The sequence below is a fragment of the Pistacia vera genome, unplaced genomic scaffold (genome assembly GCF_008641045.1).
Source record: "Pistacia vera cultivar Batoury unplaced genomic scaffold, PisVer_v2 Contig338, whole genome shotgun sequence".
In the NCBI taxonomy this organism is placed as follows: domain Eukaryota; kingdom Viridiplantae; phylum Streptophyta; class Magnoliopsida; order Sapindales; family Anacardiaceae; genus Pistacia; species Pistacia vera.
Genome location: NW_022196155.1, coordinates 2,191,919 through 2,252,866, shown reverse-complemented (window position 1 = coordinate 2,252,866; position 60,948 = coordinate 2,191,919). Strand labels below are relative to the sequence as shown.

Sequence of the window (60,948 nt, the reverse complement as noted above, 5' to 3'; positions counted from 1 at the left end):
CGCGTTTTTAAGGCAAAGTCAACAACATGGTGTTTGAAAATCTACCCAAAATAAAGCCCAGTCACGAATAGGAACACTATTTCTAAATATGAGTCAGCAACTGGTAGCTTGTGCTAAGTGCCAGCTGCACTGTTTCAACAACCAATTGAGAAGTTTTGTAACCGATCACTCTCAAGTCTCAATGTAGCTGAATTCCGGAAATATGATAACTTTTATTAAATATGTAATTCAGTAAAATACAGAAAAAAATATTTGCCCGGTTCTAGCTAGGCTAGTACAAACAGGACAAAGCTTACAAATAATAGATTCAGAAACTTAAGAAAGGGTGTACTAGAATGACAAGATTTAATTGCACAAAAGATGAGACACAATTTGCATGGTCGGTCTAGACTGTGGATTTGCATCTAAGCATAAAAAGGCCACATTTATGATGGAAATCAATTTGTTCTGAACTTCCAGGGAGGGAAATGGAAGCCTTGGATCCAACATATTATCAAGCTCTATGTTCATGTTTGCAAATGAACCTGAAAATGGGGCGAGAACATCGCTGGGATGCTTCCCTAGGATGACTTCCAGTGCCAACACCCCAAAGCTATACACATCACATTTCTCGGTCACCTTCATTGTGTAAGCAAGCTCTGTAAAGTGAAAGAAATATGCAACTTTTATCATTGATTATCCAATAAGGGTAGTGTAAAATGATAGTGAAGGAATTATATACCTGGTGCAATGTATCCATATGTGCCTGCAAGTTGAGTCCAATTAGATGAGTCTGGCTTGAGAAGCTTAGCAGTTCCAAAATCTGAGACATGAGCTACATATTCCATATCTAGCAGCACGTTCTTGCTTGATATGTCGCGATGGACAATTGGTGGGAAGCAATCATGATGCATGTAAGACATGGCATGAGCCACACCTTTTATGACATTCACTCTCTTACTCCAATCCAGCACTACTGCTCCTGCTTCGTTGCTCAAAATTGCAGCCAAGCTGCCTCTCTCAAGATACTCGTAGACTAAGAATGAGTGTCGAGAGTGTGAACAAAAACCAAAAAATTTCACGATATTTCGATGCTTTATCTCTGTCAGTACCCTTATTTCGCTCAAGAAATCTTTTTGATTGGCTATATCACCTGTATACATAGAATGGATTTTCTTAACTGCTACAATATTCCTCGGTGATAGCTCAGCTTTGTAAACACTTCCACAACCGCCTTTCCCAATGAAGTGATTGGCATCAAAATCCTTGGTTGCTGCTATGATTTTTTCATACATCTTTCTTCCTTTAAAAGTTGATATCGAGAGAAATTCTTCATTGTTTATCCCACTTTCTTTATCTTGTGAGTCTCTCTTTGTTCTTTTGGAACTAAAGAGTATACAGATCACCACAAGAGAAAGAACAAGAGCCCCTAGAAGAGGGAAACAAATTGTAAAAAAGATTATCCAACCCTTTTTTAGGCCATGTTTTGCTACAGGTGAAGTTCTGCAAGGTCGTAGCCCTCTAACATGACCACACAAATCTTTGTTCCCTCGTAGCTCTTCGATGGTGGCATCTCGAAATGCTGTTGTGTTGGGAATTGGACCTTGCAACTCATTGTCAGATATGTCAATACTCAACAGGTGCATCTTTTTAAATTCTCTTGGAATGAACCCAGAGAGGTTATTGTGGGAGAAATTAAGATTTTGCAAGTCCTCTAAATCACAAATTTCAGAGGGTATCTTTCCACTGAGGAAGTTATGACTCAAATCTAACTCTGTCAGCAGACTTATCTTCCCCAACTGAGGAGGAATTTCTTGGGTAAAGTGGTTGTTGCTCAAATTCAAGCTGTACATTTGCAACAAGTTCCTTAGACTTCCAGGGATTGATTTGCTCAACCTATTTGCAGACAAATCAAGACTCTTGATTTTGGTGAGTAATCCAATTTCCGGAGGTATACCACCAGAAATTTGATTGCCATTCAAAATTAGATGCTCCAAAGAAGTTAAATTTCCGAATTCTTTTGGAATCTCCCCAACTAGATTATTTGAAGAAAGATCAAGAACATCGAGTCGAGTTAAATTTCCAAGTTCAACTGGTATACTGCCAGTAAGATTATTCTTTGCCATCTTTAGGGTGCCTAATTTTGGACACTGTCCCCAGCTAGACAAGATTTCACCATAAAATTTATTATGGCTGAGATCTAGTAGATCTAGCTTTGGATAGACGCCAAAATCTTCAGATATATTTCCAACAAGTTGGTTTCCTCCTATAAGGACTCTTGTCAGGCTTGTGCAATTTCTCAAGTCTTTGGGAATTGGACCAGAAAAATTGTTGTCTTTCGCACTGAACCTCTCAAGTGAACCACCATGACATATATTATGGGGTAAAGAACCAGTGAAGTTGTTTTGGTCTATTTCCAATATAGTCAAACTCATGAAATTTCCTATTTCCTGGGGAATGGTACCAGAAAGATGGTTTTCACGAAGGTGCAAAATCTCTAATTTGTTCAGATTTTTAAAAGAATCAGGAATAGAACCACTGAGTAGATTTTGGCTTAACTTTAAATCAGTCAGATTTTTCAGAGTTCCTATTTCAGGGGGAATGGAGCCAGAAAGTGTATTATTGTATAAATGAAGATAAATGAGACTTCTCAGACCACCAAAAGACGATGGAATTGAACCTGAAAGATTGTTACTATGAAGACTAATTTCAGTGAGGGACTCCAAATTTCCTAATTCCTTGGGAATGGAACCAGAAAGTTGGTTTTTGAACATGTGCAAGACTTCCAGGTTTCTAAGGTTTCCAAGACTTAAAGGGATTGGACCAGTTAAGCTATTAGTATCGATGTAAAGTTCAACCAAATTCGAGAGGTTTCCCATTTCTAGAGGAATGGAACCAGAAAGTGAATTATTAAAGAGAGACAACCAAGCCAACTTGGTTAAATTTTCCAAAGAAGTAGGAATTGAACCGTTCAAGTAGTTACTGGACAGAGCCAGTTCACTAAGAGAACTTAGTTGGCTTATTTCTTTTGGAATTGAACCATTCAATTGATTCTCAGCCAGGTGAAGGGTCTCAAGATTTGTAAGGAGACCGATTTCAGTTGGTATTTTCCCAGAAAACTGATTAGTTTGCAAGTCAAGATACTTCAGTTTGGAGAGATTACCAATTTGTGCAGGGATAACTCCAAAGAGTTAATTTATGCTAAGATCAAGATATGCAAGATGAGGAAATGATGAGAATGATAATTCATCAAGCGTACCTTTTAAACCTGCAATAGATAGGTTCAATCTACGGATGCTTCCAGCATGGTCACAAGAAACTCCAAACCAATTAGTACAATGGCTTATCTTGCTTTTGTGTTGAGTAGAATTATTGGTGGCATTAACAGGATAAAGAGTCCATGAAGAGATGAGAGAATGGCCGTGGTTTTGAAGGTTGGCCTTCCATTTGAGAAGAGCTTGTGCTTCTTGAGTGGAATCAAAAGCAACATTTAGTTGAAAATGTAGCACAACAAAGAGGCTGAAGAAAACAGGGGAGAGTTTATTGAGGGATGAGATTGCCATTGCTTAAACTAGCTAAGTTTGTGCACCGCAAAGCCTAATTGGGAACTCCATATTTATAAACAGAATTTGGAACTCTAAGGGCTTTGAAAATGTCAATGCACCATCTTTCACTCAAGATTTTTGTTGCTTTTTGTCAAGCCTACGTAGAAAATGGTTTCATGCAAGTCTTTGATGTGGATATAATTAATCTTCTTTGTTCTTTATCCAGGATAAATGACACTCTAGGATCTTATATTTTCACAACAGAAAATCCTGATTTCTTCACCAGGATGTATACTGAAGTAAAGAAAAAAAATGCAAGAATAACGTTAACTTTCTTTCACCCCTCAATTTGTATCTCAAACTTGTTTAAGACAAGGGTTTTTGTATAAAATTCATTGACAGCAGATTTTGATTCCACATTTCACCTTTATTCATCTTAATTTCACTTGTCAGGATTTCCGAGTCTTTACTCTTAGTGGGCACAATCAAGTTATAAAGACTTGACATAAATAAAAGCTACAAAATCACTATCAAGTCATCAATTTAGTTCTTTGTCTTGTACTTTATTCATTTTCAAAATGCGTGTTTGACTATTGTACTGAGATTGATATGTTCCTCCCCGTAACTGATTAGTGAAGTAATGCTGGAAAACACTAGCGTATCTGGTAATGTTAGCAGAGGAAGGTAAATAAGTTGACCCTTGGACTGTAATTTATGGATGAGTTCACTTACAATACGGGAGTAATATTACTGATATGAATCATTGGATCACCGTCTGTAGACATATTTCTTTAACAGTATCCCAGTGATCGGATGGTTTTGTGATAAGAGTTTTCCTAAACTTTTGCAGAATTTTTTTCTTCTATTTATCTTTATTACTAATCAGAATTTCATAAATCACAATCATATATTTTAAACTTGTTTCACCTTTTATTCATCTTGACTACACTTCTCAGGACTTAAGCGTACAATTTGTGTCATTGACCTAATTACCCAAACTAAAAGGATGCTTACATTATCAGCAATTAGGCAACACCACAAATGTTGCCTTCTAGACTTGACGCATCAAAATCACTACCAAGTCAATTAAGGTCTCTGTCTTTCACCGAATGCCTGCACTTTCAAAATGCATGTTTGAATCATGTTAACGTGTTTCAAAATGCATTATCAGCAATTAGGCAACACCACAAATCGTTAACGTGTTAAATACCCTCGAATCATATGGTCTAAAAGAACATAATCAACCTTTGAATCATGAGCTAATGGTAGATACACCTATAATATCAGAATAACATTACTCAATACTTTTGAGGATATTTCTTTTAGTAGTATAATTGATCCTAATAATTTCATAACGGTAAATATCATTTCCTTTCTCCTTAAGTGTATAGTCTTTGTAAGTACAATTTGTGTCATTGACCTAATTACCCAAACTAAACGGATGCTTGCAATATCAGCAATTAGGCAACACCACAAATGTTGCCTTCAAGACTGGAAGCATCAAAATCACTACCAAGTCAATTAAGGTCTCTATCTTGTACTGAATGCCTGCATTTTCAAAATGCATGTTTGAATTTTGTAAGGTGATTGTTATGTTCCTTTTCGCAAATGACTCTACCCCTAGCTAGATCTAAAATACTCTTGAATCATATAGTCTAAAAATATCCTAATCAGCCTTTGAATCATCATCCAAGGGTAGATCCATCTATAATACTAAAATAACATTACTCAATACTCTGAGAATATTTCCTTTAGTATAATTGGTCCCAATAATTTTATAACGGTAACTATCATTTCCTTTCTCCTTATGTTATATATGGCCTAAATTTTCCCGTAAATTTACTAGTCGAAAGCAAAACTTTTGCCCTTAGAAACTCAAAAATAATAAGTTATTTTACTCTAGAAACGAATTTGGTCCATTGCGAAAATTAACAATATAGTGTTTGCGATATGGTTAATTAGGGAGCCTCTTATATCCTATTTGTTTTCATTTTTATTTAATTTAATTTTTCAAAAAGCAACAAAAACCTTTTAACTGATTTGTTTTACATTAAGTTTTGAAGAAATAATAATTTAAAGAGCGATGCTATTTGACCCCACTGAATTTCTTAAGAGATCCATGTTAATAATTCTTTTAGATTATAATATTATCCTCAATCAAAATTACATTAAAAGGCAAATATAATCTTTAAAAAAAAAAAAAAAATGGCAACCACAAATTTCATTTATAAAATTTTTTTAATGGTTTTACTTAATCATCATGAAGGGTTTTGAAAGAATTTCAAATAGGTACAATTTATAATCATCGCTTTGTACACTGCTATTGAATGTATAATTTTAATCATAAATTTATTTTCAATTAAATTGGGGTAATTTTAATTTCAGGACAAAATTGGAATGAAGTGGGGTATGTTTAAAGATTATAAATAATTTAAAAGGGTTTAATTAAAAGTGGGGTATTGTTAGATAAAATATGGGGTTCAAATTGCATCACTGTGAACTTTTAATATATATTAAGACAAGTTTATATGATATTTTCAACATCTTAAAGGACTCTGTTTGACTGTTTCATGTACGCAAGAATTTTTTTTTTTTATAAATAAAAATTTTCTTTATTTCTAGTCATATACTATAAAGTGAAATATTTGTAATTATGTGAAGACTGCCGTAGATTTGGGTTTGCCTGACCTATCATTTTCAATTGACTCAGTATTAATTAATTTTCATTGGTTGAATGTATATCAACTTTTCTTTAAGGTCCCCACTGGATATGGAGGAATAATTCATTGCACTACTTCCAAATTCCAATTACCAATTTAATTTTCTTTACAAGATTTAACATCCACGCATAATCTATTCCGTTCGAAAAGTAAAAGAGTTCCCACTCACAAAGAAAGTTTATCTACCAGTCAAAAGAAGCTTATATTTTTCAGATTGTTTTATTATATTTTATAAGTGTTTATTGAATTCAAAATAAGCTATTTTCGGAAAAATAATCTTTTTTTGAGCTCATTTAGAGTCTTAAAATTTCAAAAATATCCTTATTATATTTTATAAATTTGACTTAACTTATTCTTATTTAGTAAAGCCTTTTTTAGTAAATTAATACTCAAAAACTCTTTTGCATATTTCTAAATTCTAACCAAACAACTAATGGACCTTAATTAGCATGGTCAGCTTATACTGTCAGCAAAATTGAGCCACGGGTTCATGCTGTCGACTGCCAAGTTTGGATAGAAACCAAGATATTCAGATATATTTCCAACAAGTTGGTTTCGTCCTTGGAGGAGTTTAAATAGGCTTCTGCAATTTCTCAAGCTTTCAGGGACCTGGCCTAACAAATGGTTGTCACTTGCACAGACCTGAACCATCGCTGCAAATATTACGAGGCAAATAATAAATCCAATACCTTCAATTTCATGAAATTTCCAATTTCTTGATGAATGTAACCTGAAACCTTGTTGTTGCCAACGAATAAGGACTTCAAGTTGCTTAGATTTTAAAAGAAAGAGAGAATAGGACCACTTAGTTGATTCACAGTTAACTCGAGATCAAAAAGAGATTTCAAGTTTCCTATTTCCGTTGGAATAGAGCCAGAAAGTTGGTATATTGTTACAAAAATACTACCAATTATGAGGCTAAACCATGGCAAATTTTAAAAATAAATAATCTACTTAAACCTTAACACCATTCAAAAATATGATCAAAATTAGGCCCTGGGTAAGGACACCTTCACCAGCATCACTGACTAGAACTGAATGAGGCAATTGCATCCATTTCCTGCCGTAAAAGAAGAGCATCTATGAAGATATCTATATTTTCTCCCTGCATCACATCATTTATAGCATGATGAGTGATGCTAACACAAAGATCCACGACACGCCCTTGAGGGAAGTTGTAAGTACGGATAAGCTCCGATCTATCACCACTACCAATCTCTTTACAGTGATAAGATCTCTTCATTGTTCTGGAAAATAAGAAACAAAAAGCAATAGTAAACTTGCTCATCTTCATCTCACAGTCACTTTTACCTGCTCGGATCGAATTCGATCGACTCATCTGAATTCTTAACCTTTCCATTTCATACAGTTTCGCACAGAGCAACTTAAGTGCTTTAGCTTTGTCCTGTTATAAAGATCAAAAAGGCAAAAGAACAACCATAAGGGAAGAAAAACCAAAACAGATGACGCAAAAGTACCCATCCCACTGATTACCATATGTTGCTTACTTAATACTGAGGGATGATACTGTAACGCAGCTATACTACAGATTTGATATTAATAAATTGCACACGATTAGAGTGTAATAAATTGCACACGATTCAAGATCCATTGCCTGTAAGGTTACATTGTGGATAATTTAGATAAATATTGAAATACATAGTCCTAATGATAAAAACTTGTCCAATGACCCCTTTTTTTCGTATTTTCATTAAGTTGGTACATACAATAAAACTTCAACAAGTCGTCTTTCTATATGTTCCATAGCAGGACAATGAAAATTGAAGGAAACATGACACTCGAACATAGGCCTTACTAAAACATGTTATGAAGGAATGGTGATCAATAACCTGATCTAGCTGGCATTTTTTAATTTATTATTCAGGAATGTTGGTAAAAAATCTTTACCATGTGTTGAGATCGTTCATCTTGGATGGACACAGTCATCCCAGTTGGAATATGAGTTATTCAGACAGCACTATTGGTGGTATTTGCATGCTGACCACCTGAACCACCAGATCTATAAGTATCAATCCTCAAATCTTCATTCCTCAACTGGACATCTGCCTGCAAAGCCCCAAAACAAAAAAGATCAATGAGATTGAGCATCAGAAAACATTATAATACTTCCAATACTACAATGGTGACAGTTGCAAAGAAAAATGACCATGCAATTGTGGCATCATAACAAATATTATCATTCAATCAACTGCAATTCGTTTTGCACCTCATCAGCCTGAGGAAGGATAGTAACAGAGACAGCACTGGTATGAACTCGACCAGACTTCTCCCTCACAGGAACTCGCTGCAAGATGACAACTGTTTGTAATTTCTGCTATGAATCATACATTGTAAATCAAATAGGTAGTACTGAAACCTGAACCCCATGAATTCCACTCTCAAATTTAAGTTTCCCTTAGACACCAGCTCCTGTTGGTTCAGATGGTTCAACTGGAGAGTGATAAAGGAGAGAAATTTTCAATGGAAAGGGACGGCTGCAGTTGTAAATGAGTGCTCTATTTTCATTCATTGAACATGGATAACATATATACAAAAACAGTCCACTGTTCTTACCTAAACAACCTACTGCAGTGGATGAGATTTTACATATTTGAATTTAAATATAATCTTACAACGAAACATGTCTTAATCTCAACTAAACTCAACTAAACATGTCACAAAAACATCACCATACTGTATCAAATTCAGCAGCATCAACTACTGCACCCGAACAGAAACATGAGCACTTGGTGCCAAAATGCCGTTTGAAACCTTAACTGAATAATTCTGCATTTCCAGCAAATTATCACCATCTTCAACAGCTCCTGAGATTGCTGCACTAGCCTCCTGGTTAGTAAAAGGACAAGCCGAAGATTTATAAAACAGTGACGAGGTAATTCCATATTTTGTAAAACGAAAACGGTATATTGGAAAATATTATAGATTGTAACCCATACCTAACAACTGAACAATACCCATCTAATAAAAAGGGACACATGAAAATTCACAGGATGGAAGACATGCCTTGTATACTCTCAGATCAGACACTGTTACATCTATAACATCAAACTTTTAATCCAAACTTTCTTCTGTGAGTATCTCTCATACCTGTGTAATTCAAACGAGGTTGGAATTCTTCAAAAGGTCCTTGATATGCAAGAGTTATGACTAAAGATGATAACCAGGAAAGGTTGTAGAAACTTATCTTAAATATGTCCATTGCAGACAAAGAGGCATCTTCCCCGCCTGTTCCTGATCAAAACTTTGTCAAAAACAATAAAGAAGGGGAAAAACATAAATAGAGGGAGAGAGAGAAATGCCTGAAAAACAGGGGGCACATATTGACACCAAAATGCAATTAAATTTGCAATAAAAGGAACTTCAAGGAGGACTACTTTCAAACTAGTTTTTCCTCGCCTTTATGGATTTGACTTGCCCAGCTTATTAACAGCTCACTCAAAAATGAATTTCATCCATCACTCCGCCCCCCTTTAAGACTGATTCCTTCTAGCTTCTAGACGAGAAGGTTGGAACAAAAGCAGCGCTTACTCTTATTCCGACAACAGATTCATCGGTCAGTGGATGCGTGCTAACAGGAAAGAATAAAGTCCGAATGTCATCAGGTACGGTTTCCTAAGCTACCTCACCGCACTAAGTCCAGTCTATGTTTTCAAGTATAGAGACAGGGCTAATGCTTCGGTCAGACTAGATTACGACGCTTACCGAACTTCCTTTGCCGTAACTCAGAGAGAGAAGGCCGCTCAAGTGGAATCCGAATACAACTTTCGCTAAACAAGAGCTCTTTACTGCTAAGCTGATCACAACTTCACATTCAACAACAGCAAGAAGACGACTGACGCCCGCTGAAAGCTTTGAACATTCGCTTTTCTCGATTGAGCTGCCTATCTACATGGTCTTCACTAACCAGCTCTCACATCCAAAATGCACCTCTCATCAGCATCATCCTTAGGAAGTAAAGACTTGAGCAGCAGACTCTATAATTTTTTCTCTTTTTCTACAGCTCGATTCAATTCATCTGTTGCCATATCAGGCAAGTCTTTATCCTCGGGACATTCAGCCATCAGTGACTTCAACCCATCAATCTCCTATATAATTTCAGTTGGGAAAAATAAGAAATTTATCCAAGGAAAAAAAATATCATACTTTCGTGGGCATATCACATTTCCCTAAATGGATGAATGACTTCAAGGTGTTACAGCAGTTCACCTTCTGTTTGGTCCTCAATTCATTTATAAGTTTCATTGAACCCCTGATTTTCCGAAGCTCTTTATTAGCCTTAGAATACTCTGTTGGTGAAGCTTCTGGCTGTCTCACAAATAGAAACAGAACAAAACAAACTTAAATAACCATTTAAAGCCTCCAACTAAAGGAATACAAACACTACAAAAAGCATAATAATCATTGCGTTAAAACCCAACCGAAACCTTAGAAAATTGAGGATCCATAATAAATACCCGATTTATGAGATTCTCAAGACAAGCACTCCAGCGCTCTATAGCCAATAACTTTTGTCCCATTATTTTGATAAGTTCATTCGATAGTTGAGGTTGCATTTCTACCATCATCCTCACCAAACCACTCAAACGGTATCAATTCCCAAAATTCTTAAACACAATACCCCAACATAGTCACTGCAACAACTTACTCCATAAAAATAAGAAATTACGGGATAAAAAGCGGAAAAAAGCTAGGGTTTATTTTACTTAAGAAGGTTAATAGAATAAGTAATTGAAAGTCACCGGTTGAGTAAAAACGAAGAGTGGAGAGTGAAGTGGTAGCGATTGCTGATCTTTGATTCAGATGAGTCGTATTTGAAATAGATTGTAACTCCTTTAATGCCAAAAACATATTCTTCCAAATGCAGGTTTGTTTCCTTACCCGGTATCCTATAAAATATCAATTACCCCCTATTAGTTTAAAAAATAATAATATACCTTAATAGTTTGCAAATAGTCAAATACACCCCTAAAAAATTAAGAAAACCTACATTTAATAGTTGTCAACTTTTTATTACTCATTCATTTTTGTCCAATGTGACTCATAAATCTTCTAATCTCCAGGCAACACTTAAATTCAATCAATTCATCATAATTCACACAAAATTTCTCAATTAAAACCAAAACACAAACAGGTTCAAAGCCGAGTACCTGCTTTAGGTTATTTTCTGAGGTTCCAATTCCAGTTCCGAAACCTGTAGGAACCAGAATCGGAACCGTACAGTGTCGATTCCAATAAAATGGAACTGAAGCCTACCCGCATAGTGTTAGTTCCAGGTAGGTTCCAATTCTGGTTCTGGTTCTACCCATTACTTGTACTCATCCCTAAATTATGCAACTAGACTTCAAGGGTTTTGGAACTGTTTAAGATTGAATCTTTTTGGTAGAACAAGAATGGCAGCAAGAATGTTGGCTAGAGGACTCTAAAGATGTCTAGAAGAAAGGATGCACGACAGAAGATGAATGACGCGGTATAGAGAAAGTCATGTCCCGACGCCAATTAGAAATCTACTCTAGAAAATTTCTAGAGAGCAGAATGCCACAGCATGAAAAAATTGTAGTTATTTTCAGCTATGGACTTGAATATCACTTAATTGTTGTTTGAATAGTTAAGTCAGTTATGTAATCTAATCCCTTTATTTATTTATAAATAAGGGGTTGAAGAATGTATAAATTTGAAGAGAGAAAGGAGAGATTGTTCCTTTTCCTCATTGAAGAGAATGTAATTGAGATTGATGAATGGAATTTTCTCTTCCTTTTTAGCACAAGTTCATCTTTTCAATATTAGAAGCCTGTTAGAGATTGATTTAATTGCTCCCAATTCCAACAATACGTATCAGAGTAATTTTTATTCTTTTAACACTCCTCCAGTTTCCAATAGCAACAGTAACCTGTCAGGGAAGAGCTTCTCATCAAGGACAATGGTATAATTGTGGATAACCATTGTAGTGGTTTGTTGTCTTATGCTTCTAACTGGAGCTATCATCGCGTACTTTTCAACTTTATCATTGGACTTCCTAACGATGAGAGTGGAACTCTGAATAATGACGGTGGCATCACCAAAGATGAGACCAATAGTGCCAGAAATTTTACAATTATGGTAAAACTGTCGGTAAGCATGGGCGTACAAAGAAGTTTGGTAACCATCGATCCTGCAGTCGAATATAGTTGAATAGTCAGATGCAACATGGAGAGCCATAGCCTGGTGTCCATTAGAGCCGGCTGTGTTCACGAACCCCACAACCTTGGCAATGAACCCTGTTCCTATCTCCGTTACAAGGGTCTTACAAGTTTAGAAACTTACTGAATGTGGCAGTCTTCCAGGTTCTAAAGCCTTGGTTGTTGCTTTTGCTACCCGGAACAATGGTCTTGCTATTTCCATCACCATACATGAACAAATTCTGTTGTTTTTCAGACACAGTAACGCTTTCATTGTAGATTTCATTGGCCTCGTCAGTACTTTGGGTAGGCCTCAATAGCTTCCTAAATGCTAATGTAATCTCCACTGCCATCCTTAGCCACTACAGCGTGTAGTGTATCATCGTCCTTAGCCACATATTTCAAAAGCTTACGGTCTGAAGCCGAGAACTAGGAGGGATATTTATCAATGTCAACTTCAAGAAGGAGGCGACTATATTGGTTTCATTTTATATTTCAAAAACCGACAAAAACCTTTTAACTAATCTGTTTTAAGATAAGATTTGAAGAAGTATGACCCCACTAAATTTCTTAAGAGACCCACATTAATACTAATTCTTTTAGATGTACAATATATATTATCCTCTATCAAAATTACATCAAAAGGCTAATATAATTTTAAAGTACCTATACGCCATTTTTTTTCTTTAAAAATTATTTTGCAATCACAAACTAACGGTTTTTCTTAATCATCATCACTTATGAAAGAATTTTTTTAGAGTGCCTAATTGTTAAAAATTTCCACATATGGGATCTCACCATAAAATTTGTTATAGATCAGCTCTAAATCCCTCAGGCTTGGAAGTTCGTTTCGTCCTAGGAGGAGTTTAATCAGGCTTTGGCAATTCCTCAAGCTTTTAGGGACCGGGCCTAAGAAATGATTGTCACTTGCATAGAAGTGCTGGAGTGAACCACCGCTGCAAATATTACGAGGCAAATAACAAATGATTTGGTTGAGAAAAAGGGGAGTGGCCAAAGGTGAGAAGAAGAATACTTCCACAACAATCTGAAAAAACAATACGTCTTGGAATCAAACACTCACACATCAAAATAATGGAGAAATCTCACAAAGATATACTATCCATGCACTATTTACTGTAACAAACTTGCTCCAAATTCAATCTCCGTAGTCCTAAATGAAGAGGCTTGAGTCAAGAACATACCAGTAATATTGCAGCTGAATCGGACCATAGGAGGTTGTTCATCCAAGGCTTGGTCGAATCTATTGCTAACCCCCTTTTCCGCCTTTTCTTCTTCTCACCTTCGGCCGCTCCCCTCTTCACCTCGTTCTTCTTTTATTTTGTTGATATAAAACCCAACTCTAAAACAATCTCCTACAAAAAATAGACTTTCTCAATTTTGCTTGGGCCACCTTTCAAAAACCCAAGCTCAACACCACTTTGATGGATATGCTTCAGTATGAATTTTCTCTGCCATTATTCTCTGAAGGTGATATTCTTTGAAAGTAATTATTTGTTCTTTGAAATTTAATAATAATTCAAAATCAACAATATTGTGCCTGAAATTTTCAGGACTTAATTCAAACTCTTATATAATCTATTGACAAGTCAAGTTTATGTGATTGCCGTTGGACGTAGTTGGTGAGTCAGTATTTTTATAACATTAAATTATTTAACCAGTTTAATTTTTTTTTTAAATAAATAATTAATTAGCTTTAGATTCTTTGAGAATCCACTTTTAGATTATGAAAAGTTACCCCAAATTAATATTGCCTTAGTCACTGATAAGAACACAAATTTTAAATAAGAATCAGCAACTTGTAGTCGATGTAAGTTGCACTGATTCAATAGTTGTTAGAGTCATGAAAGTGACTCTATTTTGTTGATAAAAAGATCCTATGTGTAATTAAATTGAAGTTATATTGAGGCAATTAAGAGAAATTAGGAATTTATGTATAAAAATCATATTTTGAGTTTTTCTTACTAATTTGGCATGTTTGGATTGAAATTTGAGATTTTGTAAGTTGATATTAGGATGTGATTTATTTTCTAGGGTTGATGTTGTCTCATTTATGCTATTCAAGGGTCAAAATGTCATGTTTCAAGAGGTTGATTTTGTCACTTTCCAATTGTGTAGGGACCACATGGAAATTTATCATTTTTTGTATAAATTGCAGGTGAAAGGTCGCAAAAGGGAGCCAGCCGCGAAGGGACCTTCACCCATCGCCAGAATTTGGTCGCTGCCAGTGACGTTTCATCTTCCAAGCCGATGACTCTTCACTTTCTCAGGCCGACCAGCCACCCTCCACCGTCATTCACCCACGCCAGCGACAAACCACCATTTTCACGCCGTGATGCTTCACCTTCCACCAGAGATTGCATCGTTTTCTGGTGCCGATTGAGCTCTTTTTGTGCTAACCATCACTCCATCAACTTCCCCTCAAATTTCCGCCGCTGATCTACCCTTTTTCCAGCGAGATCCATCACCTTGATCCGACGACTCTTCGACTTCCCGGCACGATTTTGCTCACTTTCTGGTGACATTTCATCTCCCCAAGACCTGATCTGAACTCCTTATCACCTGAGCTTTCCATCGGTACCTTCGGATCCCATTTTCGCCACCATTTGCCGGAAGACCCGTCGGAAAACTAACGTTTTTTTACGAGTGCGACTGTTCGTATTTCGAGCTATCTGTTGGTTGTTTTCACTCCTTCTTCGCATCATCTCGTTGTCGATTATGTCCTCTTCGCCATGAAAGCTCTGTTCCCACCATTGCAACCTTCGTCGACACCACCATGAGCGGCTGAGCTACTAGTTGCCTGTTAGGTGTAGGGAGATCAAGATCGACACTCATGGATCTTCTCGGTAGTTCTTGACCAGTTGGATGAGCCCAAAGTTGGATATTTGGTTAAGTTTCTTGTATTCAGATTATATATATATTTTTTTTTTGGTTTTAGTTTGTTTGCGATGCTTTAATATTATTCTGATGCTCGACGTGCTGAATTGATAATGTCCATTGAGAACGTTTGTTGACATATAACTTTTTGCATAATTGAATGTCGGTTTGAGATTATTGAATGTTGAGTATGACTTTAAATTGCTTCGATTCTGATTGCAATCCAGTTGTATTAGCATTTAATATCATTTCTACTAGGAATGCATTTGTCGTGTAGTTAGTTGATTGAATGATACAAGTTGATAGGTTGTACTTGTTAACGTTGTAACAACTAGTGGTGTTTAAGGGTTTAGCATTTTTCGGTTAGTCGATGATAGTCTTTAACTAATTGATCTGTTACTAAGACAACGGGGAGACATGATAGATTATACCTAGATTGTCGGGAGATATTTTTATTGATTTGCCTAGCCTTGCAGGTTTAGGAAATTGAAGAGAGAGGAGAGGAATTGTAAGAGTTGGTCTTGAGTCAAACCGAATCTGTAGCGACAACACTTTTAATATTGTGTGTTAGTTATCAATTTATTTGATGCTTTTAATTTCCTGCAATTAATTAGTTTCCTTAGTTTTAATCAATCATTTTGCCAATTTCTCTTTCGTTAACTCAAATATACATTAGGTCATTAGTCTTGCTCTCTGTGGATTCGACCCTGCTTACAACTAACTATGGTATTTAGGTTTAATTTTGTGGCCGTGACAACTGGTTCAACAAAATTTTGAATGGAGAATTTATGTAACCAATCACTCTCAAGTCCCAATGTCGCTAAATTAAAAAAAAAAAAAATACAGAGAACCTAGATTTATAATCTAGTGTGATTCAAACAATTGATTCAAAAGCTAGACCAACCTTAGAAACAATTGATTCAAAAACTTACAAAATAGTCTGCTAGAAATTTATAATCTAGTGTGATTACTTCAAAAAAAAATAAGATTTAGTTGCAAAAAAGATGAGACACAATCTGCATGGTTGGTCTAGACTGTGGGCTTACATCTAAGCATAAAAAGGTCTTTTCTATGATGGAAATTAGTTTGCGTTGAACTTCCAAGGAGGGAAATGGAAGCCTTGGATCCAACATATCATCAAGCTCTATGTTCATGTTTGCAGATGAACCTGAAAATGGGGTGAGCACATCTCCGGGATGCTTCCCTAGGATGACTTCCAGTGCCAACACCCCAAAGCTATACACATCACATTTCTCTGTCACCTTCATTGTGTATGCAAGCTCTGCAAGTGAAAGAAATATGTTATCTTTATTATTGATTATCCAATAAGGGTATTGTAAAATGAAAGTGTATGAATTATATACCTGGTGAAACATATCCATATGTGCCAGCAAGTTGAGTCCAATTAGATGAATCTGGCTTGAGAAGCTTAGCAGTTCCAAAATCTGAGACATGAGCTTCATATTCCATATCTAGCAGCACGTTCTTACTTGATATGTCACGATGGACAATTGGTGGGAAGCAATCATGATGCATGTAAGACAAAGCATGTGCCACACCTTTTATGATATTCACTCTCTTACTCCAATCTAGTTCTAGTGCTCCTGCTTCGTTGCTCAAAATTGCGGCCAAGTTACCCCTTTCGAGATACTCGTAGACTAAGAATGAGTGTCGAGAATGGGAACAAAAACCAAAAAATTTCACAATATTTCGATGTCTTATCTCTGTTAATGCCTTTATCTCACTCAAGAACTCTTTTTGATCAGCTATATTACCAGTATATAGCGAATGGATTTTCTTAACTGCTACAATATCCCTTGGTGATAACTCAGCTTTGTAAACACTTCCATGACCTCCCTTCCCAATTAAGTGACTGGCATCAAAATCCTTAGTCGCTGCTATGATTTTTTCATATATCTTTCTTCCTTCAAAAGTTGATATCGCGAGATATTCTTCATTATTCATCCCACTTTCTTTATCTTCTGAGTGTCTCTTTGTTCTTCTAGAACCAAAGAGTATACGGAGCACCACAAGAGACAGAAGAAAAGCTCCTAGAAGAGGGAAAAAAACTGTAAAAAAGATTATCCAACCCTTTTTCAGGCCATGTTTTGTTGCAGGTGAAGTTCTACAAGGTCGTAGCCCTTTAACATCACCACACAAATCTTTGTTCCCTTGTAATTCTTCGATGGTAGCATCTCGAAATGCTGTTGTGTTAGGAATTGGACCTTGCAACTCATTGTCAGATATGTCAATACTCAATAGGTGCATCTTCTTAAACTCTCTTGGAATGAAACCAGAGAGGTTATTGTGGGAGATATTAAGATTCTGCAAATCCTCTAAATCACAAATTTCAGAGGGTATTTTTCCACTGAGGAGGTTTTGACTCAAATCTAACTCTGTCAGCAGACTTTGCTTCCCCAACTGAGGTGGAATTTCTTGGGTAAACTGGTTGTTGCTCAAATTCAAGCTATTCATTTGCAACAAGTTCCCCAGACTTTCAAGGATTGATTTTCTCAACTTGTTTGTGGACAAGTCAAGATGGGTAATTCCGGTGAGGAATCCAATTTCCGAAGGTATACTACCAGAAAGTTGGTTCCTATTCAAAATCAGCTCCTCTAGCATACTCAAGTTTCCAAGTTCTTTTGGAATCTCCCCAACTAGATAATTTGAAGAAAGATTAAGTCTACCTAGTTGAGTTAGGTTTCCAAGCTCAACTGGTATGCTGCCAGTTATATTGTTCTCTGCGATCTTTAGGATGCCTAAATTTGGACACTCTCCCCAGCTAGATGAGACTTGACCATAAAACTTATTTTGGCTGAGATCTAAATATTCTAGGTGTGGATAGATGCCAAAATCTTCAGATATGTTACCAACAAATTCGTTTTGTTCCAAGTGGAGTCTCTTCAGGCTTGTGCAATGTCTCAAGCCTTTGGGAATTGGACCGAAAAAATTGTTGCTATTCACACTGAATTGTTGAAGTGAACCACCAACACATATATTATGGGGTAACTGACCAGTGAAGTTGTTGGTGTCTAATTCCAAATAAGTGAGCATGAAATTTCCTATTTCCTGGGGAATGGTACCAGAAAGATGGTTTTCACGAAGGTGCAAAATCTCTAATTTGTTCAGATTTTTAAAAGAATCAGNATCATACTTTCGTGGGCATATCACATTTCCCTAAATGGATGAATGACTTCAAGGTGTTACAGCAGTTCACCTTCTGTTTGGTCCTCAATTCATTTATAAGTTTCATTGAACCCCTGATTTTCCGAAGCTCTTTATTAGCCTTAGAATACTCTGTTGGTGAAGCTTCTGGCTGTATCACAAATAGAAACAGAACAAAACAAACTTAAATAACCATTTAAAGCCTCCAACTAAAGGAATACAAACACTACAAAAAGCATAATAATCATAGCGTTAAAACCCAAACGAAACCTTAGAAAATTGAAGATCCATAATATATACCCGATTTATGACATTCTCAAGACAAGCACTCCTGCGCTTTATAGCCAATAACTTTTGTTCCATTATTTTGATAAGTTCATTCGATAGTTGAGGTTGCATTTCTACCATCATCCCCAGCAAACCACTCAAACGGGATCAATTCCCAAAATTCTTAAACACAATGTTGTGATGTGGCATTGACTTATGCCTACGTGGAAGTCAACCTATAACTTGGAATGGTCAAAGTTATTTGTTAAAAGCTAAGGGGCATTTATGGCTTTTCCTATTGTCAATAAACCTAATCTAAATTAGGTTTTGTTGGATCGAGTTTTCATTCTCGATCTTATTCTCTTGGTTACAGAGAGAGAAAGGTTGTTACGATTTTGGGATGTGCTGGAACCTTGAAGATCGTTGATGGAATCAAATGATGGTGGTAGGTCTTAGCTGTACTTTATGTCTTCCCTTACATCTTGTGTATAAATCTCACTATTTTCTGGTTGTTTTTGATGTATGAGTGGAGAGGAAACATCTGGGTTTCGGGTGTATTACAGATGGTCCTTTCTCGGGTTTTGATATGTGTAAAGGAGTGAGCTGAAATCTCTATAAGGTTTTTCCTATTTTTCATAGTAAATCTTTCTTACTGTCCTGAAGAGTGGATGTAGGTAATCTGATAGATTACCAAACCACTATAAATCCTGGTGTTCCTTATTTTCTTTTCTGCTTTTACTTTATTGTTATTACTTGTGATTCTGTTTGCTTGGATTGAATACTACACTCTTTCTCCTAGGAGGACTTAAACCAGCTTCTGCAATTTCTCGAGCTTTAGGGACTAGGCCTAAGAATGGTTGTCCACTTGCATAGAAGTGCCAAGAACCAGCGCTGCCAGTATTACAGGCAAATAACAAATTATTTGCTTTAAATCCAATATCTTCAATCTCATGAAATTTCTAATTTCTTGAGGAATTCACCCGAAATCTTGTGTTTTGCCAAGGAATAGGACTCCAATTGGTTGATTTTAAAAGGAAAAAGGAATAGGATCACTTAGTTGCATTAGGGGTGGAAAAAAAAATCCGAAAACCGAACCGACCGAGAAACCACCGAAACCGACCGAAAATTCGGTTTTTTCTGGATTTCGGTTCGGTTTCGGTTCGGATATTTAAAAAACCGGATATTCTTTCGGTTTCGGTTTTTTTAAAAAGAAAAACCGGTTACCGAAACCGGTTTTATAAACCGAAATGTTTAAAATTATTGCATTTTTATTTTTCATTTTATTTTGCATTTGCATTTGGCATTTGCAATTCCAAACCCTAACCACGCTTTTACTGTTTTACACTTTCAGTCTCTCAGACTCTCACCACTCACAGTCTCAACTCTCACAGTCTCACGATCTCACTCAGTCAGTCAGTCTCACTGTCTCAGACTCAGACACTCACTTCAGACTTCACTACCTTCACGGCTTCACCTTCATTCTTCATCAGTCTTCACTACCATCCAGTCGTCACTCCATCTCCATTCCCATCTCGGCAGACGGCAGCTCCACTGCTCCAGTACGAGTCGTCGAGTCTACTCCATCTTCACTCTCCACTCTCTAGCTCGGCAGACGGCAGCTCCACTGCTCCAGTACGAGTCTACTCCAATCTCCACTCTCCAGCTCGGCAGACGGCAGCTCTACTCTCCAGCTCGCGAGCGGCAGCTCCATGCTCCAGTACGGTAGTACTCAGATCTCACGCACTCGCGCCGGCGCCGGTACTCAGACAGTCACCTCAGACCCCAGTAACCGTTAGTCTCTCTCTCACACTCTCAGAGTCTCTGTCTCATTGTCAGTTCTCACGCCGGAGTCACGTGGTCACGCGGTCACGCCGATCTCTCACTCTCAGTTCTCAGATCTGTCGCTAGTCGCGGCACCATTCTTCTTCTTCACCAAGTCTCCACCTTCAGCTCGTCTCCGTGGGTGAGCAATTCTTCTTTGGCTTTTTTTTTTTGTTTTGTGGTGAGTCGGTGACCATTGACGGGATAGGCAGGCTGATATTTATTTTTTTAAAAAAAAAAAAAACTCAATTTTAGGGCTTATCTCAAAAGTATTAAGGAAATCCAAGAACAAAGATTAAAAGAGTTTTCAAGAGTTATCAATTTATCGTGGCAATAAATCGTGTAAAGGGTTAAAGAAATGGATTCAGAGAGAAACAATGAGTGTGAGCGGAGTACCACTACTGTAGTAGTAACATGAGCTTGAACAATGAAGGTGGTGTGATTGTTGATGATGATGATGAGATTTTCAATGAAGAGTCAGAATCTTCAGTGGGCACAAGGGAAAGCCGGTGAGGATTGATGATGGAGCTGGGAGCTATCCTTGGTGTCTACTGTCATATGATTTGGAATGATATGTATATACTTTGACAGTAATATAAAATTGAAATCCCATTCATCTGTTTCCAGATTCATTTTTTATGCATTTAGAGTTATATTTATTATATTTGAGAAGTGCTTATTTGTGGATAAGTTTAGTAGCTTTTGATGAGTTCTAAAGTTAAAGTGCTTCTTTGGGCTCCAGTTGCCAGTATGGTAGCTTTTGATGTTTTTTTTTTTAATATTACTCAGTAATCAAATAATTATGATTTTAGAAGACAGTAACAATATTACTTAGGATGGCAATGCTTGTATCAGGGACGGCTCTGGTGCCAAACTTCTTTAATTTCTGGTCTTTTGTGTAATAAGAATAGAGGCCTTTTGGGTGTTTGATTGTTTGTGGTTGCTGCCTAAGTATTGATTATTATTTTTTTATTTTTGTGAATTCTAGTTCTCAAAATGAACGTGTGCAATCCTATTGAAGGACTGAAAGATCATACGGAAGTTGTCCCCCCTGGGTAATTAATTACTTCTTTTTTAGTATAATTGTATTTTATTTGTTCATTATTTTTATTGATTTTTGTGTATAATTATCGTTTCAGGAATTCAAGTGCGGAAGTCCCAAGTACTGCTGATTTAAAAAGTTAGTGAGCTTTATTACATGGGTAATTTTGTGTACATGTTGAAATGTTAGTTATTTCCAATTCCAATTCCAATGTCAATTTTCGGTTATATCCCTTTGATTGTTACAAGATTTCGCTTCTTAAATTAATATATGCATGGTGCCTTAGACTATTGGGCATTGACTAACCACAAATAGTTAATGCATCTTCCTTTTTTATGCCATTGTAGATATCTTCGACTAGTGAGAACAACACACCCACTTTTGACACTTCACATCACACTGAAGCACCTACACCAAGACCACCCATCCCTTTATCCCAAACGTGCGAAATCGACTATTAGTAGGAAGAATACATCTGAATGTGGGATCACTTCACAAAAATGAGTGTGAGAAGGATGATTTGACGGCAACATGTAACTATTGTGGGAATGTTCTTGCTTGCCCAAGTAAAGTGGTACAGTTGTCTACGTAACCACTTAAGTAGGTGTAAAAAGTATCCTTTGATGTGGTGGAATGGAGACGAACGTTATTCTTTCAGCAGCATCACGTGGCCTCTCAAGTGAGGTTGCCACCTCTACACAATCTGCATGTGTTGTCATGGAAATTTGATCAAGATTTTATTAGACAAACTATTGCCCAAATGATCATTATCGATGGCTACCGTTTAATTTGTGGAGCGTGAGGGGTTTCGCCGTGTGATGACTGCGGCACAACCTAGGTTTCAAAGCCCTCCCGTAAGACTGTGGCTACGATTGTTTAAGATTTATATTGATGAGCGTGAAAAGCTAAAGAGTTTTTTAGTAAGTTCAATACACAGTTTGTCTCACTACTGATACTGGACAAGTTGTCAGAACCTCAACTATATGTGTCTTACGGCTCACTTCATCGATGACGATTGGCAACTACACAAAGGAGTTTTGAACTTTTGTCCTATAAGTAGTCATAAGGTTTAATCATTGGGAAGCAGTGGAGAGATGCTTGCTTGATTGGGTATTTCTAAAGTATTAACAGTACGGTTGACAATGCAAGTTCTAATGATGTGTTATAAGCTATCTTAGGACTCGGTTATCAAGTTGGCAGGGAAATGTCTTGGGTGGTCAATTTCTTCACATGAGATGTTGTGCACACTACTAAGTTTGATTGTAAAGAGGGTTAAAAGATATGGATGCACTCCATATTTAGATTCGCTGCAGTGGAGATGTAGGTCTTCTCCAGCAAGTTTAATGAGATTTATGGAGTGTGTGGAGAAGAAAAAATTGAAAGTAAGAGTCATTTGTGCTTGATGTAGAAACAAGTTGAACTCTACTTATTTGATGTTGGATACTGCAGTTAAATTCCAGAAAGCATTTGAATTAATGGAATAGAAAGAGTAAGTACAAAGATGAGCTTTCTAGTGGGGACAGGTCAAAGGTTTGCCTACGTCCGTGATTGGGAATATGCTCAGTACTTGTTACCGTTTCTGAAAATTTCATTGATGCTACCATACGTGTGTCCGCTCTTTTTATGTAACTGGTAATCAGTACATGCGACAGATATATTGCATTGGGATGAAGATTATAGAAGGTCTTATGTCATGATCTTAGCTTAAGTTCTATGGCGATAGATGAAGGGAAATTTTTGACAATATTGGTCGAATGTTGATATACACATAATGTTATTCATTGCAGTTTTTTAGACCCTAGGGACAAGTTAGAATATGTTAATTGGGTGATTGGTGAGTCCTATGATGCTTTAACTGCTGAAAGTTAAGAAAAAGTGATGGAAACTTTGTTGTCTTTATTTACCATTATAATTTGTGTAAGGTGGCTGGGGCTCCTACTACGCAATCAGTCAGCAATCTTCAGGTGCAAGTGCCACTTGAAATCGTGATGGTAAATTGATCCTGAAGATTACATAGTGTTAGTTTAAAAGGAAAAAGATTGAAAACCAACTAATCAGCCTAAATCGAGTTGATAAGTATTTAGGTGATGACGTTGAAGATGACACTGACAAGACTTTTGATCTCTTGAAATGGTGGAAGATGAATTCAACAAAATATCCATTTATCTCTTCGATGGCACGAGATGTATGGCTATCCCGTTTCAACTGTTCATCTGAGTCGGCTTTTAGTACGGGGGTCGTGTATTGAGCCATTTCGTAGCTCTCTTACTACAAAATGGTGGAAGCTCTCTCTGCACACAAGATTGGATTCGGACTACGCGTGCACCATTAGCCATTGAGGACACCTTGGATGAGTTGACGAAAATTGAGTCGGGTAAAATTTTTGCTTTACTTTCAATTAATTATTTATTTGTTGGATTTGTTAATTATACTTCAATTATTTAATTATGTGTTTATCCAACTTTTTGTAGAATTTCCATCTTTCGAGTAGAAAGTACTCGTTCTCAACTAATTGATTGAGGGCAATCCAAATTTCCAATAACGAGGTATATACTATGATTTTATTTAGTTTTATTTGTTCTTTTATTTACTATTTCTAGATTTGATTGGACAAACTTATAAAAAGAAAGAATTTAAAATGGAGCTATCTAACAAGTTGTGGAACTTTTTTGTTTTGACATGTTGACATTTGACATGGATTGGAATGTGCTTGCAGTTGGACAGTTATGCTTGCTTGGAGGCCTCTTTGAAATCATTTTTGTGGATTTGTTATATTAGATTTGTCTTTGTGAACTTTCTTTGTATATCTTCTCAATTTGCATTTCATTTTTGATTGGGAAATGTGCTTGTTAGTATTGTTTGTTTGTGAAATGTGTTTTATTTTGTTTTGTGGAAATGTGTTTGCTAGTTTTAATTATTATGTTTGTTTTTTGGAATGTGTTGTGCTAGTTATCATGTGTTTGATTTGGATTTTGTTGAAATATGTTTCTTATTTTATTCATTTCATGTGTTTGATTTGTAATTTTAGGATGTGGAATGTTTTATTATGTTTGTTTTGTGGAAACTAAGTTGGCAACAGAGGACTATTTTTTTTGTTTGTATAGTTTGTATTTTTTTAGTTTGTAATTGAGTTTGTATCATACTTTGTTTTTGTAATCTTTGATTTGTAATTTAAAATTATAATTTTTGATTTTGATGTACATTCAAATTATATGAATTAAATTCAATTACAATAAAATAAGTTTATTAATGTAATGTGATTTACAGTAAATATAAGTTTATACATTTAAGTGTTAAAAAAAAATAAACCTGGAAAAAAGTGCAAAGTGGAGTGAGTGTGTGAAATGGGCCAAACCCAATAATTTTATTAACCGTTTAAAAACCGTTAACCGTTAACCGAACCGAATTTTCGGTTCGGTTTATAACCGGTTATAACCAACCGGACCGGTTTCGGTTTAGTTTATTTTGTAACCGAAAACCGGTTCGGTTCAAGAATCCGGTTCCGGTTCGGTTAACCGGATTTTTCCACCCCTAGTTGCAGTAGCGATCCAGGAATTTCTTTAGGGTGGGTCAAAATAAAATTTATTATACATTACTATTTTGTCCATTATTATTTTTGTTAGTGGTCAAATATATAACTATACATATATATTAAAAAAAATTTGAAGGTGGGCCAAAAGTGGTTGGATCCGCCACGTGCTAGTTGATTCATAGTTAATTCGAGATCAAAAAGAGATTTCAAGTTTTCCTATTTCCATTGGAATAGACCAGAAAGTTGGTATATTGTTACAAAAATATACCATATGAGGCTAAACCATGGCAAATTTTAAAATAATAAATCTACTTAAACCTTAACACCATTCAAAATTGATCAAATTAGGCCCTGGTAAGCAAACCTTCACCAGCATCACTACTAAACTGAATGAGGCAATTGCATCCATTTCCTGCCGTAAAAGAAGAGCATCTATGAAGATATCTATATTTTCTCCCTGCATCACATCATTTATAGCATGATGAGTGATGAACACAAGATCCACGACACGCCCTTGAGGAAGTGTAAGTACGGAAAGCTCCGATCTATCACCACTACCAATCTCTTTACAGTATAAGATCTCTTCATTTTTCTGGAAATAAGAAACAAAAAGCAATAGTAAACTTGCTCATCTTCATCTCACAGTCACTTTTACCTGCTCGGATCGAATTCGATCGACTCTCTGAATTCTTAACCTTTCCATTTCATACAGTTTCGCACAGAGCAACTTATGCTTTAGCTTTGTCCTGTTATAAGATCAAAGGCAAAAGAACAACCATAGGGAAGAAAAACCAAAACAGATGACGCAAAAGTACCCATCCCCTGATTACCATATGTTGCTCTTATACTGAGGATGATACTGTAACGCAGCTATACTACAGATTTGATATTAATAAATTGCACACGATTAGAGTGTAATAATTGCACACGATTCAAGATCCATTGCCTGTAAGGTTCATTGTGGATAATTTAGATAAATATTGAAAACATAGTCCTAATGATAAAAACTTGTCCAATGACCCCTTTTTTTCGTATTTTCATTAAGTTGTACATACAATAAAACTTCAACAAGTCGTCTTTCTATATTTCCATAGCAGGACATTGAAAATTGAAGGAAACATGACACTCGAACATAGGCCTTACTAAAACAGTTATGAGGAATGGTGATCAAAACCTGATCTAGCTGGCATTTTTTAATTTATTATTCAGGAATGTTGGTAAAAAATCTTTACCATGTGTTGAGATCGTTCATCTGGATGGACACAGTCATCCCAGTTGAATATGAGTTATTCAGACAGCACTATTGGTGGTATTTGCATGCTGGCCACCTAATCACCAGATCTGTAAGTATCATCATCAAATCTTCATTCCTCAAACTGGATATGTACCTGCAAAGCCTCAAATAAAAAGATCAATGAGATTGACAACAGAAAACATATCCAATACTAAACAATGGTGACAGTCGTAAAGAAAAATGACCATGCATGGGCAGCATACAATATTATCATTCAATCACCTTCAATTCGTTTTGCACCTCATCGCCTGAGAAGGATGGTAACAGAGACGCACTGGTATGAACTCGTCCAGACTTCTCCCTCACAGGAACACGCCGCAAGATGACAACTGTTTGCAATTTCTGCTATGAATCATACATTGTAAGCCAACAGGTAGTCCTGAACCTGAACCCCATGAATCCCCTCTCAAATTTAAGCTTCCCATAGACACCAGCTCCGGAGATTGCTGCACTAGCTTCCTGGTTAGTAAAGGACAAGCCAAAGTTTTAAAACAGTTACGAGGTAATTCCATATTTTGTAAAACGAAAACGGTATATTGCAAAATATTATAGATTGTAACCCATGCCTAACAACTGCCAATACCCATCTAATAAAAAGGGACACATAAATTCCACAGATGGAAGACATACCTTGTATCCTCTCATCGTATCTGTTCAATCATACCATCAAACTTCCAACCTTTCTTCTGTGGTATCTCTCATACCTGTGTAATTCAAACAGTTGGAATTCTTCAAGGTCCTTGATAGCAAGAATTATGACTAAAGACTAACCGGACAGGTTAGAAACTTACATCTTAAATATGTCCATTGCAGACAAAGAGGCATCTTCCCCACCTGTTCCTGATTAAAACTTTGTCAAAAACACAAAGAGGGAAAAACATAAAGAGAGGAGGAGAAATGCCTGAAAACAGGGGCACGATTGACACCAAATGCAATTAAATTTGCAATAAGGAACTTCAAGGAGGCTACTTTCAAACTAGTTTTTTCCTCGCCTTATGGATTGACTTGCCCACTTATTACGACTGACTAAAAAGGAATTTCATCCGTCACTCTGCCCCACTTTAAGACTGATTCCTTCTAGCTTCTAGACGAGAAGGTTGGAACAAAGCAGCGCTTACGCTTATTCCGACAACAGATTCATTGGTCACTGGATGCGTGCTAACAGAAAGAATAAAGCCTGAAGGTCATCAGGTACGGTTTTCCGTCATACTAGATTACGAGGCTTACCGAACTACCTTTGCCGTAACTCAGAGAGAGAGGCCGCTCAAGCAGAATCCAATACAACTTTCGCTAAACAAGAGCTCTTTACTGCTAAGCTGATCACAACTTCACATTCAACAACAGCAAGAAGACGACTGACCCTGCTGAAAGCTTTGACCATTCGCTTTTCTCGATTGAGCTGCCTATCTAGATGGTCTTCCTCTTACAACCTCTCCACATCCAAAATGCACCTCTCATCGGCATCATCCTTAGGAAGTAAGACTTGAGCAGCAGACTCTTGTAATTTTTCTCTTCTTCTACTGCTTGATTCAATCCTCTGTTGCCATATCAAGCAAGTCTTTATCCTCGGGACATCTCCATCGGTGACTTCAACCCATCATCTCCTACATTATATCATTTGGAAAAATAAGAAATTTGTCTGAGGAAAAAAAATATCAGTGGAATCAAAAGCAACATTTAGTTGAAAATGTAGCACAACAAAGAGGCTGAAGAAAACAGGGGAGAGTTTATTGAGGGATGAGATTGCCATTGGTTAAACAAGCTAAGTTTGTGCACCACAGAGCCTAATTCGAAACTCTATATTTATAAACAGAATTTGGAACTCTAAGAGCTTCGAAAACATCAATGCACCATCTTTCACTCAAGATTTTTGTTGCCTTTTAGAGTCAAGCCTACGTAGAAAAAGGTTTCATGCAAGTCTTTAATGTGGAAAGTAAATAAGTTAACCCTTGGACTTTAATTTATGGATGAGTTCACTTACAATATGGGAGTAATATCATTGATACGAGTCATTGGATCATCATCTCTAGACATATTTCTTTAACAGTATCCTAGTGATTGGATAGTTTTGTGATAAGAGTTTTCCTAAGCTTTTACATAATTTTTTCTTCTTCTATTTATCTTTATTACTAATCAGAATTTCAGAAATCAAAATCATATAGTTTTAAACTTGTTTCACCTTTTATTCATCTTGACTACACTTCTCAGGACTTAAGCTTATAGTCTTTGTGAGTACAATTTTTGTCATTGACCTAATTACCCAAACTAAACGGATGCTTGCATTATCAGCAATTAGGCAACACCACAAATGTTGTCTTCAAGACTTGAAGCATCAAAATCACTACCAAGTCAATTAAGGTCTCTGTCTTGCACTGTGCCTGTACTTTCAAAATGCATGTTTGAATTTTGTAAGGTGATTGTTATGTTCCTTTTCGCAAATGACTCTACCCCAAGCTAGTATTGTTAAGGGTTTAAATACTCTCGAACCATATGATCTAAAAATATCATAATCAACCTTTGAATCATGATCCAAGGGTAGATCCATCTGTAATACTAAAATAACATTACTCAATACTCTGAGAATATTTCTTTTAGTATAATTGATCCCATTAATCTTATAACGGTAAATATCATTTCCTTTCTCCTTATGTTATATATGGCCTAAATTTTCCCCTGAATTTACTAGTTGAAACCAAAACTTTTGCCTTTAGAAACTCAAAAATAATAAGTTATTTTACTCTAGAAACAAATTTGGTCCATTGCAAAAATTAACAATATAGTGTTTGAGATATGGTTAATTAGGGAGCCTCTTATATCCTATTTGGTTTCATTTTTATTTAATTTTATATTTCAAAAAGCAACAAAAACCTTTTAACTGATTTGTTTTACATAAAGTTTTGAAGAAATAATAATTTAAAGAGCGATGCTATTTGACCCCACTGAATTTCTTAAGAGATCCATGTTAATAATTCTTTTAGATTACAATATTATCCTCAATCAAAATTACATTAAAAGGCAAATATAATATTTAAAAAAAAAAATTTGCAACCACAAATTTCAATTATGAAACTTTTTTTAACGGTTTTACTTAATCATCACAAGGGTTTTCAAAGAAATTCAAATAGGTACAATTTATAATCATCGCTTTGTACACTGTTATTGAAGATATGATTTTAATTATAAATTTATTTTCAATTAAATTGGGGTAATTTTAATTTCAGGACAAAATTGGAATGAAGTGGGGTATGTTTAAAGATTATAAATAATTTAGAAGGGTTTAATTAAAAGTGGGGTATTGTTAGATAAAATATGGGGTTCAAATTGCATCACTGTGAACTTTTAATATATATTAAGACAAGTTTATATGATATTTTCAACATTTTAAAGGACTCTGTTTGACTGTTTCATGTATGCAAGTAATTTTTTTTTTTTTTAAATAAAAATTTTCTTTATTTCTAGTCATATACTATAAAGTGAAATATTTGTAATTATGTGAAGACTAGTAGACTACCGTAGATTTGGGTTTGCCGGATTTATCATTTTCACTTGACTCAGTATTAATTAATTTTCATTGGTTGAATGTATATCAACTTTTCTTTAAGGTCCCCACTGGATATGGAGGAATAATTCATTGCACTACTTCCAAATTCCAATTACCAATTTAATTTTCTTTACAAGATTTAACATCTACGCATAATCTATTCCGTTCGAAAAGCAAAAGAGTTCCCACTCACAAAGAAAGTTTATTGAATTCAAAATAAGCTATTTTCCAACTTATTATATTTTATAAATTTGAGTTGACTTATTCTTATTTAATAAAGCCTTTTTTAGTAAATTAATACTCAAAAACTCTTATGCATATTTCTAAATCCTAACCAAACAACTAGCAAGGCTATATTTTCATAAGTTACAATCCCAATAGTACCAGACGGACCCTGAATTAGCATGGTCAGCTTATACTGTCCGCACAATTGAGCAACGGGTTCATGCTGTCAGCTGACATGTGGAATCCTTGCTGCGATCTGCACAAACTGATGGTGAAGATGATTATTTTTTGCCATGTTTAGAGTGCCTAATTGTTGAAATTTCCACATATGGCTCAGCTCAGCTCTAAATGGCTCCGGTTTGGATAGAAACCAAGAAATTCAGATATATTCGTCCTAGGAGGACTTTAACCAGGCTTCTGCAATTTCTCGAGCTTTAGGGACTAGGCCTAAGAAATGGTTGTCACTTGCATAGAAGTGCCAGAGTGAACCAGCGCTGCCAGTATTACAAGGCAAATAACAAATTATTTGCTTTAAATCCAATATCTTCAATCTCATGAAATTTCTAATTTCTTGAGGAATGTCACCCGAAATCTTGTTGTTGCCAAGGAATAAGGACTCCAAGTTGGTTAGATTTTAAAAGGAAGAAGGAATAGGATCACTTAGTTGCAGTTAGGGGTGGAAAAAAAAATCCGAAAACCGAACCGGACCGAGAAACCGGACCGAAACCGGACCGAAAATTCGGTTTTTTCTGGATTTCGGTTCGGTTTCGGTTCGGATATTTAAAAAAACCGGATATTCGGTTCGGTTTCGGTTTTTTTAAAAAAGAAAACCGGTTACCCGAAACCGGTTTTATAAACCGAAATGTTTAAAAAATTATTGCATTTTTATTTTTACATTTTTATTTTGCATTTGCATTTGGCATTTGCAATTCCAAACCCTAACACGCTTTTACTGTTTTACACTTTCAGTCTCTCAGACTCTCACACTCACAGTCTCAACTCTCACAGTCTCACGATCTCACTCAGTCAGTCAGTCTCACTGTCTCAGACTCAGACACTCACTTCAGACTTCACTACCTTCACGGCTTCACCTTCAGTCTTCATCAGTCTTCACTACTCAGTCAGTCAGTCTACTCCAGTCTCCATTCTCCATCTCGGCAGACGGCAGCTCCACTGCTCCAGTACGAGTCGTCGAGTCTACTCCAATCTTCACTCTCCACTCTCCAGCTCGGCAGACGGCAGCTCCACTGCTCCAGTACGAGTCTACTCCAATCTCCACTCTCCAGCTCGGCAGACGGCAGCTCTACTCTCCAGCTCGGCAGACGGCAGCTCTACTCTCCAGCTCGGCAGACGGCAGCTCCACTGCTCCAGTACGAGTCNAGGTTATGAGATTGGGAATTTGGGGAAATAGGTAGGGATTTGCATGGAGAAGATTGGGAATTTGGGGAAAGGCTTGCTTTATATAGGTTAGGGTTTTCTGTAAATAACTTTAAAAAGTAAGGCTTTTAATTAGTTGTTTAATTTTTAAATATAATTATATTTTGCAAACAAATCAATTTGCAACTAAATTTTTAGTCAGGAAAGAATTAGTTATAGTTGCAAGTCTGGCGGGAACAAATAATTTGGGGGGAAGATGAAATTTTCAACTTAAATTGGCAACTAAACCGAATTTAGTTGTTGTATATAATTTTTTGTAACTATTGTTAATATGAACACAAACATTTGTTGCTAAAAATGCCTTAGGGCCCTTGTAATTATTGTCCAAATATGGGATATTTTGGTAATTTAATTTTTCTATAACAAATCATAATAGTTACTAATACATTCTTAATTAATCGCAACTAATTTAGCTACTAACGGGTAGTTGCAAAAAAATGTTTTTTGTAACTAATAATGTAGATGCAAAATAAAATATTTTAGATGCAAATTGTCAAATTATGGAGGGAAAAATGGCCCACCAAAAATTGCAACTAAATAAATTAGTCACTAAAGCAAATTGTTCTGCAACTAACAAAATAGTCGCAGAACATTAACTTTAGACGCCAAAAGTTGGAACATGTGGACCCTGAAATTGAGTTGCTCTTTGCCCGACCAATGGCAATTTAGTTGGTAAATGTAGCCTTTTTGCAACTAATTATGGTTAGTTGTTAAAAAATTGGTTGCAGAATGTAGTTTTTCTTATAGTGTGACTCCATATTTAGAATTCGTGCTGCAGTGAGGTATGTGAGGTCTTCTCCAGCAAGGTTAATGAGATTTATGGAGTGTGTGGAGAAAGAAAAAATTGAAAGTAAGAGTCATTTGGTGCTTGATATAGAAACAAGATGGAACTCTACTTATTTAATTAATGTTGGATACCGCAGTTAAATTCCAGAGAGCATTTGACTTATTAAAAATAGAAGATAGTAAGTACAGAGATGAGCTTTCTAGTGGGGACAACTCAAAGGGTTTGCCTACATATAGTGATTGGGAATATGCCCGGTACTTGTTACCCTTTCTGAAAATTTTCTATGATGCTACCGTACGTGTGTCTGGCTCTTTTTATGTTACTGATAATGAGTACATGCGACAAATATACGGCATTGGGATGAATATTTCAGAATGGTCTCATAGTCATGAGCTTAAGTTCTATGGCGGTAAGGATGAAGGGAAAATTTGACAAATATTGGTCAAATGTTGATAATATCAACATAATTTTATTCATTGCGGTTGTTTTAGACCCTAGGGACAAGTTAGAATACGTTGATTGGGTTATTGGTGAGTCCTATGATGCTTTTACTGTTGATAAGTTAAAGAAAAAAGTGATGGAAAATTTGCTGTCTTTATTTAACCATTACAATTTGTGTAAGGTGGTTGGGGTCTTACTACGTAGTCAAGTCAGCAATCTCTAGGTGCAAGTGCATTTGATGATTGTGATGTTGATATTGATACTCAAGAATACATGAGGGTTAAGTTTAAAAAGCGAAAGGGCGGAAACCAAGCTAATCAGCCTAAATCAGAGTTGGATAAGTATTTAGCAGATGACGTTGAAGATGACAATGACAAGACATTTGATCTCTTGAAATGGTGGAAGATGAATTCAACAAAATATCAAGTTCTCTCTTTGATGGCACGCGATGTATTGACTATGCCTGTTTCAACTGTTGCATCTGAGTTGGCTTTTAGTACAGGGGGTCGTGTATTGGATCCATTTCATAGCTCCCTTACTACAAAAATGGTGGAGGCTCTTCTTTACACACAAGATTGGATTCTGACTACGCGTGCACCATTAGCCATTGAGGAGACCTTGGATGAGTTAACGAAAATTGAGTCGGGTAAAATTTTTGCTTTACTTTCAATTATTTAATTATGTCTTTGTTGGATTTGTTAATTATCCTTTCAATTATTTAATTATGTGTTTATCCAACTTTTTGTAGAATTTTCATCTTTAAGAATAGAAAGTACTCTTCCTCAACTAAATGATTGAAGGGCAATCCAAATTTCCAATAACGAGGTATATACTATGACTTTATTTAGTTTCATTTGTTCTTCTATTTACTAATTTGTAGATTTGATTGGACAAACTTATTAAAAAAAAAAAAAAGAAATTTAAAATGGNCCCACCAAAAATTGCAACTAAATTTATTAGTCACTAAAGCAGCTTGTTCTGCAACTAACAAAATAGTTGCAGAACATTAACTTTAGACGCCAAAAGTTGGAACATGTGGACCTCAAAATTGAGTTACTCTTTGCCCGACTAATGGCAATTTAGTTGGTAAATATAGCCTTTTTGCAACTAATTCTGGTTAGTTGCTAAAAAATTGGTTGCAGAATGTAGTTTTTCTTGTAGTGTAACCTTTGATATTTTATTTTTCTTTTGCTCTGAAATTTTCAGAGAGTATTTTGCTTAAAGTTTCACCATATGTTATTGTGCCAAACCTTCATCATATCTTATGCTTGATTGAATGGCTGATGAACATGGTTCCATTGTTGATACTGGCGCGTGGCTTTGGAGTGTGAAGCTTGGGTGGAGCTCAAGTGTCCTTCAAGTGTGTTCCCAACGTGAAGAAGTTCTTGGAGCAACAAGATATTAAAGATTCAGATGGTGGTGTTTAGTGTAACAAGAACAGGGAGTTCTCTTTGCTGTAGATAAAATAAACTCTGAACTATATCTTGTGTTTGTTGTTTAGTGGATTTGCTTCGATCTGGACGAGGTCCCATGGATGTAGGCTAAGTCTGGTTTTAGCCGAACCATTTATATGATGGTGTGCTTTACTTTTGTTGTTTATGGATGTTGATTCATGTTTAACTTGATAACCATTAATCAATTTAGTAAAAACTTCTGCTGCACTTTAAAAATGTGTAATCTAAAGATGAATAGAGTTCACCAACTTTAACAATTATAAACATAATTTTCTAATGTTGTGGATTTGTTCATTTGTATGCGATTCATTATGATTGATATCATTATAAATTGTTTCAATGGGCAGATTTAGGCAAAACCTATTTATTGGAGGCAAAGTGGTTTAAGAAGGGTTACACACCAACCCTCAAAGAATACATGGACACTGCACGGATTTCTATAGTAGCACCTCTGATACTAATCAATGCATAATTTTTAAGTACAAATCCATTACCAAAGGAGCCCATAAAATACTTGGAAGAATATAGCGATATAATTCATTGGTCAGCAATCATTTTACAACTTGCAGACAACATGGGGATGTCATCTGCAGGGGTGGATCTAGCCCACTTTGGCCCACCCTCAATTTTTTTTTAAAATATTAATATATATAATTTTGAATTTTGAATTTTGGCCCACCCTAGCAAAAATATTAATGGCAAAAATATTAATATGTAGTTAGTTTTTATTTTGACCCACCCTAAAAAAAATTTCTGGATCCGCCACTGGTCATCTGTAAACTTTATATATATACTTTTCTTTTCTAAAATAGGTTCCATTTTTTTTACTTGAGCTCACATATTAATCTATTTATTATTAACATTTATTTGTTTATTATATGTCTTTTTTGTAACTGTCAATCATAAATTTGTTCCCTCTCGGTAAAAGCTTAGATTTGAAGAGGAGTTCATGAACTCTAATTGATAATAAAATATCTTCGCTACTTCTTGATTATTTGGTAAAAGATTTGCTTCTATGCTTTTTTTTTTTTTTTTTTTTTTTTTTTTTTTTTTGCCAAATTTTCTAAGAGATAGCAAGAGGGGATGTTCCTAAATCTATCCACTGTTACATGCATGAAACTGGAGCGTCTAAAGAAGAGGGCCGTGAACACATACAAGAAATGATTGTTGCAGCGTTGATGAAGATGAATAGAGATCAGCTTTGAAACCCTCATTTTCCATAAACTTTGTTACAACTACGATGAACTAGGCAGGGTGGCTCAGTGTGTGTACCAATATGGAGATGGGCATGGTATTCAAGACACGAGTGAAGATTGGATAAGGTCATTATTTGTTGATCCCATTCCGTTAAGTAATGGAGATGGTTACAAGGAATGATCAAAGTTAATATAACTTTCTTCGTCCTTTATTTTTAACGTAAGAGAATAAAAATGTATTGCTTCCTTTTTTTCATATTCAGAAGTGGTTGTGGCTCAGCCTTAAGAGTTCTAAAACGATGCGAGGGGCATGGAACCATAATAATTCTACCCAGAAAATGACTATTATGAAATTGTTGCGTCTTAAAATAAATGTTCCAACACAATCGGGTGTCAGAAAAAAGCTCATATTTCAATGACAGAGTTGGCATCGAAATGGCCTACCTCACATTAGTTATAAATTCTTGTAGTGTAAGCAATACAATGAAATGTTAGACACAATAAAATTGAATCCCTTTGTTATTATTTTCATCTTTACTTCTAATCTAATTAAGCAGTGAAATGGAATTGATATATTGTACGTAGATTGCTTATAATTAGACTTTTGTGTAAATTCCACATACAAAAGATAAATATGGATTATAATTTTAGTAATTTAATTCGACTGTACATAATAAAAGTTTTTTATTTTTTCTTCTTGGACTTGTCTAACCATTGACATTCTTATTCTATTTGAACCTACATGTTAAGAAATCATTGCTTCAATAACAAAACTAAATTCGCATAGCAAAAATATCCATTATTCCTAAGTTAATTTCACAGTTGTCTTCACTATATATTAAGGCCAAGATGCCTATGTGAAATGAAGTAGAAGAATAGTTTTTTGCATCAAATAGGCTCCGGTTTCATTATGACTGTGTTTGTTTTATTATTTTGGGTAGAATTTTTGAAAAAGTTGAGTTGGGTGGTTATTACGAGATATAGTTTGAAAATTAATAAAACACCCCCTAGGTTTGTTCATTTCTTAAACACCCCTACAATAAAACATTAAAAATTAACAAAAACACCCCCAACCACCCATTAAATGTCAACTACTGGCCACCATCGCCGGAGGGTGGCCGGAAGTCGTCGTAATGGCACACAACCAACTGGATCTAGCCGGTCATGTGCCGATATGGCCTTTTTCGGCCAGGTCTAACCACATTTGCTTGTCAGAGACGGCCAAAGATATGGCCATCGTTAACGACTAGCTGTGGCCAAAGATCTTGTCGTTCTTTGGCCGTAGATCTAGCCTTTTCCGACCAAATCTACAGTGGATATAGCCGAAAAAAGTTAGATCGATGTGGGTGGGTGGGTGGGGGTGTTTTTGTCAATTAAGTCAGATTCCAACTATCTTCTGACGGTGGTGGCCGAATTCTGACAAAAGTGGGTGGGTGGGGGTGTTTTTATCAATTTTTAAACTTTTTTTTTTTGTTAGGGGGGTTTAATTAAATCAATAAACCTAGGGGGTTTAAAGTAGTTAAGTAGAATAAAAATAGATCTTCAGAATAGAAAAATAAATATTTATTTTGGATAGGATATGGTATGAAACTAAACAAATACACCCTATGCAATTCTTCTTTTTTTTTTTTTTTTTTAGGGAAGTGATAATTAAGATCACAGACTCTCACTTTTTGCTTGTGTGTAAATTGAAGGGACTACCAGTAAATATAATTGTTAAATGAATTTGTAATTAATTTAAAAGTCAATGGCTCTTATTTTTGTAAATTGAGTTGGAACAATTGAAATATATGTTCAACATTATTTTAGATCTTTATTGAGATTTAATTAAAATATAAGCATATTTATTGTTGAAGAAAAGGAGAAGTTATCTTGGAGATAGACCTGGCAAAACGGGTGGGTGGGCCGGGTACGGGCCGGGTAAAACGGGTACGGGTAAAACGGGTACGGGTCTTATATGGGTGGATATATACGGGTCCAATATTTTGGACCCGTGACCTACCCTATACGGGTACGGGTGGACCGTTTTTTCTCTCTCCAGCTTTCGGTTTTGACAGTTTCACCCCTAACAGTTTTCAATTATGACAATTACACCCCCAAAATTCCTACAGTTTTAATTTTTTACATTTACACCCCCTAAATCAACTACTCTAAATTCAATTCAATTAAGAATATAAACAAATATGAACCAAAATAAACAAATAACACATAAACAAACAATAACATATAATACAAAACTACAAATACCAACCAAAACAAACAAATACAAAATCACTAATACACATTACACAAAACAAACCAAATAGTCAATAAACTATAAATACCAATTAAAATAAACAAATACTAATCCAATATTCAACAAAAAAATTCTTAAGACAGCAATGTTCATTCCCCATGGGCGTGATAGAGTCTCTTGATTCCACGGTTTCGAGATCAGTCAATGGCACATCAAGATCATCTCCGAATCATCTTTCACCTCATTATCTCAAAACAAGATCAACTACAATATTAATAAATGTAATAATAAAATTACGAAATATTATGTTAACATGTTACCTTCAAACTCATATCCATATAGCCAAGTTCGAGTGCATATCAAAGATTCTGCTTTTTTGGTCGAAGTGAGCTTCGATATTTGTTGAGCACTTTCCTACCATACTAAAAGCGACTCTGAGGCAACAGATGTTATGGTATTGCCATGATATCACGAGCCATCATGGTAAGTACCGGATACGATCACATTATTCTTCCAATGATCGAGGATATCCATCTGATATTTGACGCGATCAAACCTCATCTCTCCAAATAAAGATCTAACTCGGATTTCTTATTGGAAATGAAAACACCTCATGCTGTCAAAATCCTACATCATTTAAGCGTTAAGTGTCAAAGTTAAAATTAAACAATAAACAATACTTTATTTATCATAAGAATATAAAAACTAAAAAGTATAGTGACTTACAGAAGAATGATCACACGCCTCTAGAAGTAGAACTACTCGCAGGAGAAACAACTGAAGGTGAGGCAGGAACTTCTTTACAACATTTAGCCTCGTAAGCTTGAAAAAGCTTTGCAAGTTTTCTAACAGTCGCCAACTTCAGTACGGCAGTATTTGATCATAAACTTTGTTGAAGCATACTCCACAAACGAAACTTGAGACGGGGATCAAGAATGTGCAATCGTCAACACAAAACTATAAGAATCCCAATATTTTGTAAATTTGGGATCATTTGTTTTGCCATGCTCTTAACAACTTCATCTTCACTCGACCTCTCTCAATTAAACGCAATTGAATTTCCCACACACATTTCAAGTACAAGTTTGCTGTAGGATATTTAGAACCTGAGAATAAAGTCGTAATATCATTAAATGGTTCCAAGAACTTGCATATCCTCTCCCCTATCCCATTCTTCATTTGATGGACAAAATTTATAACTAGGATCTATGTTGACAAAGCCACAAACACGGCGAAATATACGCTGTATCAAGCATTAAAAATGTCGAATTCCATCTAGTGGAAACATCCATCTCAACCCCATTGGCTTTCACTCCCATTTGTACAGCAAGTTCTCCAAACTTGATTCTTCTAGCCTCAATGCTTTAATATATTTCACACTATCTCGAATCTTATTCAAAGCAACACTAGCAGCTCTTAACCCTCTTGAACAATAAGATCAAGATATGTGCAGAACATCGCACATGGAAAAATTCACCTTTACATAAAAACACTCTGCACCAAAACTGGTTCCTCAATTATCCTCCATCCTATCATTACTACTTGCTTATCCAAAGTATTGAGAAAAATTTTCTTTCAATACCCCACTCTTGCAGAAATTCATGATATTTTCCCAAAACAACCCCTGATGTAGGAGGAATATGACAAAATTCAATATTTTATTCTGTAACTCCCAATCCTCATCATATAATGAGCTGTCAAGAAATATATCCCTCAGTTGTACCAGAAGTCCAACACCGAAGTTAAGCATATTCTACTTGTCAGCCTCCCTAATTCAGCTTAGTTTTTTTTCTTCATCCTTTCAAATATTTTAAGCAATCCGCCTTAGCGGTGTTCCTAGAATAATGCACAAGCTCATTACACACATATGAAAGACTCTCCTAGTTCCTTGATTCTCCACTATGAATATGGATAGTTTATGTTGAATATTGATAAGGCCATATATTCCACGAAAAGTCCTTGACTAATCTTTCTACTTTGCAATCTATGATTTGATCATCAATAATTGCCCTACATCATGGTTGGCACGTTTTGGACAATTCTGTATATGACGCTTCATATTTTTAGTCCCATGTGTGGCACTACCATATCATAGATTTACTGCATGCCTTACACCTAGTCCTTTCAGTGTTTATTCTCAACATATTCTCAAAATATTCCAAACTTCTGATGTTTACGTTTATTTCTAGAACTAGTTGTAGGAATACTAGAACTAGAAGGAGGTGGCATTACCCTAGAAGCATCGTCACTTGCTCTTATGTTAACCATATCTGTATCTATAGTTTCTGAATCCGCCATGTCATGCTTGAGACACAAAAAAAAAATATATATATATATATATTAGGTCTCTCACACCCACTCAAGATAATACAATAAATAAAGAAACAAACATCAAGAATTAGTGTATACTATTAAAATACGCAGAAAATGATTAACTAATAAAAACGATTCCAACCTTTTATGTCTCCAGCATTTGGTCAAATAAAGTATTAAAATGTTAAACGTATATTACAAATTTTCTCTCGCATTCTTTTTTTAATATTTACCTAGCTTGATGCATTTAATGATGACATACATTATAAATATTTTATTATTGTCAGTATATCTTATTATAATAGATGGACACAAGGACCATTTAACATAGTCTTCTCTACTATATACTTACTCTGACTTTGCTTTGGAAGGAATTAAGATGTCTTACTTACCAATTATGATATTAAAGTAGTGGCCTACTTGATAATCATTATATCAAACAATGACAACCACCTAATTTCTAGAATATTAATATCTAGTCTACATAAATGTAAAAATAATTAGTAAAGTAGATACCCACAAGGAAAAGTTATACTACTTAGTCATAGTGGTAAATACTTTGCCTAATCAATAGCAGAGGTTTCACAAAATTATCCAATTCAACTGGGTGACTTGGCTTATGAAACTGCAGCGGCTAAGACGGCCGATATTATTAAATCATCATAATTATGAATTCACATCTGTTGATGACTTGTTATTGAGAGTGATCCTACTATGAATTAAAGAAAAACTCATGAGCTTAAGTGATTTGCGTCAAATAGACTTTGTCAACTTTTAACTCCTCTATGATACACACACTTTAGCAGTAATGCTTTTAATATTTGCTAAATTAAGGATAGTGACATCGAAAGAGATGGCGTAACTTATTCTGATTTCTGTATAAGGACAAGGTGGTTTTAGATTTCTGAAATTTGCACTGCGTAAACCAATCGTTTTGCTCCAATATTCCTCTTCTACTTTAATTTGCTTTAGGCGTCTGATTAGCCTCGGTTGAACATAAGTTTATGAAGTTAAAGTTTAGTGTTAGTGGTGTTTAAAGCGCTTTTTATTGACAAACAACAAAAATGCTTTGCTTTACCATGTATATATTCTTCTTTGTATAAATTGGTCTATTTCATAATAGATTCTATGTAGCAATTATGCATAAGTGAGTTTTTTAGATTGATTAATGTTAAATTATATAGTCCACCTAATTACTGATAACATGAACTGAAATCCCAGATTTTTCACCATTATAAACTAAAAGAACTAAACACCACTAACTAAACTAACCTAACCAACCCTTCTGCTGAAATGAGTTTGCAATTCTATTCAAATATCAGCAGAACACATTGGTATCTACAACTTCATTGTGTTTCACGTTCCACATTTTCCAAGCAACCAAACAAAGTCTGCGCTCCAAGGACCTATAAATGATCATCTTAATCACAAAACTACAATTAAGTTCATCTGCTCAAGAATTTCGCTCCACTTTCGATTAGGTCATTTTTTTTTTTTTTTCCTGTTCATTTCAATCATCACAAACCCATAAGAGAACACATAACAAGATCCATTGCTATTCTACTCTTTCCATCATTTCCATAACTTCCTCCACTTTCTAAGTACCAAACAACAAATTTAAAACCAAGCACAAACTGAACATAAAACTATACCACCACAAAAGAAAACCAAGCAAAATTCATTCCAAAAAAATTCATTATCACTAAAGTACGAATTTAAAAAAGATCCCATTGGTTTCCAAAACCAAAAACTTCTCTTAAACTATGATAATCATCATAAATTCCCCTAAAACCCCCAAACCTCTTTAAATCTCATCAATTAACCATAAACCTCTCTCACAAAGGACCTATTTGTCAATTTTCCAAACCAAAGGGTCCATCAAGCTGTCCCAACCAACCATAAGCAAACTATAAAGAAACTCAAACAATTCTTCCTAAAAACTCTTCATTCGAGTAAAAATTCATTCGCTTCCCAAAAAAATAAAAAAAAATAAAAATAATCGAAAAGGATTTGTTTTTGAAGAAACCTGTTTTTGCCGATCTTCGCTTCTGATCTCTCTCTGAGCCTCTATTTCGTTACCGAAGTGACGAAGTGACGAATATTAATCGAAGAAGACTGATGAGGCGATGACTGATGAGAGACTGATGACGAAGTGACGATGCGGCCGCGATCTGAGACTGAGAGTCGAGAGATCAGACATGAGATGGATTCGTGATGACTGACTGACTGTGACTCCGTGAGAGGGAGGCGTGAGAGGGAGGCGTCAGGCGTGAACTGTGAAGTCTCAAGTCTGTGATAAAAAATAAAAGACTTTTAGTTTTAGGGATTCATTCAGTTCAAAACAGAATAGAAGGCTTATACGGGTGCCCACGGGTTCACCCGTATGACCCGTAATTTATTGGACCAGGTATGGGTACGGGTCAAACAAAAATGGGTTTAATTTATTGAACCCATACCCTATATTTTTTACCCGGGTACGGACCGACCCGCGGGTCCATACCCGTTTTGCCAGGTCTACTTGGAGATAGTCCTATGACCTGGCACCTATGACATGTCTTGTCACCTGTCCATATAACACAACCTGGGTCCCATGACTTAACACCTATAACTTAGCCCCTCAGCTCATATAAGAGGACAAATTTTCACAAAGTCTACTTGGGTTTGTGCTCTTACAGTCTCTTCCTCTTGGTTATAGGGAGGCGCCCTGCCATGACTGGTAATTCCTTGTCCATGAATTAAAAGAGAAACAAACTCACGTAAGCCATAGGTAAATTGTGCCGGGATGCTACGGTCTATTTCATTTGGAGGGAGAAGAACAATAGATTTTTTTTAAAGGGGATTTTATGGATATTTAGATAATTCACAACCACATTTAGAATATGGTGAGAGATAGGGTTATGGACCTTAACAAAGTAAAATCTTTCATGGCCAATAAAAGACTTACAGAGATTTGGGGATTATTTATGACTATCTTTAGAACCAACATTTGTGGGTTTCCCTAACCCAAAGCTTGTTTTGAGGTAGAAATGATGTTGTGTATTATTGTTTTTAGTCTTATTTAGGTTTTTTTTTAATCCTATCCCAAAGCATATCATGTGGTAGGATGTCTTTTTCTTTGTGTTTCTTTGCTTGCTCCTCTCCTCTTGTCTCCTATCCTTCGCATGCTTAAGATAAACAAACAAAAGGGTATTAGGTTCTCAGCTTATTAGGCTTGTTTTTGTACTCCTTTCCCAAGGCATGTCCTAAGGTAGAATGGTCGGTTTTTTTTGTGACCTCTCGTACTTTCTTTTTCTCTTTGAATGATACTACTTACTTACAACAACAACAACAACAACAAAATTGTCATCACATAACCTGGTTACTAGAGATTTAGCTGGATCCTCAAGAAATTTCCTTGTGCTTATCAGCCATTACATTATGTCCTAAGATTATAGCCATGGGATGATGTGATAGGTTTGTATATATTTGTCACAACTTAATGGAAATATTAGAGTGTTTATTTTGCTCTCAATCTCTGATCTGTTATTCTTTGGTTTTTTAGCCTTTTTATATGGTAATCCATTGCTTCTGAAACTTCGAACTAGGAGATCGAATTCTCACATGATATCAGAGCAGATTAAATTAAAAATGGCTTCTCCTTCAAATTCTTCCAACAACTCGACTTTGAACATAGTAGAAACCACTTTCTCACTTCAACGTTCAGCTTTACTATACCCACAAAGCTTGAACTACATAATTTTAAAACAGGGAAACAAAAAATCACTCCTTCGATCAAAGCTAATGATATGGAAGTATTGATTGATGGATCTAGGTCATCACCTAGTCCCTTTGTTACCCTGAACCTAGGATTAGGAAATGGAACAGTTTCCCCAAACCCATAATACCAAGTCTGGAAAAAACAAGTTCAAACCCTCTTAGGTTGGTTATTCTCTTTTATATCAAAAGCAGTACTAAGGAAAATTCCTAACACATCATCTGATGTAAGATCTGCATTAGAAGAGTTTTATGCCTCACAATCCAAGTCGAGAGTCTTGCATCTCAAAATGCAACTCCAAAACACAAGAAAGGGTCAAATGAGTGTTATAGAGTATTTTGATAAGATGAGAGCTTATGCTGATGAGCTAAGTCTAGCAGGTTATCCCATCTCTGGTGAAGATCTGGTGTTAAAAATTTTTGGTGGCCTTGGCATAGAGTATGAGTCGATTACTACATTGGCCATAGTAGTACCTGAGATTGTTCCCCTGCAACGAGCTTACGTCATGCTTTTTAACCATGAAGTTAGACTAATGCATGCCAATACTGCATTTTGAAATCCAAAAATTTCAACGATTCAGTATGTGAAGCAACATGCATGTCGGTGATCACTGTTATCACCGTCTCGGCCTCAAGTGTAGAAGACAGCCTCATTCCCAACACTAGGATTCCCAAAGATTTCAAGGCGATTCATGTTGTTGGTCTAAGCAGAAAACCCAATGAGTAAAGGAGAAGAAAATAGATTGGTGGCTTATATTATTGAACGAATCGTTATAGAAGGTTTAATTAATTGTCAAATAATAAGGGTAACACTGATTTGAATCAATTGTTTATTGTTTAAAAATAATAAAAAATAAAAATAAAAACACTTTTCTTCTTTATCTGTTCTTCTTAATGTAAGAGACAATAAAAATGCATCGTTTTCTTATTAATTTTGTCTATCAATTCCCAGCTAAGCTGTGAAATTTAACAGAAAATAAAACTAAATAAATCGATTTTTTATTAATTTCATCTATTGCTTCTCATCTAAGCATTGACATGAAATTGAATATCGAATGATTAAAATTAGACTTTTTGTATAAATACGACATACAAAAGACCGATATGGATGTAGAATTTTTATAATTTAATTTGACGGTAATAGAAGTTTTTCTTTTTCTTTTGACTTGTTAATATGAATTTAATTTAATTTAATTTTTATTGCGCGCTAAATAAGAATTTAATCGTTCCGTTGTATAACTTTTTCAATAAATTTTACGAGTATCAACTCAATTATAAAACGATTTCCTAATTGCCCATAAGTTAATACGGGTATATTATATTTTAATATTTAGTTTAACAACCATAAATTATGCCAATAATAAAGGTAATTGTTGATGCTCAGTTTAAGCACCAACGAATTCTCACGTGTATAATGTTGATTGGCTGTTCAATACACATGAAAATGAAATATATAAAAGCGAAATAAATGTAAAGGGAGTTTTTTAAGTGGTTCGGATGCTAAGGTAGCAAGTCCTACGTCCACTGATTTGTATTGATATTAGTGTGTGTCAGGTCGCGGCTGCGAGCTGACTTACATAAGATAAAAAAAAGTCAAAGATGATTACAGGAGAGGGAGATTTCTTTTGTTGTATGAAAAATGGCCGAATCCCCTTAATGAAGGGGTCTCCTTCATTTTATATCAGACTGAAGCGTATAATCATCACTAAATCCATGGTTTGGTGTGATTGTCAGGATGTAATCCGGCTTTACGTCCCATTTCCCTTTTCCCAAGCTGACATCNTGAGCCACCTTGTTGAGTTCCCTGTGGAAGCGGTCAACGTAAGACTGCAGGGATTCGTCTCTTTCTTGCCTTATGTTGCTGAGGTAGCTCAAAGGCATTGAAAATTTCCGGTTGGCTTGGAAATGCCGCAAGAACGTCGTGCTCATCTGAGGCCACGAACTGATCGATCCCGCTGGGAGCGACCTTAACCACCGTTTGGCGTGAGAAGTCAGCGTCACAGCCAAACATCGGCATTTCGCAAGGTCCGAAACCTGGTGGAGCTCCATCAGGTCGTTGAACTCATATAAATGATCCTGCGGATCATAGTTTCCATCAAACGGCCGCATATCTGGCATTCTGAACCCTGGTGGAAGTGGGGCAGCTAGCACTTCAGGAGAAAATGGGGATGTAGAGTCGACCTGTGCCTGTTCGTTTTGCTGCTCCCTTAACCTGTCCAGAGCTCGCTGCAACTCCTCAATTTGCGGTAATGGAGCCAATTGGGGGTTGTTTTCACCCGTGCGAGCCCTCCCTTCTTGGTTACGGTTCAAGACAGTCCGAAGATCGGATTCCTCCTCGCCTCGGCCGACATTTCCGGCCGCACTTGACACATGCTGACTAGGGGCATGTGAAGACGACGGGTTGTGAGAGGCACTTTCACGACCCTCGCGGTGGTACGAACCGCCCCGCGAGGTGTGAGGGCCTCCCGCATAACGATTGGGATCGCTCTGCTGGTGGTGATCGGGACCACCATGCCCAGCATTTTTGCTTGGGTTTGCCTGCATCGTGGCATGGGACAGCTCGGGGTCCACTCTTTCGCCAAGTCTCAGCTTTGCTGATACCCTGCTAGGGGCACCTTTGGTATTCGCCGGCCCTTGGGAGCCCGTAGGCTTATTTTTTGCCACTTGNGAGAGCCAACGGCGGTGGAGCTCGGTGTCGCCTACTACCTTAAGAAGAGTAGGGACAAGGACTCGTACTACCTGTCTCGACGACCTACCATTGCCGCGGGGATACACAGCTACCCCAGCAATGCGGGAGCCTACGAGACAAAGTTCTTCTTTTTCTTTTACAACGGCTATTGCCGTTTTCAAGATCCAAGTAGGTTTTCTCGCTGAGTTCATTATCTGCTCGCCTGATTCATAGTAACGACCTGTTTTGTTTTGCAGTTAATAGAACGACCGAGCAGTCGGTACTCGCTAACCCGGACAGGCTTGTATCCTTCGGAGTACTGGACGAGGATAGTCGCGACGCGAGGAAGCTTGTGACCACCGCGAACTTACGGAAGTACGGTTTTTTCAGCGACCAGGCGTCCTTAGAACCTCCGGAAGGTAAGTTACACTTGGTCCCCTTCTGGTCGTGGAATGATTTCATTTACTAACGACCTTGAATGCAGAAACGATGCCCCCAAAGGAGTCCGGGCAGTCCCGTCGAGCACCGTTTGTCTTTCCTCGATCGAGGATCGAGAGGGAGGCTGACGCTGCTCGTCCTGTCCCGGCACAGCCGGTGCGAACAGTCCCAGCTTCTCAGCCCCGCCCTGCTGCGCAAGGGGCAACCAGGATGGAACAGGCCGCTCAGCGCCGACTGCTCGCCCCAAGTGGAAGGCTCCGGCCCAGAGGTCGAAGAAGAGGAAGCAGATTCAGCCCGAAGGGTCGGAGACTGAATCTGAGGGAGAGCCTCTGAGGCCGTGCCAGGGATCCCGGAGGTCGGGCAAGGAGCCCGTGAGCGAGGCAGGTGCTAGCAACAAGGCGAAGGATGCACCTGTTTTAGACTCGTTGGGGAGTCTGCCCGAGTACCTGCAACCAATTGTTTACGGCCTGCTAGATTGCGAGCTATCAGAGTCGTATGACGAATTTGCAGACACGGGCGACGACCTGTTGGCTACGTCGTTTCAGCATCTGAGCAAGGTAAACTAGCCGTACTTGAAATTTCAATCCGATTTATTTCTAACTCGTACTCTGCTCGCAGGGATTGCTTGCGATGAGGATGTCCATGGAGAAGACAAGACTGGGGAATGCAAAGGGAACAAGCGACCTGGAAGAGGAGGTCGCGAAGCTTAAGTAGAGCTTGGAGTCCGTCGAAGCTGAAAGAACACATGCGTTCGAAGCGGCGAACAGGTATCTGCATCAAAAGGACGCCGCTTTACGAACAGTGGATTTCCAAAAGGCGGAGCTCGACCGACGTGCGGAGGAGATTAAAGAGCTTCAAAGGACAACCGCCCGGCTCACCAAGGAGGTCGGAGAGAAGGACCAAGAGATGCGGGCGACCTTCGAACGGGCCCAGCGAGCTGAAGAAGACAAAGGGGCCTCTGAACAAGAGAGACTAGCTCTTGAGGCCGAGCTTCAGGAGAGTAGGGAGAGAGTCACTTCTCTAACCGCAGAAATGCAGAATCAGTCTGAGGGGATGGAGGAGAAGGCCGCGGACTGGGCGATCGGGTCCATCTACACCCTGTGTGCAAAGAATCCTGCTTTGGACTTCTCCGACCTCCCGGATCTCTGGCAGGCGACCTTGCGGCTCATGGCCGAGGAGGACCAGGCTGCCGCGGCCGCCCAGGGACCCGACCAGGCAGGTGGCTCCTGCTCGAAGGATCTTCCCGACCAGCCTTAGTGTTAGAGAGTCGTTCCCATTGTACCCGAGTCTTAAGACTTTTTGTACATGACTTTCTTTNAGGCGGTCCAACCTCCGGTTGACCGTCTAGAGAGTATTGTCGAACCTCTCCAGGTAGCTTCTGATGGCAGGGTCCAATTACAGGGCTGCTGGGGTATTCCCAGCAGCATTTTGCGAAATTAGAGGTATGTTGGAAGGGGTGTCCCTCTGGGCCAAGGGGACTCCTTCTGCATGCTGGTTCCCTTGCTCAGGCTCAGATTGGCGGGCCATTGTAGCTGTAAGACCAGTAGGTCAAAGATTCTCCTGATGAAGGGTAGACACTAAATCAGGCCCTCCTTCTAGCGCCAACTGTTGATGCTCAGTTTAAGCACCAACGAATTCTCACGTGTATAATGTTGATTGGCTGTTCAATACACATGAAAATGAAATATATAAAAGCGAAATAAATGTAAAGGGAGTTTTTTAAGTGGTTCGGATGCTAAGGTAGCAAATCCTACGTCCACTGATTTGTATTGATATTAGTGTGTCAGGTCGCGGTTGCGAGCTGACTTACAAAAGATAAAAAAAAGTCAAAGATGATTACAGGAGAGGGAGATTTCTTTTGTTGTATGAAAAATGGCCGAATCCCCTTAATGAAGGGGTCTCCTTCATTTTATATCAGGCTGAAGCGTATAATCATCACTAAATCCATGGTTTGGTGTGATTGTCAGGATGTAATCCGGCTTTACGTCTCATTTTCCTTTTCCCAAGCTGACATCGCACGACTTATCGCAGGGAAATGGACGCGTGTGAGCTCCATATCACTTGACAGGTCTGACGTGTGCGTGTTGCTCTGACGGGAGCAGGTCACCCTTCACGTGACTTTCCCACGCCAGCCCTTTATTTTCTTGGGCATAACAGTAATTAAAAAAATCATAAATATATTAACTTGTGTACGGTTTTAATCTCTCTAGGAACTTCATGGGTTAACTTCGATGGAGATTTAAATGCTATCCCTTAATGTGAACATAAAATTTATCGGCAATATGAAGAAATCTAGTCAACTTCGTTCAGTGGCATTTTTATTTAATTTACATAAGAATTTCTTATTTCGTACACGTTTAACAGTACATAATAGGGCAATTTTTTAAAATTGATGTTTTCCTTAACCATAACCTTTGTAAGTTAAACCGCTTATTAAAGTAACATCACATCCTGAATTTTGATACAAATAGCTTATTCCTTCAATTTTAAGAAATAATTTTGTCACCTCTAAACATATTTTTGTAAGTTAAATGTAACAGCTTAAATGACATTTCTTCAATTAAAATTATGAGTGATTTATTCAAACTTACAAAATTGACTAATGCTGAAAATTTTGATCAAACGGCTACCAATTTTGACCAAACGGATAATTGTTTTGGATATATAATTGATATTTTCAATCAAACAATTGATCATTACGGTATTATTATAATTTTTTTAATGTAAAAATATTAGTCATTTGACAAAAAGCAATACCCATATTCAAAAGGTCTTTTTTTATCTTTAACACTATTACATTTAATTAACAGGTTCTCTTTTAAGAAAATCAACGTTAATTTCTCAAAATTGAAGTGAGAACGTTTCTCTAGCAAACTTTAGAAATAACAATATAATTAATTTAAATCAATTGTAACAGCGATAAGATTTTCTCTTATTTTTTACCATTGAAAAACACCATGTGAGCTTCCCTTTTTTTTCTGACTCATCTAATAATTAAAAAAAAATGGAGAAAGTTTGTCCTCTAATGCCATAAAATATTCCCCACCATATAAACCACACATGTGAATCCAAAAATGTTAAATTATATCAAGAAAGACATACATATTACATATTTTAATCACAAATTATTACGCGTTGAATAATTCCTTGGGACCACCAATTATAATCTACAATATGTTTGTCATATTAAAATTAATCTGATTCGCAAACTTTTGTTTTGTTTAATTATTGTACTAAACGTATGTCCAAATACAGTCTCAATATAATAATAATTTAAAAATAATGTTATACTAACAACCCCATTTCACAATGCCAACGTGGCATATGACTTGGCACTGTCATGACGGCTCTAAGATGGAAATAGACCAAAGAAACAGTTGTTCCTTTAAAGGTATAGCCGTTTTTTATATAAGGAATGACCATTTCTCAAGAGAATGAGGAGGAGGAGGAGAAGAGGAAGAAAAGAGAGAATGAGAAGAAGAAGAAGAAGAGAAGAGAGAAGAGAAGAGGAAGAGAGAATGAGAAGAAGAAGAAGAAGAGAAGAGAGAAGAGAAGAGGAAGAAAAGAGAGAAGAAGAAGAGGAAGAAGAAGAAGAAACGGTTGTTCCTTTATAAGGTGCAACCGTTCTTTCATAAGGTATAGTTGTTCCTTATAAAAGAATGATTGTTCCTTCATAAGGGACGATTGTTACTTCTTCAGGATCGACCATTTGTTTCTTGTAATACCTTGAGTGTGGTGGGAGCTGACGTAACAATGATAATCTGTTGACACGTTAGGGTTATAAAAGAGGTTTTTGAGAATAGGTTGTTGGCATAACATTACTCATAATTTAATTTAATTGGGGTAACATATTACATGAATTTTTTAAGTCATACCTCTAAAAGCCATATTATTAAATAAAAAAAAGTCAATATATTTTATAAAATACAATATTATTGGATGAGTGCATATGAATGCGTGCGAATAACTCTACTTTGATAAAATTTAAGAAAGAGAGGATTTTCCAAAGATCGTGGAGAGGAAAAATAGTGGAAATTAATTTTTATATTTTATAATTTCCACATAAAAAGGGAAAATAGCCATTATTTATTTTGACTAACTATAGAATAACTTAATTCGACTTAACAATGAAACAATCTAGAGTAATACGAAACCAAAATAAGTTATCACACAGAAGTAAAAAAGAAATAACAATATGCTTGATTTACCCTGATTCACCCAATTAACAGACTACATCCAGCAGAGTATATTATTGAAATATTGTCTCACCTCTCTCATTACAATGAATGTAACTTTGCTCTATGATTTGTTATCACACACATACCCTTAAATGCGTTTGCATGACCCGTTATTTTTAAAGTGGTCGACAACTCCAACAAACAAAACATTAAAAAGGATTTCAATAAATTTTATGAGTATCAACTCAATTATAAAACGATTTCCTAATGTCCAGTAAGTTAATACATGTATATTATATTTCAATATTTAGTTTAACAACCATAAATTATACCAATAATAAAGGTACATAAAAAAAGAATTTATAAATAACATAAATATATTAACTCTAGGATCTTCATGGGTTAACTTTGATGGAGATTTAAAAGATGTCTTCTTCATGTGAACATTAAATTTATCGACAATATGAAAAAATCTAGTCAAATTTACAACAAGAATTTCTTATTTCATACACGTTTAACTAGGGATGAGGGGGTTCGGGTGTCCACCCAAATCCCATGGAGCTAGAACCGAAATTGGAACCGCTCGGTTCCTAGGATTGTGAACCAGAACCGGCTTATTGCGATTCCTAAAAGCCTAGAACTGGAACTTGAAACATAGGTTCCAGTTCTGGTTCCGGGTACCTGAGAAAATTCATGGCCCCCCTAGTATTCACAAAAATGACAAATACACCCCCAAAAATTTTAAAAATTACAATTCAGTCTCGGTTCCTACCCGAGTACCCGGGTCTTGGTTTCAATTCCCAATTTCGATTCCTACAATAGTAGAACCAGAATCGCACAATATAGGTTCTGATTTTTTAGAACCATAACAAACCCTATAAGGGTCGGTTCCGGGTAGTAACCAAAATCCCAGGTACCCGTCGGTTCCAGTTCTACTTTTTTTTTTGCCCACCCCTATGTTTAACATTACAAAATATGGCAATTTAAAAAAAATTAATGTTTGTCTTAGCTGTAACCTTTATAAGTTAAATCATTTATTAAAGTAACATCCTGAAGTTTGATACAAATAGTTTATTCCTTCAATTTTAAGAAATAAATTTTGCCACCTCTAAACAGTACTTTTGTCGATTAAATGATTGAACACAGAACATATTTGAAGCAAATCTTAGAAAAAAACAATGTAATTGATTTTAAATCAATTGTGCCACCGATTAGATTTTCTCTTAATTTTTTATTATTGAACAACCCCATGTGAGCTTCCATCTTTTTTTTTTTTTTTTTCCTGAATCATCTAATAATAAAAAAATGGAGAAAGTTTATGCTTTAAAACCATGAAAAAAAAAATGGAGAAAGTTTATGCTTTAAAACCATGAAATAGTCACCACCATTTCAACCACATATGTCCACTATAATAAACTTTTCTAAAAACTCCCCCTAATCGATGCTTCTCTTGATCAATGCTTTCCCTCATAATGGTAGAGTTAATTTAGTAACTTATTGAGCCGCCGCATACCAATGTTATACACTAAGTTTTCAAATATTGATGTCGGAAAGGTCTTAGTGAATAAATCTACAAGATTATCACTAGAGCGTATTTGTTTGACATCGATCTCTCGATTTTGCTGGAGTTCATGAGTGTAAAAGAACTTTGGTGAAATATGCTTGGTTTTGTCTCCTTTGATATATCCTCCCTCAACTTGAGTAATACATTTTGCATTGTCTTCATTTATAATTTTGGAAGCATCTGAGGTACGTGGCAATTTGCATGTACTTTCAATATGATGGATGACAAATATTAACCATAAGCATTCTCGACTAGCTTCATGAGGCGTAAGAATCTCAGAGTGATTGGAGGAAGTGGCAACCAATGTTTGTTTTGTAGAGCATCATGATATTGTAGTACCATTATAAGTAAAAACATATCCTATCTGGAAGCGGGCTTTGTGAGGATCGAAAAGGTACTTAGCATATGTATAGCCAATTAATTTAGGATCATTTAGGGGTGGGAAAAATAGACCAAAAACTGAACCGAACTGGAAAAGCATACCGAAACTAAACCAAAAATTCTATTTTTTGGAAAACCAGTTCAGTTTTCGATTTGAAAAATTCATAAACTAATTATTCGGTTCAGTTTTTGGTTTATAGGTTTTTAAAATCGGTTAACCAAAACCGGATTCTAAAACCGATATTAAAAATAAATAAAAACCCTACATATAAATTATACTTAACTTCCTAGAGCCCACCGCCACTGCCACTCTTCTCTTTCATTTTCCTTTTTCATCACCTTCTCCTCCACTTTTCTCTTTCATGAATAAAGATAGGCTGACAAACACTTCTCACAAACTTCTCTCATTAACGTTGATGTGGTAGCTTGCAATTGGTTAGCTAACATTTGGTCAAGCGGAACCCATTGCGAGCTAACCAATTACAAGCTAACATGTTGCATTTGTGAGAGAAAGTTAGCGAAAATGTTTGTGAGTGTAGTTTTACTGCTCTTTCATCTTCTTCTTCTTCATTCCCTCTTTTCACTTTTTTCATCTTTTTCTCTATCTCTTCTCCTTGGGTTTTCTCTTTCTTTTTGTCTTATCTTCTCTTCCTTTTCTTCTCTTCCATTTTCCTCTTTCTTTTTTGTCTTTTTCTCCAATCTTCAAGTTTATTTGAATTTGTGAAGATGTAAGAAATTTTGATGGCTTAATTTGACTTCTTGTGTGATGAAATAGTATGGGTAGTTTATCACTTTCGGCCTTTCGGGTGTATTTAATATTTATTATTTATATCAAAGCTTGCAAGCGAATATTTAAATTTCTCCTACATTTGGGTAGAATTTGAGAGTAGAAGTTCTAGTGGCCAGTAGCAAAATTTTCTCAGTCATTATGATTTTAAAAACTAGTTCAAAACTGGTTAACCAGTGAACCAAACCGTATATTTGGTTTGGTTCATAACCGATTTAATCATATAACTAGTTCGGTTTTAGTCCAAGTAAAAACTTGACCAAAAAACTAGTTCGATTTATAAACTACCCTATCCAGTTTGGTTAACCGGAATTTCCCACCCCTTGGATCATTAATAGATTTCCTTGGATAAAATAATCCCAAGTCTTTTGTTCCATTGAGGTAACGAAAGACATGCAATGGAACAAAAGACATGTTTGATCCCATTCCAATGTCGACAAGTTGGTGTAGAGCTAAATCTTGCCAACAGTTTCACTGCAAGTGTTATGTCTGGTCTCGTACATTATGCCAAATATAATAATGCACCTATTGCATTTAGATACAGTACTTCAGGACCAAATATATTTTCGTCATCTTCTTTAGGACGAAATAGATCCTTTTAAGGATCAAGAGACCGAACTACCATCGGGGTACTCAAGGATTGAGATTTATCCATCTAAAATCACTTAAGGATCTTTTCAATATAATTTGATTGATGGACAAAATTCCATTTAAACAATGCTTGATCTGCAGGCCAAGACAATACTTTGTTTTTCCCATATCCGTCATTTCAAATTCTTTTTAAGCATTCAATAGCTTTTGTGAGCTCTTCAGGAGTCCCAATTAAGTTCATGTCATCAACATATACTACCACAATTGCAAATCCTGATTCTGACCTTTTTTTATAAAGACACATGGGCATACAGGATCATTGATGTATCCTTCCTTCATCAGATTCTCATTGAGATGATTATACCACAATCGTCCTGATTGTTTCAACCCATAGAACAATCTTCACAATTTTATTGAATACATGTTCCTTTTATTTGCTTCTAGCACTTTGAATCTTTCAGGGATTTTCATATAGATATCAGTATCTAGTGTCCCATACAAATATGCAGTGGCAACATCCATGAGACGCATATCAAGTTTTTTTGAGACTGATAAACGAATGAAGTATCGAAATGTGATTGCATCCATCATTGGTAAATACGTCTCATCAAAGTCACTAATATGGCCTTATACCTAGCAATGTCATTTTTCTCATTACGTTTCCTTGTGAATACCCACTTGTATCCTACGGGTTTCACATTTTTAGGCGTTTGGACTACAGGTCCAAATACATTACGTTTTGCTAAGGAGGTTAATTTTGCTTGAATTGCCTCTTCCTATTTTGGCCAATCATGTCTCTTTTGACATTCATCAACAGAACGTGGCTCAAACTCATAATTCATAATTTCAATAACTATTGCGTATGAGAATATTTTATCGACAATAGTTGTTTAACGATTACACATTCTTTACTATGAGCATAGTTTATAGAAATTTCTTCATTTCTATGTTCTTGCATTCCTTTAGGGATTTGTTCATCTTCAGGGGCTTGTGTCCTTTCAGGGACTATTAACTCTTCTGGAGTTAGTTTAGAAGATGTGGGATTGTCAATCATTCCAGTATTATCAATATTGGCACCCATTTGATTTTGTACCTTTCGTTTCCTAGGAACAGTATCCTTGGCTCCAATAGGCCTACCACGCTTCTGGCATGTAATAGATGAATTGATCGTTGCCCGCATGGATTATTCATTGGTAACATAAATCCTTGCTGGTGTATTGACAATAGAACTGTATGATCTCATTATTTTTGCTGCATCTATAAATGCATCAAACATTTGGTTGGCAATGTTTTGCAAATGTGTTATTCTTTACACTTCAATTTCAGATTGAGATGTGCGAGGATCTAAATGAGACATAATTTATTTCCCAAGAAATTTTAGGCCTTAGTTCAGGAGGCTTTACCTTCCCCTTAGAGGAGGAAATATTGTCTCATCAAAATGGCAATATGCATAATGTGCAACAAACAAATCACCCGTCAAGGGCTCAAGATATATGATGATGGATGGTGAGTCATAGCCAACTTAAATTCCCAAACAACGTTGGGGTCCCATTTTGGTGCGTTGAGGGGGTGCAATTGGAACTTGCACAGCATAACCAAAAGTTCTTAAATGGGATATATTAGGCTAATGTCCACATACAAGCTATATTGGAGAGTACTGATGATATGCAGTGGGTCTTAGGCAAACTAATGTTGCAGCATGTAAAACAACATGAGGGTAGGTAGAAGTCGGTAGTTGCATACGTAATAGCAAAGTTCATGCAATTAATTGGATACACTTTATAAATAACTTTGCCATACCATTCTGGATAAGTACATGTGGTACTGGATGCTCAACATCAATTCCCATAGTTGTACAATAGTCATCAAATGTCTTTGAGGTAAACTCACAGCATTGTCTAGATGTATTGCTTTAATTGGGTAATCTAGAAAGTGTACCCATAATCTAATAATTTGTGTCAGCAATCTAGCAAAGGCAACATTATGGGTTGATAGTAGACAAACATGTGACCATCATGCTGATGCGTCAATCAGTACCATAAAGTAGTAGAAAGGTCCACTTGGTGGATGAATAGGTCCACATATGTCCTCATGAATTCTTTGTAAAAATGATATGGGTTCTAGGCCAACTTTAGTGATGGATGGCTTAAGTGCCAATTTGCCTTGTGAGCAAGCAATACAAACATTATCATTAGGTGACAGAATCTCCAGATTCTTTAATAGGTGCCTATGTGAGTTTTCTATGATCCTATGCATCATAGTAGATCTTGGATGACCAAGACGGTCATGCCAAATCTTAAAAAGTTCAGGATTAGTGTACTGCTCATTCATAACTACATAGACTTCAACATTCTTCAGGAATGTGTAATATAACCCTGGTGAGAAAGCAGGCAGTTTCTCCAGTACATGCTTCTAGCATGAAATATTAGCAATGATGCATAGAAACTCTCCATCATTTTCACTTAAAGTTTCAATGTCTATCCATTGAGTCGTATATCTTTGAAACTAAGCAAATTTCTTCTAGATTTGCTAGAATACAAAACATCATGGATACTTAATTTAGTTATGCTTGGTAACACAAGTGTTGCTTTTCCAAAGCCCTCAATTATGTTTGCAGATCTTGATATGATATTTATTGTAGCCTCAGTAAAGGTCAAACTTGAGAAATATTTTCTATCCCAAAGGATGGTGTGCATTGTTGCACTGTCTACTATACAAATATCTCCACCATTATTGGATATCGATGTCTTAATTTTGAAGTCCATTGTTAAAAAAAAATTTACATTAGTGAGGATGTTTACAAAACTTTATCTTCATGATATGGAACTTCAGGTTCATTCTTTGTCTCTGTTTTACGAACTTCATGTTTGTAATCAGTATTTAGAACTTTAAGTTCTAAAAAGATATTTATTTATGGAACTTCAAGTTCGTTTATCATATAAGATGGAAGCACAATTATTAACATTGGCTATCGAAAATTTAATAAAAGCAGATCCAACCAGAAAGGTTGTAATCAATAAGAATAAACAAATTTGACCATGAAGGCAATATTCAACAATAATGAATAGATCCATCCATACAGGTGAAATTTAACAATAATAAATAGATCCGACCATAAAGGCGGAATTTAACAATAATAAGTAGATCCGACCATAAAAGCTGAATTTAACAATAATAAGTAGATCCTACCATAAAGGCAGAATTTAATAATAATAAGTAGATCCGACCATAAAGGAAAAATTTAAAAATAATAAATAAATCTAGCCATAAAGGCAGAAACAGAGATTAAAGAACATATGTAGGATTGAAGTACTTACTTTCAATTAGGGTGCAATGTTACACTTGTTAAGCTCTTCGTGCTGATAACGTGTTGTATAATAATTCACTCAGATAAGAGAATAAATTAGCAAATAAGAGAGGGAAGGAATAAAGTAAGAGAATTGAGAACTATGGGACTCAATTGATATTACTTAAAGCCTCTCAAACTTTTTGGGATGTTCGTTTATAATGAAGGGGAGGGGGGATTTATAGAAAACACCCCTCCCTTCACTACAACAAAAATGGCCTACGGTAACATGCAAAAAGTGTTACCGTAGGTAATTCGTAGCAGTTATGAGGATGCTATGACAGCCCATGTTACTAAAAGCAGACATTCGTAACACTTTTTGCATGTTACTAATCATTTCAGTAACTGTCATAAAATGCTGTTGTTAAGTATATTGTATCACTTATTCATAGTTACGAATGATTTTTGGTAACACTGCATAAATGCTATAAATAAGTTTTCTGTAACATTCTTAACCTGTTACAGTTTAGTTTTCTGTAACATTCTCAAAAAATGTTATAAATAAGTTTCTGTAACATTTTAACCTGTTACAGTTTAGTTTTCTATAACATTCTCAAAATGTATAAATAAGTTTTCTGTAACATTCTTAACCTATTACAGTTTAGTTTTCTGTAACATTCTCAATGCTACAATAAGTTTTCTGTAACTTTCTAACATGTTACAATTTTTGTAACATCTTCAAAATGCTATAAATAAGTTCTCTGTAACATTCTTAAGCGTACAGTTTAGTTTTTTGTAACATTCTCAAATGCAAAATGCTATAATAAGTTTCTTGTAACATTCTACCTGTTACAGTTTAGTTTTCTGTGACATTCTCAAAATGCTTAAATAAGTTTTCTGTAACTTTCTTAACATGTCACTTTAGTTTTCTGTACACTTTCAAAATGCTATAAATAAGTTTTCTATAACTTTCTTAACGTTACAGTTTAGTTTTCTGTAACATCTCAAATTGTTATAATAAGGTTTTTGTAACATTCTAAACGTTACTGTTTAGTTTTCTGTAACATTGTTAAAATGCTACAGAAGAGTTTTTAATAACATGTTAAAAGTGCTACCAAAGTATCATTATTGCATTTAGTAAATGTTACAAAATTATTTTTCATAACATTTTGAAAGGTTATCAATGTGTCGTTATAACATATATAAAATGTTTATAGTTGTTATTTAAATAATACAAATTATTAACAATGATACACTAATTTTCCAAAGAACATTTCATTGATGGTGAACCTTCATATACAAAAAGTTTATATTATGCCTAATAAATAGGCACCAAAATCCTTACATCCTAAAATTAATATAGTTCATATATCATATACATGTTGTAACATATAAACCTTTCTATACAAAAGTTTTAATATGCCTAACAAATATGCACCTATCATTTTACATTATAATACCTAGATGATTGGAAAATTAACTGAGCAATAGTGAATACCTTCCAGTCATCAAAAAATTCTAACAGCAAAAACCATCATGCAAACCATCTTCTATTCCAAATTGTGCTTTACCAAAAAAGTACTTTGCATTTTCACAACCTACAAAACCATTAATACAAAAAATCTTCAAATCCCATGTATATTCTCAAAGATGACAACACATATATATTGTAAATTCAAGAACAGACAAGACAAAAGCACCCCAAATATTTAATGCACAAAACAAGAGGAAAAGAACATGCTTAAATCTCCAACTTCACAAGCATACTATGAAACAGAACATACTATGATAACAGTTCCAACAGAAAAACCTAAAGCCTTGTTAATGAAATATTGTCAACATAGGCCACAAAAAAGGTCATGAGAAATACATTATTTACAGTAATAAACAAGAAACAAACCTAAGACTCGTTAATGATAAATGTCATCATTGGCACATAATGGTCAAATACAAAGTTAACACGTTTCTCCACCAACAAAGTCTCATTATCAAACCCAAGGGTCACAGGCTCATCAAATTTTGTCTAAAGAATAAGTATCACAAAATCATTCCTAGCCAATGAAAGCGTATAAAGCAAAAACTTCCATCTTTGGACACATGGTACTTAACTACACAGTGCAAGACAACAAAGTTAGAACCATCCAAGGAAACATAAGGATTATTGTGGCAAGAAAATTGCATACTGCAGTTTGCAATTTTGCATACTGCAGTTTGCAAACTGCCTTGTTAATGAAGTATTGTTAACATGGGCACAAAAATGGTCATGAGAAATACATAATTACTGTAAGAAACAAGAAACAAACCTACAAAACCATTAAACAAAAAAATCTTCAAATCCCAGTATATTCTCAAAGATGACACACATATATATTGTAAATTCAAGAAAATATCAAGACAAAAGCCACCCAAATATTTAATGCAAAACAAAGAGGAAAAGAACATGTTAAATCTTCAACTACAAGCATACTATGATACAGAAACTACTATGATAATGTTCTAACAGAAAAACTAAACTGTTAATGAAATATAACATAGGCACGAAAAATGGTCATGAGAAATATATTTTAGTAATAAACAGAAACAAACCTAAAGCCTCGTTAATGATATACTGTCATCATTGGCACAATAATGGTACAAATTACAAAGTTAATCACGTTTCTCCACCAACAAAGTCTCATTTATAAACCCAAGGTTCAAAGGCTCATCAAATTTTTGTTCTAAAGAATAAGTTATCACAAAATCATTCCTAGTCAATGAAAGCATATAAAGTAAAAAGCTTTTCCATCTTTGGAAACCGTGGTTACTTAACTACATAGTGCAACGACCCAAGTTAAAACCATACAAGGAAACATAAGGATTATTGTGGAAGAAAATTCAGACTGCAGTTTGCAATTTTGCATAGCAGTTTGCAAACTGCAGTCTGCAAAATCGCAAACTGCAGTCTTAATCTTTTTCTTACCTATTCAGATGCACCCAGTCCTTATTCATCATCATTACTTAATCTACACATTATTAAAAGTCAAACAATACATGACTAATTATAGGTAAACATGGCAAAATATTATGAAAACAACAAACATGAGTTGAATGTAACAACATAAATGCAAATTCCATTGAACAACAAAATAATGCTTACTCTCGAATACTTAATGGGTGTAATTAACTCTAATCTTCTTGGTGCAATAATCTTTAATTCCCTCTTGATATCGGACAAATCTGATCTGCACAAAACGGAA

The 60,948-nt window shown here is 35.9% G+C and overlaps 3 protein-coding genes and 2 pseudogenes across 3 annotated transcripts; all 5 read right to left on the bottom strand.

Annotated features, from left to right (window-relative positions):
* Positions 1-201: 201 nt before the first annotated feature.
* LOC116138006 (MDIS1-interacting receptor like kinase 2-like) lies at positions 202-3,216 on the bottom strand. Its single transcript, XM_031423703.1, has 2 exons — positions 722-3,216; positions 202-638 (listed from the first exon to the last, which is right to left on the bottom strand). The coding sequence occupies exons 1-2, from the start codon at positions 2,856-2,858 to the stop codon at positions 346-348; spliced, it is 2,430 nt and encodes an 809-aa protein (XP_031279563.1). The 5' UTR covers positions 2,859-3,216; the 3' UTR covers positions 202-345.
* Positions 3,217-7,042: 3,826 nt separating this feature from the next.
* Positions 7,043-11,119, bottom strand: LOC116138007 (annotated as a pseudogene).
* Positions 11,120-12,109: 990 nt separating this feature from the next.
* LOC116137964 (probable pectinesterase/pectinesterase inhibitor VGDH2) lies at positions 12,110-12,773 on the bottom strand. The gene is made up of 2 exons (XM_031423659.1): positions 12,617-12,773; positions 12,110-12,525 (listed from the first exon to the last, which is right to left on the bottom strand). The coding sequence occupies exons 1-2, from the start codon at positions 12,771-12,773 to the stop codon at positions 12,110-12,112; spliced, it is 573 nt and encodes a 190-aa protein (XP_031279519.1).
* Positions 12,774-16,304: 3,531 nt separating this feature from the next.
* On the bottom strand, positions 16,305-18,369 carry LOC116137963 (MDIS1-interacting receptor like kinase 2-like). The gene is made up of 2 exons (XM_031423658.1): positions 16,680-18,369; positions 16,305-16,597 (listed from the first exon to the last, which is right to left on the bottom strand). Exons 1-2 carry the CDS (start codon positions 18,367-18,369, stop codon positions 16,305-16,307), a joined length of 1,983 nt encoding a protein of 660 aa, XP_031279518.1.
* Positions 18,370-25,461: 7,092 nt separating this feature from the next.
* LOC116137962 lies at positions 25,462-28,470 on the bottom strand (annotated as a pseudogene).
* Positions 28,471-60,948: the final 32,478 nt, after the last annotated feature.

What these genes read in the sequence shown, in the direction of transcription:
- LOC116138006 (XM_031423703.1), bottom strand. Translation starts at nt 2,858, where the DNA reads ATGGGAAACCTCTCGAATTTGGTTGAACTTTACATCGATACTAATAGC. An exon ending in ATATGGATACATTGCACCAG is followed by an intron (nt 639 to 721) that starts GTATATAATTCC and finishes TTCACTTTACAG; the next exon opens with AGCTTGCTTACACAATGAAG.
- LOC116137964 (XM_031423659.1), bottom strand. Translation starts at nt 12,773, where the DNA reads ATGGCAGTGGAGATTACATTAGCATTTAGGAAGCTATTGAGGCCTACC. An exon ending in TAGCAAGACCATTGTTCCGG is followed by an intron (nt 12,526 to 12,616) that starts GTAGCAAAAGCA and finishes TAACGGAGATAG; the next exon opens with GAACAGGGTTCATTGCCAAG.
- LOC116137963 (XM_031423658.1), bottom strand. Translation starts at nt 18,369, where the DNA reads ATGCTCACTTATTTGGAATTAGACACCAACAACTTCACTGGTCAGTTA. An exon ending in ATATGGATATGTTTCACCAG is followed by an intron (nt 16,598 to 16,679) that starts GTATATAATTCA and finishes TTTCACTTGCAG; the next exon opens with AGCTTGCATACACAATGAAG.